The 71359-nt window shown below is 39.5% G+C and overlaps 6 protein-coding genes across 15 annotated transcripts; 3 read left to right on the top strand and 3 right to left on the bottom strand.

Moving 5' to 3' along the window:
* Positions 1-11746: 11746 nt before the first annotated feature.
* On the bottom strand, positions 11747-12960 carry LOC133829878 (proline-rich protein 4-like). The gene is made up of 2 exons (XM_062259707.1): positions 12785-12960; positions 11747-12530 (listed from the first exon to the last, which is right to left on the bottom strand). The coding sequence occupies exons 1-2, from the start codon at positions 12867-12869 to the stop codon at positions 12043-12045; spliced, it is 573 nt and encodes a 190-aa protein (XP_062115691.1). The 5' UTR covers positions 12870-12960; the 3' UTR covers positions 11747-12042.
* Positions 12961-28490: 15530 nt separating this feature from the next.
* LOC133829877 (uncharacterized) lies at positions 28491-29916 on the bottom strand. Its single transcript, XM_062259706.1, has 2 exons — positions 29738-29916; positions 28491-29494 (listed from the first exon to the last, which is right to left on the bottom strand). Exons 1-2 carry the CDS (start codon positions 29820-29822, stop codon positions 28824-28826), a joined length of 756 nt encoding a protein of 251 aa, XP_062115690.1. The 5' UTR covers positions 29823-29916; the 3' UTR covers positions 28491-28823.
* Positions 29917-31357: 1441 nt separating this feature from the next.
* LOC133828811 (CSC1-like protein At3g54510) lies at positions 31358-35118 on the bottom strand. Of its 2 annotated transcripts, none has more exons than XM_062258906.1 (10): positions 34670-35118; positions 34413-34565; positions 34163-34232; positions 33850-34062; positions 33519-33713; positions 33122-33420; positions 32516-32795; positions 32150-32428; positions 31826-32059; positions 31358-31621 (listed from the first exon to the last, which is right to left on the bottom strand). In XM_062258906.1, the coding sequence occupies exons 1-10, from the start codon at positions 34963-34965 to the stop codon at positions 31451-31453; spliced, it is 2190 nt and encodes a 729-aa protein (XP_062114890.1). In that variant the 5' UTR covers positions 34966-35118; the 3' UTR covers positions 31358-31450. The 2 variants fall into 2 exon arrangements, with proteins under 2 accessions (XP_062114890.1, XP_062114891.1); XM_062258907.1 differs by having other exon boundaries at positions 34163-34226; positions 34425-34565.
* A 6501-nt stretch (positions 35119-41619) lies between these two features.
* On the top strand, positions 41620-42804 carry LOC133831864 (uncharacterized). The gene has a single exon (XM_062262272.1). It carries the CDS (start codon positions 41620-41622, stop codon positions 42802-42804), a length of 1185 nt encoding a protein of 394 aa, XP_062118256.1.
* A 1095-nt stretch (positions 42805-43899) lies between these two features.
* On the top strand, positions 43900-46434 carry LOC133831863 (uncharacterized). The gene has a single exon (XM_062262271.1). The coding sequence runs from the start codon at positions 43900-43902 to the stop codon at positions 46432-46434; it is 2535 nt and encodes an 844-aa protein (XP_062118255.1).
* Positions 46435-54695: 8261 nt separating this feature from the next.
* LOC133829875 (flavin-containing monooxygenase FMO GS-OX5-like) lies at positions 54696-70844 on the top strand. Of its 9 annotated transcripts, none has more exons than XR_009891894.1 (9): positions 54696-55375; positions 55474-55544; positions 55774-55923; positions 68659-68741; positions 68911-69046; positions 69410-69467; positions 69863-70018; positions 70268-70382; positions 70505-70844. XR_009891894.1 is itself a non-coding variant. In XM_062259705.1 (8 exons), exons 1-7 carry the CDS (start codon positions 54850-54852, stop codon positions 69991-69993), a joined length of 1155 nt encoding a protein of 384 aa, XP_062115689.1. In that variant the 5' UTR covers positions 54696-54849; the 3' UTR covers positions 69994-70018; positions 70268-70844. The 9 variants fall into 9 exon arrangements, 5 of the variants coding, with proteins under 5 accessions (XP_062115689.1, XP_062115687.1, XP_062115685.1 ...); XR_009891893.1 differs by having other exon boundaries at positions 54697-55375; positions 70257-70382; XR_009891892.1 differs by having other exon boundaries at positions 54702-55375; positions 69294-69467; positions 70505-70822.
* The last annotated feature ends 515 nt before the right edge of the window (positions 70845-71359 follow it).

Raw genomic sequence — 71359 nt, 5'->3', positions numbered from 1 at the left:
TTTTATCAACTTCCAAGTTTTTGTTCCCTTCTCAGGTTATATGCCCCCTAAGTAATCAGAAAGAGAACTTTCTAGGTTACTTTGGACCAATGCTATCATCCGAACTAACACGCAGACGAAACCACATGAAGATATAAGAAATATAAAACTCCTCATTTCTTATAATTAAAGGGTGGCTTTTATACTTAAGCCTTACAAAGGTATGATTATTGATAATATTTCTTTAGGTGTATAGCGTTCCTTATCCGTGGGACTGTTTCTCCATTAAGCCGAGCTAATTTAAAGGTCCATTCCTTCAAAACTTCTACTATTTGATAGGGTCCTTTCCAGCTTGGTCCCAAAGCTCCGTCTTTGGGGTCCTTACTGGCTAAAAGGACTCTTCGCAGCACCAGGTCGCCTAAATTAAAGATGCCCTCTTGACCCTTAAATTAAAATAATGAGTGATTTTTTGTTGATAATGTGCGAGCTGTAGCTGTGAAGCTTCTCGTTTTTCGTCGAGGGACGCACTGAGCAATTTATCATTCTGCTCCTGGCTGAAGGTCTGGATCCTGTGCGTAGCTATCTTTGTTTCGACAGGAAGGACCAACCTCACTTCCGAAAGTCAGGGAGAAAGGGGTGTGCCCGGTTGAAGTTCAGTGTGAGGTCTGGTATGGCCATAGTACCTGGGGGAGCTGCTCGGGCCAAACTCCCTTGGCCTCCCCCAGCCTCTTCTTAAGGCTTGCCTTGAGCGTTTTGTTCACAGCCTCGACCTACCCATTAGCCTGTGGGTAGGCCACTAAGGAGAAACTCTTAATTATGCCATGTTTTCACAAAATTTGGTGAAGATATCGCTATCGAACTGGGTTCTGTTGTCTGATACGATCTTCCTTGGCAGTCCGAACTGGAAAACAATATTCTTGACTACCAAATCGAGGACTCTCTTTGACAATATTGTTGCCAGGGGCTTTGCTTCCGCCCACTTCGTGAAATAATCAATGGCCACTATTGCATAGCAAACTCCTCCTTTTCCCGTGGGCAGGGCTCCAATTAAATCAATTCCCCAGACCGCAAATGGCCATGGGGACGAGATCATCTTCAGCTTAACTAGCGGAGCTCGGGCAATCGTGGCAAACCGTTGGCACTTGTCACACTTTTGAACGTAGGAACTTGAATCCTTTGACAAAGTGGGCCAATAATATCCTTGCCTTAATATTTTTAAGGCCAGGTTTTGCCCCCTAGCGTGATCCCCACAGAAGCCTTCATGCACCTCCTAAAAAATAGTTTTAGCTTCCTCTGGAAGAACACATCGCAGAAAAGGCAAAGAAAGGCCACACTGGTACAATGTTCCGTCCATGATTGTATACCTCAGAGCTTGATATAGTATCTTCCTCGCGTTGTTTCGCTCGTCGTGTAACTTCCCTGTTGTAAGGTACTCGACTATAGGAGCCATCCAGGTCAGCCTGGTGTCGATCATCTCGACCTCCCTTGTATTCTCCGCCACGCTTGGTTTTTCCAAGAATTCCACCGGTATCAGGCTTAAGGTTTCAGCCTCCTTAGAGGTAGAGAGTCTTGCCAGAGCATCAACATTGGCGTTCTGCTCACGAGGGATCTGCTCGACTAGAACATATACAAATTTGGATAGCTCCTTCTTCACCTTGGCCAGGTCAGCCGCCATCTTGGTCCCACGCACTTGGTATTCCCCTAATACTTGGTTTACCATGAGTTGGGAATCATTGTAGCATTGAACGGCCCTGGCCTTCAACTTCTTTGCCACTCTAAGCCCATCCAATAGAGCTTCGTATTCGGCCTCGTTGTTGGGCGCCTCGAATCTGAACCGTAGCACGGAGTGGAAACGATGCCCCTCTGGGGATATAAAAATGATTCCAGCCCCAGACCCGTTCTCGTTAGATGAACCATCCAAAAAGACTCTCCACAAGGCCTGCACTGGTTCTCCCAAAGGTTCCTCTTTGAATCTAGTGCATTCAGCCATGAAATCAGTAAGAGCTTGGCTTTTGATTGTAGTCCGTGGTACGTACAATATTTTGAATTGGCTGAGCTCGATAGCCCATTTCAATAGACGCCCCGATGCCTCAGGTTTCTGCAGTACCTGCCTTTAAGGTTGATCGGTCATGACGTGGATTGAATGGGATTGAAAGTACGGCCTAAGCTTTCTGGAGGCTGTATTAAGGCAGAATGCCATCTTTTCCATTAAAGGATACCATGATTTGGCTCCGAAAAGTCTTTTGCTTATGTAATAGACCGAATTTTGAACTCGATCCTTTTCCCGGACCAGCACGACACAGGCCGCATTTTTCGTAATAGCTAAATAAAGAAGAAGGGGCTCTCCTGCCGTTGGTTTAGACAACACTGACGGCTCGATCAAATGTGTTTTTAGATCGAGGAGGGCCCGCTCGCATTCCTCGGTCCATCCAAACTTTTTGTTCCCCCGGAGCAGGTTATAGAATGGCAAACACTTGTCAGTAGACTTAGAAATAAACCGATTAAGGGCTGCCACTCTTCCTGTCAGACTCTGGACGTCTTTTCGTGACCTGGGCGGGACATTTTGAGTAGCGATCTGATCTTGTCAGGGTTCGCCTCTATCCCTCTAGTGTTGACTATGAACCCCAGAAATTTCCCTGATGCCACCCCGAAGGAACACTTTTGGGGATTCAACCTCATACTATACTTCCTTAGGATCTCAAAACACTCCGTCAGATCGGGAACATGGTTACCGGCAGTTTTTTACTTGACCAACATGTCGTCAACATACACTTCCATGTTTTTCCCGATCTGAGTAGCGAACATTCTGTTGACCAATCTTTGGTATGTAGCTCCTGCATTCTTCAACCCGAAGGGCATGACTTTATAACAATAAACGTTGGTTGGAGTCATAAAGCTAGTATCCTCCTGGTCCACGGGATTCATAGTGATCTGGTTATAACCAGAGTACGCAACCATGAAGGACATGAGCTCGTGCCCTGCGGTGGCATCCACCAATTGGTCAATTCTTGGCAAGGGGAATCAATCCTTGGGACATGCTTTATTCAGATCAAAGAAATCGATGCAGGTCCACCATTTTCTGTTGGATTTTGGGACCAAGACAGGATTGGCGACCCAGGTCGGTTATTTTTCCTCGCGAATAAAGCCGAATTTTAAAAGTCGAGCTACTTCCTCTTCTAGGGCCGCAGCTCGGGTCGTACCCAGACGCCTCTGTTTCTGGGACTTCGCAGGTATACTTTTGTCCAAATTAAGGGTATGCATGATGACGCTTGGGCTGATCCCAACCATGTCTTCATGAGACTAGGCGAAAATATCTAGATTTTCTCGTAGAAATTTCAGCAGCTCTGCCTTTCTCTCAACGCCAAGATTTTTCCCGAGCCTAACCACATTCGAAGCATCCTTAGGATCGATGTTTACCTCTTCGATAGCCTGGAGCTCGGATCTATCTTTGCCTATTCTTGGGTCGACATCATTACTCAGGGTAGTACCTATGCCACTGGCTTGCTGAGGTTTTTCCATCCCAGGATAAGTTCTCACTTCCTGGGATTCCTTGCCCCCGCCTTGAATGGCCATCATCTGCTGCATGGGTTGTGATTTTCCCTTCATGGAAATGCTATAACATTCCCTGGCAGCGAGTTGATTGCCTCGGACCGTACATATTCCCGCAGAGGAGGGGAATTTAACTACGAGGTGGTGGACAGAAGTTATGGCTTCGAATGCCATCAACGTAGGTCGACCCAAAATTGCATTGTACGCTGTGGGACAATCGATGACCACAAACTCGAGAAGCTTGGAAACAGTTCGTGGTCCCTCACCCAAGGTTATTACTAATTCGATCGTTCTTATCGCTGCCGACCCTTCGCCAGAAAACCCATACAACATCATGGAGGTGGCCTTCAGCTCGGTCACAGACAATTCCATTTTTTCTAGTGTGGACCGAAACAACAGGTTCACCGAACTCCCATTATCAACTAGTATCCTCCTAACTCTCTGATTGGCGAGCTGGGTGGTTATGACTAGAGGATCGTTATGCGGGAACTGGACATGACTAGCGTCTTCTTCAGTAAAACTGATTGGTTACTTCTCCAATCCCTGTTGTTTAGATAGACGCTGCTCTGGGATAAACTCAACTCCGTTGTGAGACCTCAGTTCATTGATGTATCTCTTCTGGGCACCTCTGCTCGTGCCTGCCAGATGAGGGCCTCCGGAGATGGTGCTTATCTCTCCCCCTATTATTGGAGGAGGGGTATCCTGATTCACCCGAGCTCCGGTCGGGTTTACGGGAGCCTCCGGAGCTTGTTGAATGTTTTGCCCAGCGAGCTGACTGGGAGGGATTCGATTCCGCGCATATTGAGCCAAAGGTCCGGCCCTGATGATTGTCTCGATCTCATCCTTCAAATGCCTACAATCATCGGTGTGATGACCAATTTCGTTGTGGAATCGACAAAATTTGGAAGGGTCTCTCTTTTCCCTTTGATTTTTTAAGGGCTCCGGCTTTTTCCATGGAAGGTGGGCAGAATTTTCCAGAAATATGCCTCTCTAGTATCCGTGAGGTCGGCATAAGTCGTGTAGACCGTTTGAACTTCTCCATGGGCTTGTTTTTCTTTGGACCATTCTGGCCGCCCTCACCATTTCCATTTCTCTTGCTCCCTCCCCCTTGGTTATTTTGGGCAACGGTTTGAGTCATGGTTACAACGTCCGTTTTCGCTCCAGTGGGCTGGTCAGGGACTTGGCCAGTTCCTGCGACCGATGCTCGCGCTTCTTCTAAATTGATTCACCTCTGGGCCTTGTTTAGGAACTCATCCACGGTGTTGACACCCTTCCTTTGGATTTCCTTCCATAGGTCTCCCTCAATAAGGATTCCAGTTCTCATAGCCATGAGTCTAGAACTTTCGTCCGCGTCTCTAGCTCGGGCCACAACGTTAGCGAACCTACTCAGATAAGCTTTTAGGGGATCTCCAGGCTGCTGCTTTATGTTAGCGAGGGAGTCCGCCTTGATGCGAGCCTCCTGAGAAGCCCAAAATGCCTTCTTGAAATCGGCAGAGAAACTCTTCCACGAGCTGATAGAATGCTTCTTATATTGCTTGAACCATTGCCTAGCTGGCCCGATCAGAGTCGAAGGAAATATCAAGCATCTCAGCTCGGGTTCGATATTATGGGCCATCATCAAAGTGTTATACATCCCCAAGTGATCTGACGAGTCTCCATCCCCATCGAATTTGGATAGATGGGGCATCCTGAAACCCGGTGGGTATGCCGTTGCTGCGATGTTGGGGGCAAAGAGCTTGTAATGCCCCGAATTCTCCGATGAGTTTAACGGCATGAATAGTAGGCCAGGAGGGCCATACTTGCTTAATTATGTTATTAATTGATTAAATGCATGTATATGTTGATTATATTATGATATGATGTGAAATGCATGCATATGAAACCATATTTACAATTACAGGGGTGTGATGATAATTTGGCCCGTTGAGGGTAATTTGTGTATTTGGGTGCATGATATGATTTGTGAATGAGATTCTATTATTATGGAGATATATTCGAGCTAAGCAACATGAGACGGTTATTTTTAGTGGATTAGCGGTTTTACCATAACGGGGTCAATTTTGGGGTAATAGAAATGTTCATTTGATGATAGATTGGGAATATTTGAGACCAGGATGAAATTCTGGAGGTTTTGACTATAATGTCCCCGGGGGTGTTTTTGGGACCCTGAGCATTAGGTTTTATTTGAGGTTACTTAAGGTTGAAGTAGCTTATCAGATAGAACATACGATAGAAAACCTCTCGTTTCCCTTCGTTAGTTCATTTTCGCCACCCGGAGCATATTTGATGAAATCTTGAGTTCTAGGAGTTGGAATCGAGTGAGGATCGAGGCATAGCGATCCTAGGGAAGATTAGAAGCTTCTTAACTGAAGGTTTTGACGGAAAACAACCCAGTTGAAGGTAATCGAAGTTTAAGTTTTGATTTTTTCCGAGTTTCTAAGCTTTGAATTGATTTTGTGAATTGTTGAGTTTTCGGTTCGTTCGAGCCTTGGGTTTTGAGGGTTTTGATGCATGGGGAAGCTTGGGAACTTTGTTTTGATGATTGGGGAATGTTTAGGTATGTTTTTGGAGGCTTTGGAGTGTTAGAAACGCGGTTGGGAATGGCCCAGGGTTGGGGGCCGCGGCCCTGTTCTTGTGCGCCGCGACCCTAGTTCGATGAAGCAGGTGTCAGGAATTTGGCCTTGCTGGGTGCCGCGGCCTGGGCCGCGGCCCTAGCCTCAGAGAACACTGGGGGCCGCGGCCCAAGGTGCTAGGGCCGCAGCCCTTGCCCTGCTTTCGCCCTGTTTGCTCGTTTTGACCCCGGGAACCTAGTTTTAGGCCTCAGGAGTGTCCTTACTACTTGGATTAGTTTGGATTGATCTCTTGGAGGCTAGATAATGGTTTGAGACCCTTGATTAACTTAATTATTGATGGTATCCCATATGTGTTGTGATTAGGTAACCGCTAAAGGACTAAAAGCTAAATCGTTCTCAAAGGTTGTTCTTTTGCTCATTCTAGCTCGAAACAAAGGTAAGAAAACTGCACCCAAAGTGTGACATGCATGGATATTTGTGAGGCATGTTGATTGTATAAATATGAACATGGATTGAATACAGAATCGAAAAAAGTGTTAGTATCAGCTGTGAAGCTGTGACTTATTTGTCAGGTTCGGCAGTGATACTGGACACAGGTCAGGTAGCGATGATTTATTTGTCAGAACGGCCTTAGCGTGAATCATGCAAGCCAACAGAGATTAGATCTAATCGAATACTAGCATTGAATGACTCAAGGAGCATTAATGCCTGACCGACCCTGAGGGTCGATGAATAAACAGAGCTTGGAGGCTAGTGGCTTACCTAGCAGCCACTCTCTCGCTAAAAAGAGAGCTTAGAGGCTAGTGGCTTACCTAGCAGCCACTCTCCCGCTAGAAAACAGAGCTTGGAGGCTAGTGGCTTACCTAACAGTCACTTTCCTGCTAAAATCATGTGTTGTTCATTTGCTTGTTTAAAGCTTTATGTTCAGTGTGATTATAATGATAATCACTTGATAACGTTTATGAAAAGTATTATGTTTTCTTGTTGGGCTTTGGCTCATGGGTGCTATGTGGTGCAGGTAAAGGGAAAGAAAAGCTCACCTAGCCTTGAGTGGAGAGCTGATGTGGTGTTGTGTACATATGCGGCCGCTTGACCACCACAGCCAAGGTGTTCTCAGAGGAACTAGGGAGTTTACCCTATTTTTGCCGCTTAGGTCGGCGGGATTGTAACTTTAAAACAGTAGTGACCATTTTGTACTGAGAACCATTTGTAAATGTTTTGTTTAGCTCTGCAGAGCAGTTTGTAATAAAATCTCCATTTCCTTTTTATTGGTTTTATACCTTAACCTTTTAATTACACTTAGAGCACGTTTTTGACCAAAGGACTCAGGTAGTGAGTCAAATTTCCGGTCCACCGTTCACCGTAACTGTTCTGGGGTAGCCAGGGCGTTACAGAGCTCGAGCTCATCCCCCGAGTCATATTCGTCTTTTTCCTTTTCTGATAGGAGTCTCTTCATTAGCTCCTCCATCTGAGTTAACCTTTTGAGGGTTTGGTCTTTGATTCCTTGGTTGTTCTGGGGCTGTTCAACAGCCCCCAACCCATTGTACGTGTTTGGCGGGTTATTGTCTCTCTAAGCTTGAGCTTGGTTTGGTAGGACATTCCCATTGTCATGTACTTCGGAAGGACCATCCTCTCGGCGAGTGTGACTGACTTCATTTTTGGTCGGATCTCCCCTCTGCGAGTTTAGGCAATCCCGAAGGTTGGTCCGTGGGTCGGCTCGAGGACTCTGTGCTGAACTTAGATGATTTCTCAGATCTCCACAAGATCTTCCACTTCGAGGGCTTTCGGTCCAATAACTCCCATTAAAGAAGCTCAGAGCCTGTTGCCGAGGGTGAGGATCTGGGACACTTTTGCACGCTCACGGGGCATGAGTAGGGGCAGCGGGGGGAAGATTCCTTCTTCTGTTTCCGTATGTAGGAATGTCTCGAGCAGGATGAAGAGGGGATGGATATCTTATCGGCGAAGGAGGATGTTTAATCGGTGAGGCAATTCTGGTTCCATCAGGTCAGACCAAACTAGCCCGAAGTCGCTCTGCTCCACGTCTCCAACTCTATGCGTCTGGCGATCTGATCGCGGCGCAGGAGGGCTAATTGGAGTAGGTGGCCTCCGCGTGCTCTCCCCAGACCTCCTCCGTGAATCACCGTGAGCTCTCCTGGGTGCATTCAAAGGTGGAATTGAACTTGGAGTAAAAGTTCTGACTGACCGGCTTACTCATTGATGGTCTCTGGGAAAATCATCCAACAGAGTTTCCTGGTGATGGTGCGACATGGGCGCAGAACTCGGGGTTGAGGTTCTAACTGATCGACTGGGCCTAGGTCGACTATCCCGGCAGGACTTATGAGTCCTGCCTTATCTCTTTCCAACGTTAACGTCGGTTGTGAGAGGAGGTAGCCGAGCCAGGACTTCCTCGATTTACTTATTTGCTTTGGCTAGATGGCTCCTCAACTGCATGTTTTCCATCTCCACCGCCATCAAGTAACCCGGGTTCGGATTCGGCGGCAGGGGCGCTAAGCTTCCGGTGTCATCATGGCCCATCAATTGTTTTCCCGATCGCTGCTGAATCTCTGGGTTCTGTTCGTCGGAAACAGCAGTATGGTGAGTCTCCTGCCCACCATGCTGATTCGTTTCGTTACCATGCCTTGAACGAGTGACCACCATGATGAGCTTTTCGTGATAGCACTACTCTAAACCCTCTCAATGAAAGCACCAAGCTGTTGACGCAGTTTTTCGCCAACCATGAATTATACAAATAACTAAGATGGATTAGTGCTTAAGGATAAACTATATTGTGAAAGTGATGATGCTCAGGAATAGTAGAAACCAAACACAAAGAAAAATACTCGTCCCTTTTTACGTGGTTCGGAGGTTAAAATCCCCCTAGTCCACGAGTCTGTGTTATTACTGTATCTCTCTCTATTGTTTTAATAACTTTGCATTACAGAAAAAAAAAAAAAACCCAACCCCCTACACTACCCAGGGTATTGGTATTTATAAGAGAATGATCCTTGGGTAGGCGTTTGGGTCATCCCGTGATCCCTTGATCCCTCACATTATCTCTGTGACATTAATGATTAATATTTACATTTTATATTGAAGTGTGGTCTAATCATTAGGTAAAATGGATTATGGGTCGCATGGTCTAAATTAGGCGTGTGATGTCTGATCATGCACGTTTATATTGCGTATCCTGGAATTCGGGAGTAAACAGACATGTGATGTCTGTTTACGCACTTTTATATTGCGTAGTCAACTTTATAAAGATCCTGGGGTACGTCAGATCTCTGGCGTACCACGAGCTAGCGTAACGTCAGCTCGTGCCTTTTGATGCTATACTCCACAAGTGGTTCCAGGTAGTATGTTGCTTTGAACTCATCAGCTCGAGCTATTTGTCTAGGGAATCATGCTAAATTTCCCCGGATGAAAGGTGAACACGTGGAACATCGATTATAGCCTTTTGCTAGCTAGCTGTACTCGAGCTGCCTAAAAAGGTACGTGCTGATTTTCAGAGCGTACAATACCATATAAAATTATATTATGTTTTAAATTTATATGCGTGTATATATATGTATATTATTTCAAGGAAGCCTTTTTTTTTTCTTATTTCGTAATTTTTCTAATTTTCATGAAAACCAAGAGAAAGGAAAAAATCCATACATACTAGATAACAACAAATTTTGTATAGAGAACAAGTCACACCAATTCATTCTTCATATCAATAACTTCAATTTTGTATATATATATATATATACACATATACTTGAAGAACAATATAAAAATGAATAAAATATTCTTTTGCTACATGTATAGTTCTCCCTAGATATGGCTAGAGCACTCCCAATGGAGGAGGTAAAATATTTTATTCTTTATAATATAGAGAAAAAATGGTTAAATAGTCTTCCAATGAGTGATGTAAACTTATATTTTTTTAGCTAAATGAATAGTATTTCTCTATATGTAGTGAAACACTATTCATCAAGCTATAAATATTATATTATTTTTTTATAAACTTTTATATATATAAATATGAGTGTGATACTATTATATTTAATTATTTTATTTCTTAAAATGAATATAATATTTTAAAAAAATATAATATTTAATTGATGTAGAGAAAAAATAGAGAAGCCGATGTATGGTATAATGTAAAAATTTGAGATAAATTATATAAAAAGTATGTTTTGGTGATGTATTTTGTAATATAGAAAGCACCCACTGGGAGTGCTCTAACACTGCAAATTTATGCAAAAAAATTGTAAAGTATAGTAGCTATACAACAATCAATTGATGTTGTTTTTAGGATTCTTATCTATATTTTATAAAAAAAAAATATTTTATCTATATTTTATACAGATTAGCTATTTTACCTTTTCCAATGGAAGTGCTTATATACTCATACTTTAGTAAATGACGCTGGCTCCAAGTACATATACTCAATTTTTTTTCTTTTTTTGCTATTTTTCTTTTTCTAATGATATATACTTATAGTTACATAGTGACTTGCTTGTCTTTTTTTTTTTTTTTTTTTAAATCACAGGTATAATTGATATAAATATGTGCATGCACATATGAATGAGATTCAAAAAATTAAATACAAACATAATTATTCATGCATAATTTTTTCATGTTCATACTTCTATAATTTTTTCAATTATAACTAAATCATTTTTTAAAAATATAATTAAGTTATGTAAATTAAGTTAAATAATAATAATTTTTTGGTTGAGTAAAAAATAAAACCACGTGTCAAGTTGTATGTGTTTGTAAAATTGTCTAAGAAGAATTTCTGATAGTAGCACTTCTCAACTTTGTTTGGTAGTGTAGAAAAGGAAAAGAAAATAAAAAATTGGAGAAGGAAAAAAATATTTAATTGGTATGGGAGAAATTAAGATGGTATAATAAGAGATCCTACAATGGTAGAAGAGAAAGTATCAAACTGAGAACATAAAAATGATATAATTAAAAGTAGAGTGTTGCTATTTGGCACCTTAAGGTGTCCAACACTACATAAGGTGACATCCTATGATTGGCTAGTGACACTCATAATACTTATTAAATTCAAATAAAAGGAACTCGATATTTGATTGCACCAATAGCGATATGTCACCTACTTGTGATGTTGGGCACTAATGATGCGCCTTAGCAATTCTCTTAAAAGTATATGTAGAGTTTTTTTTTTGTAAGAGGAAATCGAGTGGAAAAAAAAAGTGAGTCCACTAAATAAACTTTTTTTCAAAGTGTATTTAATTTCTCTTGTAAAAAAACAATGTATTTAATTTCTAATTTTCTTTTACATATAGAATATCAAATAAGGTACAAAAGTGATTCTAGAATAAATTTATTTTTTCTTCTTGTCTTTACAAAACAATTGTAGATGAAACATTTTCTTTTCAACCTTTATATTTTTTAATCCTTTCTTTTTTTGTTTTCCCTTCTTATTTTCATTCTCTATCAAACATGATAGTGTAAGGATTGGACCCAATTTAACTGAATTTAATTTCCTTCCCATATAGTTTATTTTTTCTTTGTTCATTTTTCTTTGGAAATGCTCTTATTTTTTGAGAAGTATAATGGGGTGAAGAAGTGTAAGTATATACATGTGGAAAAAAGAGGCATTAATGCAACCGTACAATATTTTTTTAGAGTAATTCTGAACATAAATAATTCGAAATTCTATTGCAATGATCATAACCGTACATATTGCCATTGATGACAAATGAATCTAAAATAGCAAGTATATATATAGCACCATAAATTTAATTTCACATGCATAACTACTAATCCTTACACACTCTAACAAGTAATGAGTAACAACCACAATCTTGTGCTTTACCCACTCACTTGTCATAACTTCACTTTCAACCATTAAAAGCCTTTATTTCCAACAGTACTACAAGCTAAGAAAAGGAACATTGCGCCATATCATAATCAAGCTAGGGATCAACTAGGGAGCGAGGGGAGGGCCTGGCTTCTTTGGATGATGGAAGATTGGGCCCAATGGATGATGGTACTTCGGCTTCTTAAAGAAGGGATGGGGATGTGGCTTGTAAATTGGAACATATGGTTTGGGTTTCGGTTCAGGCTTTGGCTCAGGCTTTGGTTCGGGTTTTGGCTCTGGTTTTGGTTCAGGCTTTGGCTCTGGCTTAGGTTCTGGCTTTGGTTTTGGTTCGGGCTTTGGCTCAGGTTTTGGTTCAGGCTTGTAAATTGGAATAGGGTGAGGTTTAGGTTTGTAAATAGGAACAGGAACTGGATAAGGTTTAGGCTTGTAAATTGAAATAGGATGGGGTTTAGGGACGTAAACTGGAACTGGGTGAGGTTTTGGAATGTAAACTGGAACGGGGTGAGGTTTTGGCTTGTAAATAGGAACTGGGTGGTGAAAGTAGTCGTGATGTTTCTTGAAAAATGGCTTTTCTTCTGTGAGACCTGTATCCTCTGTTATTACATAACAAAAAAATAATAATTAATAATTGTATTGATATTGCTCAAGTAATTAAATTAAACAATGCATATATAAATATATATATATTTCTATTCTAACATGAACTACTACTACTAAGCTGAAATCAATAAAAACTAAGTCTAAAATACTAGACTATCTAAATGTTGTTTTAACCCTAGCAAAAAAAAACAATATTCAATTCCATTTTTTTTAGCAAAAGAAAATTTTGTTACATAATAAATGTTACCTGAGGACACATGAGTGAAGCTCACAGCTAAGAGGCAGAGCCAGAAGGCCAGAATGGCCCTTTGGAAAAGAGAGAGGATCCCCATTTGGATCCTAATTTTTAGTACAATTAAGCCTTGAAAGCCTATGAGTTTCAATTGAAGCTTTGAGTGTGCTGATTTGATGAGTTCAAGGTTCTTATGTGGTATATATAGGGCTAAATTTGAGCACTAGAAAAGCTGTTTAGGAGGCTAACCGTTGCTTCCACTTAATTTAGGACAGCGAATGAGCTCATGAAAGGGACCCATTAAGCCTTTTTCTCATAGTGCTAATCTCTTCTTCATTTATTGAGTTTTCCCAACTACTTTGTATCTAATATATATCTTTGTTTTAACTTTCTCTTTTTGTCAAATTATACTGCTCATGAGCTGTGAACCTGCTTTCATATTTGTTTCTTGATTTTTCTAGGCAAATTCTCAACTCACAAGTATGTTCAACACTTGTAAGTTTTGTAAATAGAAAAAGGACAAGTGAACAAAAAGGTAATGTTTCTATTTAAACAAAAATAAATAACAAAAGGGGTAATCTCACAATTTTCACTCCTTTAATGTAACAAATTTTAAGATTGGAATTTAGTGGAAGAAATATGCTTTTATTTAGATCTAACCTTTGTTATATTTTGGAGCCTACGTGCCATTAATTATGTAATTGAGTAGACTAGATGATTGTTAGGGTTGGTGCCCTCTTCACAATTATTTGGAAAGGCACAATTTTGTATAAAATAATATTTATACATAATATCTACATATATCCACACTCTATGGAGAAGAGAACTTACTTTTTAAGAAATTATAAAAACCAAATTATTTTGCTATATAATATTAAAAAATATCATTTTTCATGCAAAATATATTATATTTTGTTATAATATAATCCACTTATGTCTAGAGTTGAACTTATCTAGATTTTATTTGATCGCGATGAAACTGATTCTATTCTATTCTATCAATCAATTATTTTTAATGATAAACTATAATTTTCAATAATATTTTAATAAATTGTGACATCAAATACATAAATTCTGATATAAAAAACGATATAATCTTGTTATGAGACAAAATAAAAAAATGATAACGATTATGCATGGCTCACAATCAACCTTATTATAGCATAACTACAAGCTAGTGATGGTAGTGAAAGTGGACCATAATATACTATATAGCTCATGTGAGCAATTAGAGCGAGCGAGACATGTCCCCTAATTTGTTTTTCAACTTAATTTGACAACCGACAACCCTCCAAACGTAGCAAATAACATTTATATCATAAACAAAGCTATATAGGCTTAAAAATTATATATACATGTTATTTAACTTAATTTACCAAAAGTGAAAACTGCTATCTTCAACTATATCACCAAATTTGTTGCTGACAAACACTATATATGCCGTTATATCTATTTTTTCATTCCAATCACAATACAAAGTTACACTAAAAAAATATTTTTTATTATTATATTATTTTTTGAATAATATATATTATGATTATCTTGGCGGTACTGTAAATAATTTTATAAATTATTAAATTATTGTCTTAATTTTTCTCACTTCTTTCAGATTTATATTATAACTTTTGGTTTGATGTTTGGTGCGTTTAATTTTAACTTTTAATGTATGTTTAAGTTTCTAATGTTTTAAGTTTGTAATAATGTTTTATTGTATTTTGTTAGATGTTTCTTCAATTAATTTCAGTATTAATAATTTTCATTTTCTTATAAGTATAAATATTAACTAAAAGGCTTATTAGGGTTTTTCCTCTTGAACTATTACCAATCCAAATCGTGCCTCCCAAATTTTTCAACTCGTTAAAAATTCTCCCTGAATTATTCACGTTACTGAAATGTGGGATTTTCGTCCAATTTCACTAACAGAAGGTGATGTGGCTGTTTGGTGGGTGATATGGTATTGCCACGTCAATGCCTTGTTTATAATATAAATAATAAATATGATTATTGCCCCCCGAACTATTACCAATACCAAATTGTGCCTCTCGAATTTTAAAAATTTAAAATTAAACAACCTTTTGAATATTAAAAAAATGAAAAAAAAAACCATTAAATTTAAAAAAAAAAAAAAGTGATGGTGACAAAAAATTGGCTTGAGTGTTAGGCATGCATCAAAATGAGCTCAAAGTTGGTTGGGTAGTGACATCATCGACAAACTGGGCTTATGTGGGTCCCTAGCGACATTCATCTTTTGTGTCGCCTTAAGTTTATATTTTATATGATTTAATTTAATTTAAATGAATTTTTATTTTAATGCTTTTTAATATTCAAAATATTGTTTAAATTTTAAATTTTAGAATTCGATGGACATAATTTGGTAACGGTAATAGTTTGGGGGTAAAATCCTTTCTATTTTTTAAATTATACACGTGGCAATCCACATCAGCACTCCAATGTCGTCATATCACCATTCTGTTACCAAAATTGGACGAAAGTCCCACACTTCAGTAACATGAATAGTTTAGGGAGAATTTTTAAAGGGAAATTTTACACTATATGTCCTATAACATACTTAATTTTTTTAAAATGTCAACATAATTTACTCTCCCAAACGTATGCCATTTCTAATTTTTTGGACAAAAACACCCCTGACATTAAACACTCTCATCCCAGCTGAACTCTCTCATTTCTCTCTCAGTAGAATTTTCTCTCAACCTCTCAGACCCCTCACATTCTCACTATCTCTCTCAGGCGAAGCTCTCTCTCTCATTACAGCCACCGTCACCATCATCTTCTCCATCGCTGGCAACGGTAAGTTAGTTTTGTGGTTTTTTTTAAAAAAAAAATTGAATCGTAATGTATAAAATCGATGAAATGGGTTTGATTTTTAATCTTTATTTTGCTAAAATGTAGCTTAAATGGGTTTGATTCTATGTGCATCATTTTGGAAGATTATGTTTAAATTTTGCAAAAAATTTGTAGGTCGATATTCATTCGATTCCACATCGATGCCATTTCGATGCTTCATCGATGGTAATTCGATGACATACAGTGCATGTGCAGATTTTTAAATTATTGAAAAGTAGTTCATCGATGCTCATTCGATGCTCATTCGATGCTCCATCGATAGTATTTCGATGTACCAGTAAATGAAGGTGATAGTCCATCGGTGCACAATCGATGGTATATCGATGTCATTTCGATGCTTGCATGGTTTTCATTTTTTTTTGTGTATAAAATTGATGATATGTCGTGGTGACTTCGATGCAATTTCGATTATAGTTTGATGGTAAATCGATGATGAATCGGTGCTTATAGAAATATGTATTGCAGTTTAACATCGATGCCACATCGATGACATTTCGATGCATATCGATGCTCATGGTTGTATGTACACGATTCCATTTCAATGGTATATCGATGTCATATCGATGCTGAACCAAATCAACAAATATGGCATCGATTCAACATTGATATTATATCGAACATAACATCTAAATTATATGTTCGCCCCAACATCGAAATTTCATCCATGTACCATCGATATGGCATCGATATACCATCGAAATGTCATAGATGTATAATCGATGCTGATGGTTGCCATCTGTACGCGATTCCATTTCGATGGTATATCGATGCCATATCGACGCTGAACCAAATCAACATATATGGCATCGATTCAACATCGATATACCATCGATATTATATCAAAAATAACATCTAAATTAGATGTTCGCCCCAACATCGACATTCCATCGATGTACCATCGAAATGAAATCGATGTACCATCGAAATGCCATTGATTTTGGAATGGCACCCACATAAATCCTGATCCAAAGAATAGATCAAAAAATGCAGAAAAAATATCACACTCAACTGCGGAACAGTTTGAATCTAATATCTAACCATGGCATTTCATATTTGTTAGAGAATATATTTTATACTCAATGGAAATATGGAAAAACCAAAAATACAACTCTATGCAAAAAATACAATAGACAAGATAATATTGATTAAAGAAATATTACAAACTTGGTTCATTGATTTGTATCCACCCTCACCGAACTTAGTCATTATTTATTTTATTTATTATTTATTATGATTGCGAAAGAAAATCAAACTCATACATGTTAACAAAATAGCATTGATATTAATTTGGAAAAGAAAGTTTTTCACTATTTACAACCAGAAAAGAAAACAAATAATAAATTAAAACAAATAATGAAACTAATTATTCTAAAAATCGAGATCTTCTATATCCGATCCTTCATCTAGCATATCATCATTTAACTCCTCATAGTCCTCATTATCATGTGCCTCAAAATGCCATCGAGGAAGGTTCATAAAAATTCTATGATTTTGCTCATTTGTAAACTGAAACTCTATTTTTGAAGTGAACCTAATCAAGAGAAAATAATATCTCATTGCAACTGGCAATTCATCTTCATTATCCATTGTTTCCCATATATCCTCTAAGGCTGTTGTTACATTATGATAATCTCTAAATAATCTAATTACTAAAACGACCCAACTTATTCTAGACTTTGGACCATTAATAACTACTATTTGTAGATATGAATCTTAAGAAAACTTACATACAAAATAGTTGTAACTTTATTAAAAATTGTAAAACCAAAGTTAAAATACATAAAATTCAGTTAGGATATGGGATCCCATTTGTTATACCCAAAAATTGGAGATCAATTATGTGGCAATAAAATTAACATGTGGCATGAGTAGTTGGGTGATCTGGCTTAGCAGTAGCCCAATGCATCAGTTGAGAAGTTGGACTGCTTGAGAGATGCATTGTCAAGTCAGATACGCCCAAGGAGACTATTTTGTCTAAGGAGTGCTTGGCTCCGACCCCAATTTGAAGAGCCCAAGTGTTTGTTTCAAACCTAAGTCCAAGGACCTTAGCATGAGGAGCCTCTTGAATATTTGGCTCGAGTGTGTCCGAGGTAAACCTCTCAAGGTTTCCTAAATGTTGGCTCGAACATGTCCAAAGTAAGTAGCTAAGGAAAAGGAGTTCCATGCACCAAGAATTGGGACTTAGGTTTTTTACAAGGATAGCCTGCACCATGTCCGATCGGACATGGTTGAAGAGGCCAAGGGGAGAGATACCTCGGACTTATCCGAGGTGAGAAGCTTCAAGGAGGTTGCCTCGGACCTATCCGAGGTGAGAAGCTTCAAGGAGGTTGCCTCGGACCTATCCGGGGTGAGATGCCAAGGAGGTTGCCTCGGACCTATCCGGGGTGAGATGCCAAGGAGGTTGCCTCGGACCTATCCGAGGTGAGAAGCCAAGGAGATTGGTTCAAGGAGAAACATGGCATGCTAGAGGAGAGTGCCATGTTAGAGGAGAGAAGTGCATGTTCTACCACCATGCACGTTCGACCCACAAAAACATGTCCTACCACCATGCATGTCCTACCACCATGCACGTCCAACCAACACTTTCATAAGTGGTCAGTAGGAGGTGGATCAACTAGCTAGAGGAGACTAAGTCAAGATTCCCAGAAACAACTTCAACAAGATATGCGGGAATCTCTCATTCTTCCCACAAATGGGGGGTTTGTTACATTTTGAATTTTGAATGTTTCTTTGTAATTTAAATGTAATAAATATAATAAAATATCCCGGTTCTAAGGGATACCGTATGTATGACCCTAAGCCTATAAATAGGGGGCTTATGGGATGAAAGAGGGGTTTCTTCTGCTTCTTCTTTCTAGAGAGAGAAAATTGGGTCGGAGTATTCTAGAGAGAGAAAGTGCTGAAATAAGAGAGAATTCTTGTAATTTTGCAATCTGTACTGAAGAAACTCAGTTGGCTCAGTCCATCTGATCTTGAGTACGGATCTATAAATCACAACTCTAAGTGGATTAGGCTATTACCGACAATCGGGGCTGAACCACTATAAAAATCTTGTGTGTTCTTTATTTTCTTTATTATACTGTCTGTGTCGTATAAAATCTCTTGAAGGCTTGTCGTATTTGACGTTCTCACGTCGTTGGCTAAAAACACAGTCAACACCATTGTTTGAAATAAAATAGAACATAACTTAAATAAATTGGTTACAAAATTAATCGTGGAAATACATAGAAATCATAATTTAAAAGACTTAAACAACTTCATCCTCGAATCATTCGCGCAGTCCACCGATTCTATTCTGACTCAATACACATTCCCAAGCTATCAAGAACCTTCCCGCTACCATAACTATTTTCCTGCACATATAAAACATAAATGAATGAGCCTAATGCCCAGCAAGGAAAAATCTACTACAAGCATGAACATAATCATACACATAAACTATGAACATATATCATATACTATAACACATATAATTCTAACCCATGTACATGGTGACTATTGGGGTTTGCTAACTAAGCAACTATAAGCCTCGTACTATGATGAGGTTTGCTAGTTAACATAGCACATATCACATAAGAACTATCCTATTTTCCTTACCAAAATACCGGGATGATGAGAACAAGGTCAGGATTTTGGAACACTCCTAAAAACCATTGATAGAGAGGTGAGTATTCTAACAGAAAAAGATGAAAAGAATGAACTAAACCATCGAGAAAATACTTACCGACGAGAACCTCAAGTTCAAAGAACTTAGATGCCTAACCAGAAATAAAGAATACCGAGTTAGGAACTAAGTAGAGAAAAACTATAAGAACTTAATGAAACAATACAGAAAGGAACTAAGAATAGGAATACCTTTGAAATTGATATACCCAAACTACACCTCGAAACCGAAATACAGTATAAACCTTACTTCCCAAGTGTTTGATAAGCTTAAGATGATAAAGCTTATAACCCCAACCCAAGTGTTTAACATAGAAATCATAATTTAAAAGACTTAAACAACTTCATCCTCGAATCATTCGCGCAGTCCACCGATTCTATTCTGACTCAATACACATTCCCAAGCTATCAAGAACCTTCCCGCTACCATAACTATTTTCCTGCACATATAAAACATAAATGAATGAGCCTAATGCCCAGCAAGGAAAAATCTACTACAAGCATGAACATAATCATACACATAAACTATGAACATATATCATATACTATAACACATATAATTCTAACCCATGTACATGGTGACTATTGGGGTTTGCTAACTAAGCAACTATAAGCCTCGTACTATGATGAGGTTTGCTAGTTAACATAGCACATATCACATAAGAACTATCCTATTTTCCTTACCAAAATACCGGGATGATGAGAACAAGGTCAGGATTTTGGAACACTCCTAAAAACCATTGATAGAGAGGTGAGTATTCTAACAGAAAAAGATGAAAAGAATGAACTAAACCATCGAGAAAATACTTACCGACGAGAACCTCAAGTTCAAAGAACTTAGATGCCTAACCTGAAATAAAGAATACCGAGTTAGGAACTAAGTAGAGAAAAACTATAAGAACTTAATGAAACAATACAGAAAGGAACTAAGAATAGGAATACCTTTGAAATTGATATACCCAAACTACACCTCGAAACCGAAATACAGTATAAACCTTACTTCCCAAGTGTTTGATAAGCTTAAGATGATAAAGCTTATAACCCCAACCCAAGTGTTTAACACTCTAAAGTAATTCTAACAGCTTGTAGGCTCTGAACTCAGCTTGATGAATGAAGAAATGGCTGGGTACTATGTCTTATTTATAGAGTTCAAGAATGAAAAGATCTTCATTTTAGCTTGAATAAAATAATGGCTTTTTAATTGAAAAACATTTAATAATCATTCAGCAGAGGCTGAAGACTTGGTCAAAAATATTATGGACTTATCAAGAGGTTAAGGATTAAAATGAGCTCGGTTTCAAATCATTCAAAATTTATGCCCTAGGGCCAATATATCGCCTACCATAGGCGATATATCGCCTGGGCTCATATGCCCGAGGCTCGTCGAGTTGGTCGTGCAAAGTTACGTGTTTTTCATATCCCCGTGTGGCGATATATCGCCCCTTAGAGTTGCGATATATCGGCATACACTGTAATATTATACACGTAATTACACTTTTTCAGCCTAATTTGAATTGAGTAAACAGCCATGACTAAGTCCTTTAACGATTTGAAAGCTGCTGGCAGACTCTAGGATTTTCAAATATTACTCTTCATAAACTATTCCTAAAAAATACTTAATTTCTCATTAAACATACACATGACAAGTGTTATTATCTTATTGGGTCTATCTAAACCTTATAGTATAATAAATATCATCTTCATAATCAGTCATATTAATCAAACCTTAGGTTATAATTAATATTCTTAAACTATAGGTTAAACTTATAAAATCTACAAGTGTTGCTACGAGTGTCCAATTAAGTCCCGGCTTGAACCAAAATCCACAGTCATAAACATACTACAACTACTACTAGTTATTACTATTTCTACTATCTAACTAGCTAAGTAAAGTTCTTGGACTCTACAAAGTAGTTATCCAACCTTAATTATGTTGAAAAAGTGCAATTACGTGTTTAAAATAATCACATATGCCGATATATCGCTTGACGCTGAATACGGAAAACACGTTGATGTTGCACGATCGTACGAACGGAGGCTCGGGATTAGGGCCCAACCGATATATCACCACATAGGGGCGATATATCGCCACATAGGGGGTGATATATCGCCCTATTTAACTATTTTTTATTTTGTTTTTAATTTTTAAAAACCACCTTTGACTCCTTAGACCCACCTCTGTTACTTTTGACTGAGTCTTCGGCCTCTGATTGACGAAAATTCAATTATCTTCAATTAAATTCATTATTTTTATTCAAATCAAAATGGGGTTAGTTTCACTCCTTACCTCTATAAATAGGACCTAGTACCCAACCCTTTCACTTACTCTTCAGCTATGATCAGACTCCAAGGTGCTAGTGAGACCATAAGAGTGATACACTTTGGTTGGAAAAGAAAAAGTTTTTTCATTCTTAAGCTTTATCAAACACTTGGGAAGTGAGGATTAGAGTATTTCGGTATTGGAGATAGGCCAATCCATAAGGTCAACAAAGGTACCCTTATTCTTAAGATCAATCCTGTTTGATTCCTTAGTTTCTTTAGTTTTATTCAAGTTCTAACTTTTGTTATTGTTTTGTGGTTAGGTTTTTAAGTTCTTTGAACTTAAGGTGTCTTTTCGGTAAGTTTTCTCTGGTGGTTTAGTTATATTTTTTTCATCTCTTTCCTTTAGAAATACTCACTATTCTCTTGGTGGTTTTAGGAGTGTTCCACGTCCCGCATTTGTTCTCATATCCCGGTTTTGGTAAGGAAAATAGGCTAGATCTTGTATGTTTGTATGATATGTTATGCTTTTATGTTATGTTATGTATAATATGTTATGATAAGTTTATGTTTTAATATGTTATGTTATGATTTACCCTACCTCAAATATTAGACAGGGGACCTAGATGGGTTTTCATACACTACATGTGATCTAACCTACCTCAAATATTAGACAGGGGATGTAAATGGTTTATCACATGTCATAATGGCCATTATAAGTATAGTCTTATATGATATACGTTTTTATAGACACATGTTTATAGTATATTTTATGATATGATTATAGTATTTGTATGATATGTTTATAGTATATGTTATGATATAATTTTATGTATATGTTTTATGTTGTTAGTAGTTTTTTTTTGCTGGGCATTAGGCTCACTCCTTTTCTTTTAGTATGATGCAGGAAAATAGATGCAAAGGCAGAAGGATTTTTGGAAGCTTGGTGTGTGTATGGAGGTGAATGGAGTGGATGGGCTGAGTGTCGATTCGAGGACAACGTTTTTTTAGTCTCTTTAAATTACGTTTTTATGTATTTTTCCGCATTTAGCTTTGTAAACAATTTTATTAAAGTTATGTTTTATTTTAAAACAATGAGCTCATTTATATATTACAAATATTATTTTTAAAGTTTTCAATAAAGTTATGAATTTTCTTATGTATGTTTTCTCTAAAGTTGTAGTTAGGTCTAGTAGGTTTAATGACCTAAGTCTCATAGATAGTTGGATCGTTACATTTAATTTCTTATGTTTTAGTTTAAAATTATCTCTTTTTTGAGATTAATTTAAACATATCACCATCTTTAACAAAAATGAATAAAGTTCACTTTAATTTATTCACTATTGGTGTAAACATTGTTTCTCCAATTTTACAATGCCTCCTCATTGATACATTGAATATTTAAGAATTATTGTCACTAAATAATTTTCAAATATGTTTCATTTGACCACACTCTAGACTTCAAGTTTATTGAGTCAATATGTCATCCCACAATTGTTGAATCCACCTTGATCCATTTTTCTTGCAGTAGCAAGACGCAACCATTAAAAGATGTAACCCCCTTAGGTTCATCTTTTCTTATCTCATAAAATGAGATGCTCATCTTTTAAATGAGAAAATTTTAAATTCTCAATTAATTGTTTTATTCACAAATCACATACTAACAACAATATAGGATAAAACCTATTAACATCTCACAAATATTTGCATGATTATATTTCAATATAATTTCACATAATTGTCAACACATATGACTTATATCATACTAACATGGCTCTTTATAAATATATAAACATAAATTACAAATACACACACATATGATTTCATATTTTTATTGATTCACAAAATCAATATATTTATGCATGTCGTATAAAACTCATAAAATTGTCATTCTAAAAATTTATCAACATTACATAATAAGACAATTCCATAACATGATATCATATTACCCAATAATCTTATAGATTATTTACACAATATGTTAATTAATCACATATAGCAACAACTCAAGATGTTGAATTATCTTTTAATCTAGCCACTATATTTGAAAAAACAAAGGAGATTAGAAAACAATGAACCTCATTTATAAAATTTTCTTCTTCTCATTTTTATCACTATATGAAAACCATTAGATCTTCTAAGAAAACTAAAGAAGAACATTACCTTAACTTACCATATTTTCAAAGTTGGATCCTGACAAGATCTCTATGGTTTCTCCTTCCATTGAAAAGGAAAATAAGCTTTTGATTGTTAGACAAGATATTTTATACTCAATAGAAATATGGAAAAACCAAAAATACAACTCTATGCAAAAAATACGATAGACAAGATAATATTGATTACAGAAATATTACAACTCAATTGCTCAAAATACAAGTAAATAGAAAGATGTAGAAGAAGAAGATTAAAAACTCAAAACAATAATAATACAAGTAAATAAGATCAACAAGATCAAAAGAATGAAAATAAAACCAATAAAAAGAATAAACTCTCACACAACCAAAGTGTAGAGTAGTGTGGATCACCAACTTGAACAAGGTTCAAAACCTTTGTCCAAAAGCTTATTTCCCCCTATTCTCTAAGTACTAAGGGATCTCTCTAGGAAATATCTCTCTGGAATTATCAAGTCTCTATGGTGTATTTTCCAACCAAGTGCTTTGTGGATGGAAAATGGTGTATCTTACAAGTGAGCATTAGACTCCTATTTATAGAGTTTTTGAGACACCATTTGAATTTCAAATTCCACCAACCCCCATGGCTGTTACCAATGATTAATTGGATGTTTATGGAATTAAAATAGAGATTTGGGAGTTACTTGGTTGTTGGAAACGTTCAAAATTGGATAAAACTGAAGTTTGGAAAATATTGTCAGCCACTTGGGCCTCGGCCTGAAAAACACTGGTCACGGCCCACAATGTTTTTATGCCTCTTGGGCCGCGGCTTGAAAAACACTTGGCGCGGCCCAAGACGTTTTTTCAGCAACTAATTTTCCAAATTTGCCAAAACGTTCCAAATTCATTCCCACTTGATTTTGTAACTTCCATACACATTATGGGAGTTAAAATCACATCTCTAACAACCATTTCAGATATGGCTTTAAGAAATTCATCTCAATATTGTGTAACAACAAATCTACACAATAATGGGTAATATTTGGAAGTTACAAATTTGTGATTAAATTTGTAACACCAAATATGTTACATATTTTGATATTTCAAATATATCTAAATAATGTAACTCTTAATTATATGTTACAATATGTGACACTCTTTGTCACATTTATTTAATCTAAAACATTATATTATAAAGGGATAATTGTGGCAAAAGTACCCAATGTTTGGGTTTTGTACGCGGCATAGACCCAATGTTTATTTTTAGTGGCAAAAGTATCCAAAATCAGTAAAACTGTAATTCCGTCAGCCTCCTCCGTTAGATTCCGTTTCGTGATGACTGGACCAACACGTGTCACTTCGTGATTGGTCCAACTCAATAATATATTAGGGATATTTGCGACATAAGTACCCAATGTTTGGGTTTTGTACACGGCATAAGTACCCAATGTTTAAAAATAATTATGATTTGGACCAATAAAAATGTGACACGTGTCTGCCTAACGGAGTCTAACGGAGGAGACTGACAGAATTACAGTTTTATTGACTTTGGGTACTTTTGCCACTAAAAATAAACATTGGGTCTATGCCGCGTACAAAACCCAAACATTGGGTACTTTTGCCACAATTATCCCTATTATAAAATAATATAATATTACATTATATTATAAATAATATAATAATATTCACAAGTAGATAGAATGAAATGATACTTACCCATGATTTTTTTCTCTTAAAAAACGCCAAGAATGACAATTTCTTCACTTGAAATGAAACTTCCAGATCCAAGCAATCCAATTTCTTCACCGATTTGGCTGTGAAAATGACTGTAAATGATGGATGAGAGAGAGAAAAATGTGTGAAGTGTTAAATTTTACTGATGAGTGTATTTTTGTTCATAATAGGGGAGGGGGCACATTAGTGGGAGAATTTTTATGATGGCATCTTAAAAAATTTAACTATATTATGATGCATATAGTGTAAAATTTTCCCTTTTAAAAGACCAAAAAATTTAGGGGGCACGATTTGGTAGTGGTAATAGTCGGGAAGGGGGATCCTAATAAGCCTAACTAAAAATAAAAAATTATACATAACTTTAATTATAATTTAATTAAATTGTAATTAAGAAAAAATTAATAACACTTTTATTCACAATTTAACCCACACAAAATAAACCAATTTCTAAACTTTATTAACATAAATAATAATATATATAAAAATATTTAAACATTATAAAATATAATATAATAATAAAAAAAGATGCAGTTGCACTGTAGCTACCACTGAATATATGTCAATCAAATGTTGCTCGGTTGGAGACAAAACAAGTTCTGCATCACCATTTTTGTCGCACGTTGGAGATGGTCCACTCCCAATTAGGGGTGGCAATTCGTGTTATCGTGTCATAATCGTGTCGACACGATTATGACACGACACGATTAGAGTAAACCCGTACACGACACGATTATTAATCGTGTCAGAAATCCAAACCCGTACACGACACGATTATCTTAGCGGGTCACACGTGTCGACACGATAACACGTTTAATAAATTTGTCATTTGACACAAATCTAAAACTGACACGATTAATACACAATTAAACGTGTAATGACACGACACGAAATTGACACGATTAACATAATATAAATAAATTAAAATGTTTATATAATCTTAAACGTGTCTTAAGCGTGTCATTTTCGGGTTAAGCGGGTTGACCCGAAAATGACACGTTTAATAAACGTGTTAAACGTGTCGACACGATTATGACACGAAAATTAAATGTGTCACCCAAACCCATTTATTTCGTGTCGTTTTCGAGTCGTGTCATCGTGTCGTATTGAAAATTGTCAGCCCTACTCCCAATGGATGCTCTACTCTATGTCTTAAAATACCTTACCAAAATATTAATTAATCTATTTCACCTCTAATTTTTACATCATACCGTCCATGAGCTTCTCTATTTCTTTTATCTATATTATATTTTTTAATATTTATAATATCTACCTACATATAATACCATATAAAATTATATTGTGTTTTAAATTTATATGCGTATATATATGTATATTATTTCAAGTAAGCCTTTTTTTTTTCTTATTTTGTAATTTTTTTAATTTTCATGAAAACTAAGAGAAGGAAAAAAAATCCTTACATACTAGATAACAACAATTTTTTTTTTTTTTTTTTGCAGAGAACAAGTCGCACCAATTCATTCTTCGTATCAATAACTACAATTTAGGATATATATATATATATACTCATATACTCGAAGAACAATATAAAAATTAATAAAATATTCTTTTGCTGCATGAATAGTTATCCTTAGATATGACCTAAGAGCACTCTCAATGGAGGAGATAAAATGTCTTACTCTTTATAATATAGAGAAAAAATTGTTAAATAGTTCCAATGGGTGATGTAAACTTTTTTTTTTTTAGCTAAATGAATAGTATTTCTCTATATGTAGTAAAACACTATTCATCAAGCTATGAATATTTTAATTTTTTTTATAAACTTTTATATATATATATATGAGTGTGATACTATTATATTTAATTATTTTATTTTTTAAAATGAATATAATATTTTTTAAAAATATAATATTTAAATGATGTAGAGAAAAATAGAGAATTTGATGTATGGTTTAATGTAAAAATTTAAGATAAATTATAAAAAAAAATATTTTGGTAATGTATTTTGTGATATAGAGTAGAGCACCCATTAGGAGTGCTCTAACACTGCAGATTTATGTATACAGCAACCAATAGATGTTGTTTTTAGGATTCTTATCTATATTTTATACAAATTAGCTATTTTAACTTTTCCAATGAAAGTGCTCATATGCTCATACTTTAGTAAATGACGCTCGCTCCAAGTACATATACTCAGTATTTTTTTTTTCTTTTTTTGCTATTTTTCTTTTTCTAATGATATTTACTTATAGTTACATAGTGACTTGCTTGTCTATTTTTTGTTAGAAAGAAAGACTGCTATAATTGATATAAATATGTGCATGCACATGTGAATGAGATTCAAAAAATTAAATACAAATATAATTATTTATGCATAATTTTTCATGTTCATATTTCTATAATTATTTCAATTATAGCTAAATCTTTTTTTAAATATAATTAAGTTAAATAATAACAATTTTTTGGTTGAGTAAAAAACGAAACCACGTGTCAAGTTGTAAGCATGTGTCTCTGAAAACGTCTGATAGTAGCACTTCTCAACTTTGTTTGGTAGGGTAGAAAAGGAAAAGAAAAAAAAATTGGAAAAGGAAAAAAAGTATTTAATTGGTATGTATAATAAGAGATCCTACAATGAAAGAAGAGAAAGTATCGAACTGAGAACATAAAAATGCTATCATTAAAAGCATATATGTATAGTTTTTTTTTTTTTTTGTAAGAGGAAATAGAGTGGAAAAAAAAGAGTGGGTCCACTAAATAAACTTTTTTCAAAGTGTATTTAATTTCTCTTTGTAAAAAAACAGTGTATTTAATATCTAATTTTCTTTTACATATAGAATTTCAAATAAGGTACAAAAGTGATTCTAGAATAAATTTATTTTTTCTTCTTGTCTTTACAAAACAATTATAGATGAAACATTTATTTTTCTTTAATCCTTTCTTTTTTGTTTTCCCTTCTTATTTTCATTCTCTATCAAACATGATAGTGTAAGGATATGGACCCAATTTAACTGAATTTAATTTCCTTCCCATATAGTTTTTTTTTCTTTGTTCATTTTTCTTAGGAAATGCTCTTATTTTCTGAGAAGTATAATGGGGTGTAGAAGTGTAAATACATGTGGACAAAAGAGGCATTAATGCAACCGTACAATTTTTTTTTTAGAGTCTGAATTCTGAACATAAATAATTCGAAATTCTCTTGCAATGATCATAACCGTACATATTGCCATTGATGACAAATGAATCTAAAATAGCAAGTATATATATAGCACCATAAATTTAATTTCACATGCATAACTACTAATCCTTACACACTCTAACAAGTAATGAGTAACAACCACAATCTTGTGCTTTACCCGCTCACTTGTCATAACTTCACTTTCAACCATTAAAAGCCTTTATTTGCAATAGTACTACAAGCTAAGAAAAGGAACATTGCGCCATATCATAATCAAGCTAGGGGTCAACTAGGGAGCGAGGGGAGGGCCTGGCTTCTTTGGATGATGGAAGATTGGGCCCAATGGATGATGGTACTTCGGCTTCTTAAAGAAGGGATGGGGATGTGGCTTGTAAATTGGAACATATGGTTTGGGTTTCGGTTCAGGCTTTGGCTCAGGCTTTGGTTCGGGTTTTGGCTCTGGTTTTGGTTCAGGCTTTGGCTCTGGCTTTGGTTTTGGTTCGGGCTTTGGCTCAGGCTTAGGTTCTGGCTTTGGTTTTGGTTCGGGCTTTGGCTCAGGCTTTGGTTTTGGTTCGGGCTTTGGCTCAGGCTTAGGTTCTGGCTTTGGTTTTGGTTCGGGCTTTGGCTCAGGCTTTGGTTTTGGTTCGGGCTTTGGCTCAGGCTTTGGTTCAGGCTTGTAAATTGGAATAGGGTGAGGTTTAGGTTTGTAAATAGGAATAGGAACTGGATGAGGTTTAGGCTTGTAAATTGGAATAGGATGGGGTTTAGGGATGTAAACTGGAACGGGGTGAGGTTTTGGAATGTAAACTGGAACGGGGTGAGGTTTTGGAATGTAAACTGGAACGGGGTGAGGTTTTGGCTTGTAAATGGGAACTGGGTGGTGAAAGTAGTCGTGATGTTTCTTGAAAAATGGCTTGTGAGGTGAAAAGAATGGCTTTTCTTCTGTGAGACCTGTATCCTCTGTTATTACATAACAAAAAAATAATAATTAATAATTGTATTGATATTGCTCAAGTAATTAACTTAAACAATGCATATATATTTCTATTCTAACATGAACTACTACTACTAAGCTGAAATCAATAAAAACAAAGTCTAAAATACTAGACTATCTAAATGTTGTTTTAACCCTAGCAAAAAAAAACAATATTCAATTCCATTTTTTTTTAGCAAAAGACAATTTTGTTACATAATAAATGTTACCTGAGGACACATGAGTGAAGCTCACAGCTAAAAGGCAGAGCCAGAAGGCCAGAATGGCCCCTTGGAAAAGAGAGAGGATCCCCATTTGGATCCTAATTTTTAGTACAATTAAGCCTTGAAAGCCTATGAGTTTCAATTGAAGCTTTGAGTGTGTTGATTTGATGAGCTCAATAGGTTCTTATGTGGTATATATAGGGCTAAATTTGAGCACTAGAAAAGCTGTTTAGGAGGCTAACTGTTGCTTCCACTTAATTTAGGACAGCGAATGAGCTCATGAAAGGGACCCAATAAACCTTTTCTCATAGTGCTAATCTCTTCTTCATTTATTGAGTTTTCCCAACTACTTTGTATCTAATATATATCTTTGTTTTAACTCTCTTTTTGTCAAATTATACTGCTCATGAGCTGTGAACCTGATTTCATATTTGCTTCTTGATTTTTCTAGGCAAATTCTCAACTCACAAGTATGTTCAACACTTGTAATTAAAACACACAAATCAATTACTAATGTTTTGTACATAGAAAAAGGACAAGTGAACAAAAAGGTAATGTTTCTATTTAAACAAAAATAGATAACAAAAGGGGTAATGTCACAATTTTCACTCCTTTAATGTAACAAATTTTAAGATTGGAATTTAGTGGAAGAAATATGCTTTTGTTTAGATCTAACCTTTGTCATCTTTTGGAGCCTACGTGCCATTAATTATGTAGTTGAGTAGACTAGATGATTGTTAGAGTTGGTGCCCTCTTCACAATTATTTGGAAAGGCACAATTTTATATAAAATATTATTTATACATAATATCTACATATATCCACACTCTATGGAGAAGAGAACTTACTTTTTAAGAAATTATAAAAACAAAATTATTTTGCTATATAGTATTAAAAAATATCATTTTTCATACAAAATATATTATATTTTGTTCCAACATAATCCACCTATGTCTAGAGTCGAGCCTATTTAGATTTTATGATTTTATTTGATCGTGATGAGACTCGTTCTATTCTATCAATCAATTTTTTTTAATGATAAACTATAATTTTCAATAATATTTTAATAAATTGCGACATCAAATACATAAATTTCGATATAATCTTGTTATGAGACAAAATAAAAAAATGATAACGATTATGCATGGCTCACAATCAAGCTTATTATAGCATAACTACAAGCTAGTGATGGTAGTGAAAGTGGACCATATATACTATATAGCTCATGTGAGCAATTAGAGTGAGCGAGACAAGTCCCCTAATTTGTTTTTCAACTTAATTTGACAACTGACAACCCTCCTAACGTAGCAAATAACATTTATATCATAAACAAAGCTATATAGGCTTAAAAATATACATGTTATTATATATCTATTAGACTAAAAAATAAGTACAAGTAGTATTCATAGTTTGAATTTTATGGTTAGTGCACCGAAATTTTAGTTCATATATACATATATATATATATATCACTATATAGCTTCTTGACATATCCTTTCAAATCACATCAATTATTCCCTTGTACTCAATTCCTCCTAAGTGATCAAGTCCTTAATTATTAGCTGATATTATAGTTTTAAAAAAAATAATATTGCATGCCTTTTTACTTGATGATTATAACTTTTTTCAGACCAACTTCTCATCAAAGAATAAATTTTACAAAAAGAAAATTTTACAATGAGATCTTGAAGAGTAGAAGAAGGGATTTTTGGTACAAATGTCATGATGTTGAAACCAATGGCTGTGCGGAGCTTGAGCTTGAGTTTGAGCCAAGTGATGTCACTGAGTTAAAAGACTGCAAACAAGGTGGGGAATAGGCTTTGCTTGCATTCTTACAGTTTAATTCCAACCTGTTACTCTTTATATCAAGTTCATCATTTTCCATGGCACTCTGAGATTAATTCAAAACACAAAAAACAAAACATCAGAATGGACACTACCAAAGCAAAATCAGTCCCACTTTTCTGCATAAAAACATAACTTGGTATATAGCTGAAATATAGAGATACAAGTATTGCAACATTTCTCATGCAAAAAACATATCAGGGTATATAATTGGCCAATGGGGATTCTTGTTCTATAGAATCTGGTGTACCTGAACCGGAAAATTGTGGAACGAAGGGAGAAAACGCATCTTGCAGTACTCGTTGAACATTAAAGTTAGGATGAGTAATGGAATTGTGGAAATGGAAGCAGCTGGCTTTGACTTCAATCCAAAAAGACCAATCATAGTGATTTGCATGAGAATGATTGATACTAAGATGTAGTGGTGAATATAAGGCCAATAATTTCCACAAGTCTCGTAGATAATGTCATATACATCTTCAATCTGAAAATGAATTTGGCCTCATAAGTCATAACCCTCCTCTCAATTGATCTTGATAAGGTTAAATGGACAAAAAGAGTTGAGAAAATCAACCTGGTTGATGAACACAGCATAGCCTAAACAGAAGTAACCGATGAGGAATGGGAGAAGCAAAGGTGCCACAACTGCATACACCATTCCAATCAGTATTGATAGAGATACTAAAGGAATAACTCTGTAGTAAGGTAGTGAATAGAGGTAAGGATTCTTTTCCTTTCGGCGATGACAGAAGCAAGATCTTATGGCATTCCATAAGAGTAATCCTGGCTGAAGAACCTCAAATGAAAACCCGGATAACCCATCTGTTAAGATATATGTCAAGAAGAAATCTGCCTGTGACATTCAGAGAATAAAAATATCAAGCTAAGATGACCAAGTTCATCACAAGTGTTTGTGCATTAGAGCAAGAAGCTCACTTACTTGAGCAGAGACAGCACTAGCTAGTCGAGTAGGGAAATTTTTCGGATGAGTAAAGGATTCGCCGATTTGATCGAGTAAGGAGCCAGACAACAAACTCAAGAAGAATACATTTCCCACCAAAAAGTAAAAAACCATGTTGCAGGTTTTAATTTCTTCTTTGCTTTTTGAGATAGATCCAGCTAGCTTAGCCATTCCAAGCATAGCAAAGGGAACAATGTATATGAAGCCTTTAAGAACTGCACTCGGCAGATAACCAGTCACAATAGAGCTTAAACCTGGTCTGCAAGGAACATTTTAGAGTCAAAATAGTAACAAAAGACCATACTTTATCTATAATGTAAAACAAAGCATAAAGAAGAAAGAGCTCAAGGAGAACTCTTATCCAAGTTTTCAAATCAAATGTTGTAAACATAGGAGAAAGGTCCATTACAGGTCTACTTTGTAAAATGACTAAACAAAATATTCCCAAAAACAAGAAAGGAAAGACCATAGTATTCACATCTGTAAGAAATAGCTTGAGTGAGACTGAATATGCTGAGTCTGTTTTCAAAAAATGATTGTGAAAGGATTTCAGAACTGAGAAAAACAACAGAAAAGAGTACTCACATAAACTGTATAGCCATAGCAGGAGGGAACCATGTCTTTAGTTTTTCAAATTTGGCTATTCCTTGAACAGCAGTGACTGGAAAAACAAAGAAAATGGTAAGGAGTGAGGCTGCAACAACAGCTCCAAGTTTGCAAAGTGACAATAGTCTACTTGGAATGGTCAAATTTCGCCACGATACATCCCTTGGTTCTGGAGCCATGCTACTAATCCAAATAAGTGGATTTGAGTGCTGCTGAGATTGAGACACTAGCGTAGCACCAACCCGCGACTTGAAAGTAACGAATGCAACAGGAAATTCCTAAGAACATAGAACATATATATCTTAGTTACCCCATAAATAAGACACCTGATCAAGTTACACTTTGCCTAATAATGCAAACCAATAAGTAAATTTACCTTCTGTTTGAGTGCATTTTCACACTGCAATTGGTGAATCTTGAGACGAAGATTCTCAAGCTTTTCCTCTTGTAAAGCTAATTTTTCTTTCTCACGTCTAGATTCTTTCAACAGGAAAACTCCCCTCTTAGTCTGCCTTGCCAAGGATCTCTCTTTCAGTTCATCTATCTTTCTTGCAATCAATTTCGCCTGACTCTACACATAATACTATCTGTAGTAAGAGGCATCAATTCAAAACGAAATAAAACTACAATTATATGTAACTAGAAGTAGAACAACATCAGATGTTTGCATTATAATATTCAGTTTATAGGAGCTACTCAAATCATACCACTAAGTCTTCAACATCTTTTCCATCATATAAAATCTGATAAGAATGGTAATCATGAGGATAATGCTTGGAGAAGAAGTGATCAGCACAACAGGCATGAGCCTTGTGTTCACTACAGAAAGGGATTTCCCTAACTAGAACTGTGAACTGATCAGGGCGATGCCTTATGTGCCGAAGTTGTTGAATTCTTATGACAGAAATCTCATTATACTCCTGAGAAAAAGAAAGAAAGAATGCTGTTAAACAAGCTTATCATAACACCAATTTTCGAGAGTTCAAAGTCCAAAAACAAGGTCTAGGGTGAGACATTCACCTTATGCAATAGGTATAGTCCATAAAGAGATATAAACCACAAGCATACAAAGTGTATCCAAAGCCTGTATGGAATGAAAAGAGAAAATATACATTAACACATAAGCAAACAAAGTCCCTTGTATTGCATAGAGAACAGAGCACCCCTGTTTTTGGGTCTATGAGAATATGATTTTGAAAGATTGATTTAAACCAAGTAGACTCAAGAGTGACCAAAATGTGTCAACTTTGTTATCGTAGTAGAAAGATTTAGACTGAAACACCTGTTAGAACTTCTGGTGATGTTTGATATGGTGAAGGAATCCATTGAGTGGTCAATCCTAGAAGTTTCAGCTTGGCCATTATAATTCACCGGAAGAAGTACTACTATTCCAATGAGAGAGCACACCACAAAGAATTTGATACTGTCCCAATCAAATAATATGAAAATCAAACATCTCTATTAGCATATATATATATATATATATATATCTCATTATATACGTATAGGGTGATAAAAACGACAAACCCGAACTTGAAGAGCCTAATTACGACAAGAGCATCGAGGCCACTGGTGTGGAGGATTTCAGTCTCGGAAACGTGAAAGGCTCGACGAATCCAAGAGACGGAAGGAAGGAAACGACGAAGAGTAGAGAGAGACTGGTCACGGTGGATCAGTTGAAACGACTCGTCGTTGGAGAGACGGCGAGCATAGTATATGGGGGCCTTTGAAGGTTGCTTTTTGAGAATGGAGAAGAGGGAGAGGACCACCATGGCCAAGCCTATGTTAATGGCCGCCGAGGCTATTAGGCTTTGTGCGTCCATCGTAATAAGAAAACTGTTGTGTTAAAACTAATCAAAAAGGGTTAATGTTTTTGAGTGAAATGAGAGAAGAGTTTGGGCGGTTGACACCAGTTTCTTGGCGGTACGTGGCGTGTTTACAGGCGAAAGAGGTATGCGTTGCAAGCGCACACCCCATATCGGACGTAACATCTTTGGCTGCATGCTTCCTAAACTCATTAACTAAACACGGTTTTTTTTTTTTCATTTGGGAAAAAAATAAAATAAAACAAAACAAAATGACATTACAAACTTTTATTTTATTTTAAAAGTAACATGAAATTATACTTTCATTGGAAAAAAATTCATAAGGTGATTGTGAAATGTCAGATTATATTTGCATCCAAAAATTTGATTAAGAATTTTTTTATTAAAAACTAATATATAATATATATTTTTCTTAATTTATGTCACATTTTTCTAATTTTTTATTGTTAAAGTAAGAGTTTTTTTTCTAAAAAATTATATATATATATATTTTTAAATTATAAAAACAAGATAAATTAAAAATATTAAAATTAACAAAAAAAAAAAGAAATTAAAGAATCTCAACAATAAAATATTTAGAAAAAATGTTAAAAATAATTTCTTTTTAATTAAAGGAGTGCCTAGTTATGGTGCAAATATAATGCCCTTGTATAATTTGGAGTTTTTTTAAGGCTTAAGTTGTGTTGTTATTATTTATGCTATAAGTAGGTAATAACTTTTTTTTGTAAGAATATTGATTGTGTAAATATTTAAATTTATATAATTTTAATAATTAAATACTTAACTTTTAATTTTGACACCAAAATTATCCTATTAACTTTTTTTTTGCAACGTAAATATAAGTATTTGTTGTTAGCTTTTGTGATGAGATCTTCTTTTAGCTTGAATAAAAATAATGACTTTTAATTAAAAAATATTTTAATATTCGTTCAGCAGAGGCTCAAGACTCGGTCAAAAGATTCTAAGACTTATCAAGAGGTTATGGAATAAAATGAGCTCGGTTTCAAAATTGTTTGAAAAACTTGCCCTAGAGCCGATATATCGCCCATGGTAGGCGATATATCGCCTGGGCTTATGTTCCCGAGGCTCGTCGAAGTGTTTGTGCGAAGTTACGTGTTTTTTGTATTCCCCGAGTGGCGATATATCGCCCACTAGAGCTGCGATATATCGGCATACGCTGAAATATTATACACATAATTGTACTTTTTCAGCCTAATTTGAATTGAGTAAATAGCTTTGACTGAGTCCTATAACGATTTCAAAACTGCTGGGAGACTCTGGGGTTTTCAAATATTACTTTTAATAAACTATTCCTCAAAAATACTTAATTTCTTAATAAACATGCACACGACAAGTGTCATTATCTTATTGGGTCTATCTAAATATTATAATATAATAAATATCATCTTCATAATCAGCTATATTAATCAAACCTTATGTTATAATTAATATTCTTAAACTATAGGTTAAACTTATAAAATCTATAAGTGTTGCTATGAGTGTTCAACTAAGTCCCGGCTTGAACCAAAATCCACAGTAATAAACATACTACAACTATTACTAGCTATTACTACTACTACTACTACTACTACTACTACTATCTAACTAGCTAAGTAAAGTTCTTGGACTCTACAACTGCATCGAGAGAAACATAGTGCTTCTTGGAAGCCCAGAGGGGCAAGATGCTAGTATGGTGGATCAATTGGATAGCTATGTGGACAGTGCACACATAAGGGAATCTACAGTGGTGCTCCATGAAGTAGTTGTCTCGAGAGTCACATCCTGCAGGATGCACTTCTAGATTTGTTGTGTTCGTGAAGAGTTGAGACGGTCAGACGTTCTTGTGTGTAAGCAAGTTGTTGAGGATGCCAACAGTAGAAGTGGGGGAAAGACCTTCACGGTTCAAACATCCAAATAGCAGACCAATGTTCCATTACAAAGGCATCGAGATGAGTTGTCATGGAGATCGTCAGTTGTTCAGAATGTAAAGTCAAGGAGACTCGGAGACAAAGACAAATCCAGTTACCTAGGGTGAAAGTCATCAGGACTCAGGTACTAAGGTAACATCAGTGCAACGTTTGCCTAAGGTGAAAGTCAGTAGGAATCAGGTACTAAGGCAACGTAGAGATGATGATGGGCGAAGAGTTAGAATGATTGAGGCATTAGTTCAACATCATCTTCAAAAGTGATAAATGGAACTATAGAGGTGATTTCCTACAATTGATTAGATGGGCACCAGTAACCTGTCAAGAACAAAGAGAAGAGAGACGAGAGTTCAATTGGGAGCACTGGTGGGGTGTCAGCCAAAGGGACTCCGACGCTCAAGTCAGTCGGGTTGTAATGAGAGATAATAGAAAGCAATAAAATTACGATATAAATAATCGAAATAATGATGGATGGAAGAGTCGTAAAATGGTCAGAGTGACGGTGGCGATGACGGAGAGGCCGAGCGACTAGGTCAGGTCCAATTAGACTGACTCACTAGTCTTGCTTGACTGGATCGCTCAGAAATAGAGTAGCCTTTTTTCAATTAGAGAGTAAAGAAAATCTAGTGATTATCTGATGCCTTCTCCTCAACCCCTCAGGGTCTTATTTATTATTCTCTTTTTCTACCGTTATTCCTCCGTCTTCCTCATTCGTCTGACTCGCTCCAAGTGGTTTCTTTCCGAAATTCTTGGCAGATGTGGTGCGAGCCTTGACTGTTTCAAGGTCTTTGGCTGACTGAGTGTATCCGGATTCGGGTCTGGGTATGGTTTTGGGTATTTGGACGGTACTTTGTATATGCGAGCCCATTTAAAATGGGCTTGGGCCTTATTGGCTTATTAGGCTAGTTTATTGGGCTGAGTGATTGCTTGTTGGATTCTTTTTTTATCAACCAGACAGATTTTGTCCGCTACAGGAACGATGGATCGCACGAGAGAAAATGGTTAGCTTGCGAGTTATACCTTGAGAGGTACACCTCGAGAAGAAGTTGTTCCCAAGTTGAAGTGGGGGAGCCCACTAATTCTTATGTTCAAAGAGCCCACTAATTATGAATCATTCGGCTTGTGAATCCAGAGGGAAACACAATAACCGACGGGTTGTATAGTACGAAGACATGCATGACTGATGCAAGTGGGTCTGGTGACCAAGTGAAACTGCAGATAGACAGTATACATGGGCGTAGGCTAAGACCAATATTGGGAAGGTTTTGCAGCATGTTATGGGACATGTTTCGTGTTTAATGGAACACAAGCCCAATGATTAAGAGAATTTATGCCGAAGGGAGATAGCGTATTGGGACAACTTCAAACGTCAAGAGTGAGGTAGTGTGCAGTCAAGTTGGTCAAGATGCAACATGTCGTTTGAGTTAGGCAGGATTGATTTGGGCACAGAACTTGAGGCACGATGCTGGGGAGTCAGCATGAACACGAGGCAGAAGGCGATGTAGTGGTTTCGAATGATGTATGTTCATTGGCCACATTGTAGAAGCTCAGATGAGTAGTTATACTTATGGTCAGGAGTGGCCATTTTGCATCAAGCTATGGGTATGCAGTAAAGCTAGAGGGCCAAAAGTATGAGAGACTACTTCACGAAGTGTGTGTGCAATGGTGTACTATACACTGCATAAATGCTACAGTTGGCACGAGTGTCGCGTTGAAGAGAGACATGCCTTCAGCGGAAGGATGTTTCATAGGTGTCGTTGGGAACGGTTGGTTTGTAAACCTCACCCTGAGGGGTGCACCTTAATTTCGTCCTTGTCAATACGAGTATGCATTGGATAGTTGGCGGAAAAGCAACAATCAGATGATGTGTTGGCTTTGGGGTCAGGGTTGCAAGGGCTGCTTGGTTGACTGAAGGGACGTCGTGATGGACTCGGAGGGGTTCATGTGTGCAAGGAGTATTCGAGTGCAGATGCACTACTTCATGGGAGAATATGAATAGAGACAATGGCATAGGGTCTTTGATCGATTCCAAGAGTGGATGTGGGAGATCATCACCATGTGGGTGATTCTACAGTGGTAGAGGGACAAGTCCAGACTTAAGATTCAGAAGAAGCATAGAGTGAACTTAGGAGTCGAGGCAGGAAGATTGGTCAGTGGTCTGTCGATGAGGGCATCGACAATTGCAGTGGGGGAGAGTGTAACATGCTGACCTTGAGGGCATGTTACAAGCTAGGTTGGTGCTCGGTCAGATGCGCACGCGATGGTGCAGGTTGGTGAGTATGTTGATGCCTAGTTTGTACAACAGTGACATTTTTGTAAATATCTTCAATATTGCTCAGAAATGGATGGGACTTGGTAGTTCCCATATTGAAGGGGCAATGAACGCAATGGTGCGATCAGATTTGGGAGAGTTGGAGATTTGGAGAGTTGAGAGCCAAATATGTCTCCAAAGCAAAAATCATATAAGTTCCTAGTAGAAGGCAAAAAGTTCAAAAGACTCTTTGTAGGTGGAGCACCTGGTGTCAGCTCTCCACCACCCCCTGACCCAGGTGTGTCAAGTGAGCTACTACTAGTTAGGAGGGCTAGTAGGGCGGGCATATGAGGACCATGAGGGTACTCATATGTCTCCATGAGTAGGAGTACTCATGGACATTACCGGGCCGCCCTAGTAGTGCATTGAAGTGTGCTGCTAGAGGTTTATGGGTACGGTTTTCTTGGCTTGCCGGTATGCCCCTTGCATGGAACGTGGCCCAAACCTCCGAAAGACGTCGTGGCGCTCCATGGCCACGAGTCTTGGCACAAGATGGCACGAGAAGCAATTCGTTGGACTTGCTAGCATACAAGCATTGAAGGGTGCACAATGCTTGAGAAGGACATAGGTTCAGTGTGTGCTACTAGTCTGTTAATTAGTCTCGAGGGCCTGCCAACATGCGTGAAGGCATGGTGCCTTGAGGATTGGACCATGGACAGATGAGAGTCCTTGGGCCATGATGGGAACTACTCGGATGGTATCGAATGGGGAATGACGAGAGGCATTAGCACGTCAGCTTGGTGTTGGCTCTTGGGCACACATGCTACCTTGGCTTGTGAATGTCTGGGTGAGCATCGATGTTGGGATTTGCCATGTCGTAGTAAGGACCTATGGACAATGTGAGTATCCTGGCTAGAGAGCTTTGATGCACGAATGCACTCATGGAAGCTTGAGAGCGTGACTCGACGTGAGTTGTTCGAGAGACGTAAGTGTGCAGAGGCACACGGTCGCGCGAAAAATATACCCATTGTTATCCGAATAGTTAGAAGGCTGACTTTGGCTTAGAGGAGTCAAGATGCCGCACGGACATTTTCGCTGTCAAAATGTCAGCCCGTGACACCAGGCTCAGTGAAGAGCTACTGGTGGCTTAGGTGAGGGTTTGTAGGAGGTAATTCCTCCACTAAGGAGTTGCAGCACTTTCGGCGCACCAACGTTCTTCGACAGCGATGGATTTTTGTGGATGCTCTCAACTGGTGTGAAATATTTGTATTGAACAGAGCTAGTTTTCGTCAAGGGGAACCTTTGTGTTGAACATTGCTAGTGTGAAATATTTAGGTTTAGTATTTGAGAGTTGTTTCCGGTACATTAGTTTTCATGAGTATCATGTTTAAGTTTTGTTAAAATTCAACAAAAAAGTTGTAAGATTTGTGAACTTTGCTAGTGTTGGGCCCAAAATGTTTGGCCCGAAAACACTTACCTCATTTATCAAATATTCAAAACGGAGCGTTTTGAAAAAGAGAGGATCCGAAGGCAAAAGCTGTGGGTCAGAGGCAATCCGCGCCTCTGACCTCTGAGCGAAACATTTTAAAAGTCGGTATTCTTGGAGGGGAATTCAGTTATTCTCTTTCCCCTTTTTTAGGGTTCACTTGAACCAACTAACTGCTTTGTATATTTCATCCTATAAATATGAGATTTTGAGAAGAGAAAGGGATTGGATTTTGAACTGACTTAAGCATTGGAGTGTCTTTCTTGCAGGTGATCCCGATGTGTCAAAGACAGATTTCATCACCGGAGTAGAAGGAAGTCATTATTCATCGTTGGGTTTTCCTTCTAGATACAGAAAGACAAATTGTTGCACCAACAATTGGCGCCGTTTGTGGGAACGACAAACATATCGGCCTTAGCCACGTCATCGAACCAAGAAATCAAAATCCACCACGGACCCAGAAATCATGCCACCTAAGGGCAATGGAATTTCGGCCCCAGTCGCACAGAGCGTCCCTCCGACGGACATGAGCGACCAGATCGAAAGGATGTGTCGTCTACTGGAGGCGAGCCAACAGCGGTCCGACGAAGCAATCAAGACATTGATCGAAGCCCAAGCTAGGCTCGAAGCCGAGATTGCTGAGCTGCGCAGGTTCGCTGACACGACTCGCAACACCCAAGCCCACGAGAATCTTGATTCTAGCAGATCTGACGTTCTAGTCGACCATGTTAATTCCCCACATCAAAACATGAACACAGGTAACGGGATCCCAAGGCATCCCGCCATCCTCCGGGGCCGAAGAGCGACAAGCCCCAACCTCTGACACGCATGGGCGGGCAGAAGCAGAACCCACAGGTCCCGCTCAGCCAGCAGCCAAAGTCCGGCCTCAACGCACCACACTTCAAATCGCGCACGATTCTCCCTCTGAAGGACATGTTCCCTCGATCTGTTTCTTAGACAGCTGGAAAGAAGACATGATGAGGGAAACGATGCAGAAATTCTCAGATGGGCGATCTGCCTACGCCACCGAACATTTGGATCTAGTGTCAAGAACCACTGAGAAATCGCCTTTCTCGGAATGGATTCAGAATGAGCCAAAGCCTCGAGACTTCGTCATCCCTTCACTGCATGCGTTCAATGGAAAGGGAGACCCACTAAACCACCTATTTCAATTTCAACAGAAGATGGCATTAGAAGCTAATAACGAAGCCATACAATGTAAAGTCTTTTCAACGACTTTCTCCGGGCCAGCTCTGTTATGGTTCCGACAATTAAATCCTGGGTCACTCAACAGTTTTAGTGATCTCCGACGGACCTTCTTACAGCAGTACAGTGCGAACCGAGAGGCACCCAGAACAATGGCCGATCTCTATCGAATTGAACAGGGGGAGAATGAACATCCGAAAGCGTACTTACAGCGTTTCATTGACCTTGTGCATCAGATCCACGACGTTGACCCACTCACCGCAGCAAATCTCTTCGTCAAAAGCCTGCAGGTGGGATCACTCTTACATGAGAATCTCACCACGACACCACCATACGATATGGCAGACGTGCAGACCCGAGCCGAGGGCGTCTTCAGGGTATTAGAATTCCGAGAGCGCGCACAGAAGAAGACTGCACTCATCTCTGCTCCACCAACAAATAATCCTCCACCACCTGCCAGGGATGACAAGAGAAAACGGAACCAAACAGATCATACGAAGGAAGGAAAAAGGCCAAGACAGGATCGACAGCCATCACGATACCCATCCTTCGAATACACCGTCCCGCAAGAAGTCATTTATGAAGAAAATAAAGACAGACCTATCTGGCGAGAGCCCTACAAAATTACCACTCTATCTGACAGAAGGGATAAAAGCAGATACTGTCTCTTCCACAAAGATCACGGTCATATGATCGCTGAATGCCACAATTTGAACAATCAAATCCAAGCCCTCATGAGGAGCGGGAGGCTTACCCAATACATCAAGGAGACAGGCAGACCAGGCGCCTTGCGGCAGAACCCAGTTTCTGCCCCCGCTCCGCAGGCGTCAGACCCCGTGCACACAGCCTCTGACAGCACCCTGGAGCCTCTTAAGCAAGTCCCCATGATCCATGGGATCGTAGAACCCACTGATAATCAAGAGCATACGACTAAAATCCATAAAAGGATGGAAGAACGAGTGAAGTGATACAAATCATTAGGCCACGTGGTCAATCTCGTCACTTCAGAAGACAGAAGCTACCCAGCCTCTGCAATCACCTTCACCGAAGATGACCTCAAGGGCGTCCACCTACCCCATGATGATCCACTCGTCATTTCCCTGCAAGTTGACCATTGCCAACTGGGCAGAGTTCTGATCGACGGGGGCAGTAGGGTCGACATCCTCTTCTGGGAAGCCTTCCAGAAGATGGGGTTATAGGAGAATCAGATCTGGCCCTCCACCATGCCCATTTTGGGATTCAATAGCCAAAGGGTCTACCCAAAGGGCGTCGTTCGATTAACCGTGGTAGCTGCAGAATGCGCCTTGCCAGTAGATTTTCTCATTATAGACTCCACCACAAGCTACAACGCCATCATGGGGAGAAGTTGGATCCACCGAATGCAGGGGGTAGTCTCAACTCTACACCAGGTGATGCGGTGCCAATCACTCAATGGGCGATACACCGTCGACATCAAAGGCTGCCAGAAGCAGGCCAAAAAGTGCTTCCTTACCTTAAAAGAAATAAATCGCTCTGGCTCTGCTTCCCATGACAACTCCCCTAACAAATAGCAATTACAGCAGGACTTACCAGCGTGCCTAAAAGGAATCAATCTAGAAGAAGATCAAGAAAAACTCCAAGTTACACTAGATACCTTAGAACAAGTGGGTCTAGACGACGCTGACCCCTCTAAAACGGTCCTGATAAGTACTAAGCTCTCTGGAGATGAGAGGCAGACCCTCATACGATTTCTCAAGACCAGAATGAGCACTTTTTCTTGGACTCCACATGACATGCCCGGAATAGACCCTTCTGTCATGAGTCACAGCCTGAATATCTCCAACAACTTCCCACCCGTCAAGCAGAAGCAGAGGAGATTCGCTCCAGAGGTGAATTAAGTCATACAAGAGGAGGTCCAACGACTCCTGAGCACAGGGGCAATCGAAGAGTGCTTATACCCCAGTTGGCTTGCCAACCCCGTCGTGGTACCAAAGAAGAATGGGAAAAAGAGAGTATGTATAGACTACACAAATTTAAACAAAGCGTGTCCAAAGGATAGCTACCCCCTACCAAAGATCGATCAGATGATAGACGCCACGGCAGGATATGAAAGGATGAGCTTCCTTGACGCTTACTCTGGATACAATCAGATCCCCATGAAATCAGAGGATCGTATTCATACGGCTTTCATAACAGAGGGAGGATTGTATTGCTACAAAGTTATGCCCTTCGGTCTAAAGAATGCAGGCGCAACATACCAGAGGTTGATGCATAAGCTGTTTTCCTCATTACTCGGGAGAAATATAGAGGTTTATATTGACGATATGGTCATCAAATCCAAACAAAGCTCTTCACATATAGACGACTTGACTGAGTGTTTCGACATCCTTGATGCTTATAAAATGAAATTAAACCCATCGAAGTGTGTCTTTGGGGTGTCCTCTGGAAAGTTCTTGGGATACGTCGTCAGTCAGAGGGGCATCGAGGCGAATCCAACACAAATTGCATCCCTCTCAGAAGTCAAAGAGCCCCGAACCGTCCGAGACATACAGGCTCTGACGGGCAAAGTCGTAGCATTAAGTCGATTCATATCACGAATGTCTGACCGTTGCCAACCCTTCTTGCAATGCATAAAAAAATCTACCAACGCCACCTGGGGACCAGAGCAGACAAAAGCATTGGAAGAATTGAAAACTTATTTGAGCTCTCCCCCTATATTGAGCTCCCCCATTGCTAATGAAGATTTATTCTTATATTTGTCTGTCTCACAATTCGCTGTAAGCTCTGTCCTCTTCCGAGAAGAAGCCAATCGTCAGAGGCCAGTGTTCTACTGCAGCAAAATGCTTTTGGACGCTGAAACACGATACAGTATGATGGAAAAATTGGCACTCGCACTCCTTACGGCAAAGAAGAAGTTACGACAGTATTTTGAAAGCCACACCATCGTTGTGTATACGGACTATCCATTGAAGCAGGTATTGAGTAAGCCCGACCTCTCTGGAAGGCTATCTAAATGGGCCATTGAGCTAGGAACATACGATATTCAGTATTCGCCACGAAAAGCTAAAAAAGGACAGGTACTCGCCGACTTCCTGGTTGAAATTCAGTCGTTCGCCCCTGACGCTCTGCCAGAATTGTTAGAATCAGAAGATCAATGGGTGTGGACGGTGTACACTGACGGAGCATCCAATTCCCAGGGGGCTGGTATTGGCGTCGTATTAGAAGCTCCCTCGGGCCTCAAAATCAAAGAAGCCATTCGTTTAGAGCAATCCACGACAAACAATGAAGCAGAATATGAGGCGCTCATTTATGGTTTGGAACTCGCACGAGAAATGGGAATCCAACGTCTGAATGTCAGAGGCGACTCACAGCTTATGATCGAGCAAGTGGCTGGAAATTTCGATATCAAAGCACCCCATCTGGCTAGCCTTCTGCAGAAGGTAACTGACTTACGATCGCATTTTTGCCAGTTCGAAATCATACAAGTACTTAGGGAACAAAATCAGAAGGCCGATGCCCTTGCCAAATTAGCTTCTGCAGGAGGCTGCACACGCCAGTCCTCCATATCTATAAGCCGATCAAGCAAAGACATGGAAGTCTATTCAACTTCTTCAGAACCTGAATGCTGGATAGATCCGATCATAAAATACTTAACCACCTCTGAGCTCCCGCCTAATCCGACAGATGCAAAGCTTCTGCGCCTTCGGGCACAACGCTATTCCATGATCCATGGGACGTTGTACCGAAAATCCTTCAACGGCCCATACCTACGGTGTTTGCGCCCAACAGAAGCTAAAAAATTGTTAGAAGAAATACATGAGGGGACATGTGGAAATCACACAGGGGGACGGAGTTTGGCACACAAGGCACTTATAGCAGGGTATTACTGGCCATACATGATGACAGAAGCGCGGGACTATGCCAAAAAATGCGACAAATGCCAACGATTTGCACCCACCATCCATCAACCTGCTCAAACCTTACACTCCATCGTCGCACCTTGGCCTTTTGCAAAATGGGGTATGGATGTAGTAGGTGAACTACCTAAGGCTGCTGGTGGAAGACGGTATGCTCTTGTAGCCACTGACTACTTCACAAAATGGGTTGTGGCAGAGGCATACGTCACGGTCAGCAAAACAGACATTATGTCCTTCATCTGGAAGCATATTATATGTCAATTTGGAATACCCTGGGAGATAGTCGTGGACAATGGAACTCCGTTCCAAAATGTGAAGGTACAAGAGCTATGCGACACGTACAAGATCAAGCTAAGCTTCGCCTCTGTCACTTACCCACAAGGCAATGGTCAAGCAGAGGCTTCCAACAAAGTCATCTTTGCCAACATTAAGAAGAATTTGGAAGACAAAAAAGGAGCGTGGGTAGAAGAATTACCGAAAGTATTATGGGCTTATAGGACAACAAAAAGATCCTCCACGGGGGAATCTCCCTACGCCATGGTATATGGAACAGAGGCCGTCATCCCAACAGAGGTCGGTCTACCTACACTTCGGACAGAGATCGCATCTGACCCAACGACAAACAACATTCAATTGCTGCACAACCTGGACCTTCTGGAAGAAGCACGTACAATGGCTCAATTACGACTAGAGAATTACTAAAAGGTCGCAGAACGCTACTACAACAAAAGGGTCCACTCACGCACATTTCGAGAAGGTGATTGGGTTCTGTGTAAGGTTACAGGCAACAAGAAGAAGCTAGAGCCTAATTGGGAAGGGCCTTTCCAAATCATTAAAGTACTAGGCAGAGGGTCTTACACTCTAAAAAATGTACGTAGTGGGAAAATCGTACCCCGTACCTGGAATTCAATGTCTTTGAAGCAATATTATTGCTAATAGTTGTACTGTGCAATTCAAAAGTAATACAACAACTTTCCCTTTTTTCACGATCTTTTAAATTTCTTTGTGTATACAATTCCTTAACATTATTGTCCACCATATTTTACCAAGTCAGACACGTGACAATTAACTTTTTACTCAAAAGGGTTTCTCAATTATACCCTCACCTAACTTTGTAACATTATTCACGTGTACTCAAAAACCACCTACCACAATGGCTATAAATAAACAATTATCTAATGCTTGAAGTTGCCAACATCCCTTAGCAATACACCATATGTCTTTAATCTCAATACATACACCTACACTTCAATAAACAAAGAGCAATAATAATGCACAGCAAGGATCACACCCCTCACGTCGGCACCAGGCTGAATCTCAACAGTTCGTGGCAACAAGGCCACTACACACAATCTGCGTACACGATCCTACCACCTCTGCGTACACGTTACACTGGATTTTGTACCGCATTCTAATCTGACTTGACTAAGCTCACAAGGAGCTACGACCAGCCATTTTGCAGTCTAATCTGCCCTGACTACACTGATCTGGCCGTCCAACGGAGGTGCACTACAAACCCTACCCTCTTACCCGCATAAGAGGAGCACCTCCTGCTGTCTAATCTGCCCTGACTATCACAGCCGAACCATCTGCTGTCATGCTTCTGATTCCTCTCCAATATACACTAGCTGGTTTGGCAATCCAAGGCTGGGAGGAACTTTTCCCGCAGTCGCACCCATATCCTGCACAATGGGTGCCTCTAACAGGATACGCGGCAGCCCAAACGACCCCTCACCACACTACACGGTATGGGTGCATTGGAAAGATACCTGCCTCGTAATTTTCACCTCTTTGCATCTGTCTCGACGTTCGGACTGAATCACATTAACCCCTCTGATCCCATGGGAAAGTTTCCGTCTCCAAAGGCCGAGCCCGTTCCGATCAAGACCACTACAACTACTCACTACGAGTAAGAAGGTCTGCCACCCCACAATAATGGCAACATCGCAGGAATGAAACACACTTATCACTATAGCCTACATTGGCAGATGTTAAATATGGGCACACATATTTGCTCAACTCCTTTCTCAATATAAATAAAAACAGATATTTGTACAGTAACTTAAATTGGCAGATGCTAAGCATGAAATCAGAAGGCGATGTATACTAAAAAATAGCAATAAATCAAAAGTTGTTATTCATAAGTTATATTACATTAACGACAACATTAACTCCTGATTTCATAATTGATCAATTTTTCATGAACAACTATTTTCTGGCCCATACTTAATCCCACTCAATACGACGCATGTACTCTGCCATCGCACTCTCTAGCTTCAGATGGCCTAACCCATAGCGTTCACACGATATGTAGTACGGGATGCCACTTCTGATAAGCTCTTCCATAGCCTAAGTTGAGTAAAGCCACTGTGGGTTGTCAAAGATTCTCCTCAGAAAGGGAACCTTCGTCCATTCACGGTGCTCACCTGCAACAACAATGCTGTCAGCACCAACCCTTCATCAAAACACCGGGACGGATCACTCACACAAACACTTAATTGGGCATCCTCTTCCACCATCTGTATAACCTTTCGCTGTATTTCGCACGCAATGGCCAAAAGGGTCTATGAAGCTTCTGATCCGCATAAACCGTACGAATCGCACCTGTCATCACGCTGTCGATTAAGTCCTAAACAGCACCACACACAAACAGTACACACACCAAGACAACCAACAGGAAACAAAGTTCTACTTGTATTGATAATTTGCTCTATTACATTCAACTACATATTGGCGGCCTAAAGAGCCCAAAGAATGTATATACAGAAGTTAATTCAAAAACAAAACATGATAGAATTGAACAAAACAATAATGTCTCGCTCATTCTACGACACCTCTTTCACCATCAGGCTTGCCCTCTGCAACAGGCACGGATCCTGATGCCTTCTAATCCGAAGCCACATTGGCAACAATATCTTCAACAGCTTCCCCGTTGGCATTATACATCGATCCCAGTGCATCACCCCTCAGCTTCAACTTCTCCAGATGACACGGCGGATAAGAAATCTGCAAATCCCCAAGCTCATTCAAATACTTGTCGACGTCATACTTGTTGGGGTTTTATGCCCTAATTAAAACCCAAATTCTTTGTAATCGCATTTTATTATCAATAAAAGAATAGAAATTATTTTTTGACTTGGTCAATCACTTTGCTCACATGTTTTATTTTCATGATTATTTGTTTAATATAAACTTCTATTAAATCCCGAGCATATAGCTAATCTTATTTATAGTGACGTAATCACAGTGGAATATAAATATGATTATATGTTCAAAATAAGTTAGTCCTAAGATTAGTCAGTGCACCGGATTTACACTGACTTGCCAATCTACGATATGATCTACTTACACATTACAGTGTTATGTTCTTTCCAGAACATTAGTGAAGTAGATAAGATCGGATGTATTTGTTACATCGGACAGGACCGATATTGACAGTTGATAAGATAAGTAAACATACCGTTATTATCTATTCTAGTCATATCATATAGTTGACCATAGGTCAATTCAATCTCAATTCTGAGTGGTTAGTATTCTAACTGATTGTATTATTTGAGTTCTTTGACTTATTCGTTACCAGCTTACCCTACGGACTAGCCCATACTTTCATCTTGGGAACTCGGTAGTATAATTGAGTGGGAGTGTTAATCATAGATATGAACATCTATAGCTTCTGATGAAGAAGTGAAACGATGGTTTCCTTTTAGTTTGGTTCAAGGTGTTAAATGATAGAGATCTCATTTCAGTAATTAAATTAGTTTACTGAAATATCATTTACACGGAACTAAGTGTTTCAAGGATAAAATACAATGAGGGGTAAAACGGTATTTTAGTCCTATCTCATTGTAGACCGTCTATAGAGGATTGAGTGACAATTATGGTTGTAACAATGGATAATTAATAGCGTATCTATATTTGTTATAGAGCGTTCTATGAATTCAAGAGTGCAATTCCAAGTCTATAGTGGAGTCACGAGGAATTAATAAGTTAGTAAATTTATTTGTTAGATTTATGATAACTTATTGGAGCTTGATTTCATAGGCCCATGGTCCCCATTGTACCTTGGATAAAATCATCTAGATAGTCTCAATTAATTGATTTAATCATCAATTAGAATTATCAAAGTTGACCAGGTCAATTTTGGATAGTTTCACATAGTTGTGTAATTTTGAGAAGAAAAGAGAAATTATGGCAGATTTATTAATTAAGATAAATTGCTATCTAAATTAATAAATAAATTTAAATCAAGGTTCAAATTATAAATAATTAATTTGATAAAGGATTTAAATAATTATTTAATTAATTAAATCAATAGAAAATAATACAGGTCTTGATTTTAAGTCCAACGGGCTTATAATCAAATGGGAAATTTCACGGGCCTATTGCCCATGATAATTTCGACCTAGGGCTTCAAAATGGCTATTATTTTATTGATTTTTTAATTAAATTAAATGGTCTAATTGAGTCTATAAAAGGAGTGCTTAGAGAGAAGTCAAAAAAATAAGTTTTGAGAAGTCACAAGTCAGATTTTCTGATAGTTTTATATTCTCTCTAACCACAAGTCCTTTTCTAAGCCACTTTGTTATTTTCTCTTCTTCTCTCTATATCTATCTCATGTGTTGAGAATTGCCCACACTAGTCTAGGTGGTTCTAAGGATACATTGGAAGATTGTGAAGAAAATAGAAGATCGGTTCAGTTTCTTGATAATACTCTGCGATAGAAAGGATACAAGAGTTAGAGAAACTGAAGGAAGGACTCTTGATTCCGCTGCGTATACTGTAAGTATTATATTATTTGTTTCTCTTGAATTCAATTTTAGAAACATGTTTGAGGCTATCTCGTATTAATTTGTTTAATATTAGATATACATGAAAATAAATAAAGATCATGTATAAGCTTTTTCCAACAATACTCTCCTATCTTTACATCAATGTTGTTACAATACATCTCCAGTTTTGCCCATTTCTCCTCTGGGGTCTGCTTCTTATTACGCAATGCCAGATCCAGGTACTTCGCAGTATCTACTTCAGCCACCCTCGCAAGCTTACGTTCGGTGATCTCCCGATCTCGAATACGCTGCCTAGTGGTTTCAATCGCTGCCTCTGCTGCCCTCTGCAAAAGCAAAAACATTACGGAATCAACACACGTGTTTTATGGGCCAATTAATTTTCTAATGCATCGGTAACAACAGAAGAGTCGCATACCTCTGCCATCTCCTCCAACTGCTTCTTGGCTTCGGTTACCGCCTCTTCTGCTTGCTTCAACTTCTTCCCTAAAAGAAGTTCAGCTTCCAGCTTCTGCTTCTTCGCCTCCGCTGCGCTGGCCTCAAGACTGTTCGCCCTTTGCTCCATCTCTTTTTTCTCTTTCTCTAAGGTCTCCTTATCAGTCTGCAACAACACAACATCTTCTTCAAGGTCGTTCATCATACTGCTAAGCTTCTCCATGCGGGCTTCATGCTAAATGCAGAATTGACTTTTCTCCATCCACTTATTGGTCATATCCACCAAATCGGCTTTCAGTTTATCTCGCTCTACTTCGAGCCCGACAGTGTTTATCAGCTTCTCCTCTGTGGCAGTCACCCTCTTTTTTGCCTCTGTCAGCTCCGTTTCTAACCTCTTGATGGCCTCCACAAGCACGTTCCGATTCGCCTCGGCCATCTTTCTCCCTAACTGCTCCTCTTCTAATTTCGCCATCTGCTCTGCCAGTTTGGCACCATTCTGCATAGCTACCGCATATTCCCGCCTCGCAGCAGATGCGCATACATAGCTCTGTGAAAAATAACTTACACCCATTAAAGATAACACCTTATACATATCAAGAGAAATAAACAAGCCCAAATTTTTTAATCAACTTACCATCCAGATGTGATCTGATACTTGTTGTAGCAAATCACCCTGCCCACTCAAGGATCCAATCGCTTCTGCCGGCAGATGGGGCCTACTTATACGTAGCATTTCATCCATAACTTCAGCAGACGCAGAAGGCCCATATTCTGACACAGCTCCGGCTCTGTCACTTGCTTCTCCACCTGCAAGCGCAGCTGCAGAAGCAACGGGGGCAACTGGCTTCCAACCTTCTGCTAATGTCGACACCATAATGCTATAAGACGCCAACGCAACCGTCCCCGCGCTAAAAGAATACATCTTCAAAGGCCGTATAAATGTGCTATCATCTTCACCCAAATCACTGGGGAGGTACACCGGCGTATGCACGGCAGAAGACGTTAGCTGCTCCAAGAAAGCGCTAGGAGATTCAAAAGTGTTAGTATCCTTTGGGGACGCAGCAATAACATCTCCTGGATAAGACTCAGAAGCGGTAGGCAGTAATAAGGAAACGTTAGCACTGAGAATGTCAACACCTGTCGCTTCGACAGCCCCTGATTCCTGACACCCAGAGATGGTTTCGGGCACAACGGCTTCACTTGCCTCAACTAGCAGAGGAGTGGTATCCGCAGCCTCAAAACCATCTCCAAAGGCATCCTCTAGAAGCTTGTTTTTACGAGAGGCAGAGGAAGGGCGTCTCCCCTCTGAGCCACGTTTATGGCCAATGGCAGACCCCTCAGCCAAATCAGAAGCAGAGGGCAGCGCCTCTGACGGCTTCGCACAGACAGCAGGCGACTTCACCTCCAACGGTAAGCCACCCTGTACCTCATCTTCAGTCGCCACTCCTGATAATTTGGACGGAGAAGAGGAAACGCCCTCTACATGAGCCACCCCTTCTGAACCTGCTGCCAAGGAAGACCCAATTGCAGGTGAAGTAGAAGACGCCCCAGGTAAATGCCCAACGGGGGCAGATTCCCGCAATCTCTTGCACAACGAGAGGGCCTGACCCGTTGGTAATTTACCTGGGGTAAGTCTGGGGATTGCATAGGCAGATCCTTGAGTGATGGGGACAGAACCTTTTGGGATCCGAAGCTTGGACGAAATGCACTTCCCGTCATCCGAATCTTCGCCAGAGGACTCCTTGCGCTCCTTCCTTTTTCCTAAAGCTTCTGTAGGTAAAGGCACTTGTTGAAGAGGCTGAATTGGCAGAACATCAGAAGGCGTGGACGATCGCCCTTGGATGCGAGAAGACCTGTGAGATAGGCCGGACTTGTCAGGGGAAGACTCTGCAGCCAGGCCAGAACCCTCCTTCTTTTTACCCTCTGGGACCCCTTGACGCTTAGCACATGCATCGTAGGTTTCAGAACACGCCCTTTCGAACTCAGCCTTCGTCAGCGACAGAGTTGAAGGAGTAGGAGGGGATTTCTTCAGGAAAGCTCCCAGCTGCTTCGCGCATGCTGCGGTAATCTTGCTTAGGGTCATGTCACCCTTATGCGATCTAACTCGCACAGCTCCAGGGTCGACTCGATCCACGAAACAAAGCCGAGTCATAATCTGCATACAGTAGGAGTTCAATACACCCCTGATACTAATGGCATTCTCCTTAGATTCATGAAGAAGCCCCTTCTCTGTCAGTTTGCTCTGTCGCTCAGAACTCATGCTGACCTGAGGCCAAGAAAAATCTAAAACGAAGAACCAAAACAGTGGTACATGAAGTTAAAACTAATGGACAATCATCCAGATATGATTAATTCACATTAAAATTAATAAGAAACAGAACGAAAAACCTGACTCACCTTTTATAAATACCCTGGCCAGAGGGAAAATTTCCCGAGGCAGGAACTCAGGATACCACGCTCCTCCAACAGCGAAGAAGTATTTATCCCAATTTCGATGGGAGCTATCGAAATCGGTGAAGATTGTTCGATCCTTTTTGGGAGAGAGGTAGAAAGTTTTCCAAGGCTTTCCCTCTATCACCTTGTTCGTAGACTTGGTGAAGCACGCGTAAATGTCGTCCGATTGAATATTGACATTCCTGAGGCTCCCTATCATCTGAGCCCCGACTATAGACTGAATAGCATTTGGGAGAAATTGCGAAATGTGAGCCCCGGAGTTTGAAATTATCTGAACAAGCAGAGCCGGGAGAGGGAAGCGGAGCCATTCGATGTGTCTCAGACTCATGACTATTTCAGTAGGCTTCACTACGTCCTTAAATCGCCATTCTCGAAGCTCAGCCTCCGAGAGCATCCTCACCGTGACATTGTCAGGAATGTCGAACGATTTACGCATGCGTTCGAACGCGTTTTTGTATCCGTCACGATCCATAGGGTCGGGAGATGAACGAGAAGACATTATCACATCGAATGAGATGATTGTCGAAGGTTTGAACTGAAGGAAATCTCTAGGGTTTCTTCGAAGCTTCTCTCTGGAAGTTGGAACAAAGTGTGGGAATTTGAATGAAAATTATTTTGAAATGAAAACTACTTAAATGAAAGGTAAAATTTTGAGCCAAACGTTTTACTCGATAACCGTGTTCGCATTAAGTGTAATTTGTCAGGTAATCAAATAATCATGTACCTACGGATTGCCTCGGTTTACGGAGAATGACGGCTTTAGGCGAACTTTTTGGTGTTGAAGAGTCGGCCCAAGATTCTAACAGATTAACACACCACGCCTGTCCGAAGCTTGGGCCAGGGGGCATCTGTTGGGCCCAAAATGTTCGGCCCAAAAACACTTACCTCATTTATCAAATATTCAAAACGGAGCGTTTTGACAAAGAGAGGATTCGAAGGCAGAAGCTGTGGGTCAGAGGCAATCCGCGCCTCTGACCTCTGAGCGAAACATTTTAAAAGTCGTATTCTTGGAGGGGAATTCAGTTATTCTCTTTCCCCTTTTTTAGGGTTCACTTGAACCAACTAACTGCTTTGTATATTTCATCCTATAAATATGAGATTTTGAGAAGAGAAAGGGATCGGATTTTGAACTGACTTAAGCATCGGAGTGTCTTTCTTGTAGGTGATCCCGACAAGTCAAAGACAGATTTCATCACCGGAGTAGAAGGAAGTCATTATTCATCGTTGGGTTTTCTTTCCAGATACAGAAAGACAAATTGTTGCACCAACAACTAGTTTAGCTCCTCCGTGTTATATTTTATTGGTATAAGCTAGTAATATTGCCACTCCTTTTGTTATATACTCTCAAATTTTGTTTAGATGTTCTAATATTTGTTAGCTTAAAATTATTAACTAAGAGATCTCATTGGGATAAGATAAACCAATTAGGCTGCGAGGGTCAATGGGTAGATCGGTAAGCGTGGGTGTGATTGGAGCAGGAGTAGCTGGGCTCTGCGCAGCCCGCGAGCTAAAGAGTGAGGGCCACCGAGTCGTTGTCTTCGAAAAAGGCGACCGAATAGGCGGCACGTGGGTTTACGACCCACGTGTGGAATCCGACCCGCTCAGTCTCGACTCCGCACGAGACATCGTCCATGGCAGCCTCTACCGAGCTCTACGCACCAACCTTCCCAGACAGCTCATGGGATTCCTCGACTACCCTTTTTCAAAGCGACAAAATGGGGACTCCAGAACCTTCCCGGGTCACGAAGAAGTACTCTGGTTCCTCACCAAGTTCGCCCATGACTTTGGACTCGTTGGGTTGGTTCGGTTCAACACGGAGATCGTTCGGGTCGGGCGAGTTGGCGAGAGGAATGGCGAGTGGCTTGTTGAGTCGATGACTCGGGGGAGTGACTCGGTGAGTGAAGTGTTCGAAGCTGTGGTTGTATGTACTGGGAACTTCGTCGAGCCGCATATCCCTGCTCTAGTGGGTGAGTGAGTTGACTTCTTTTTGAAACTCTGGTACACATGCAGCTGTCATTACACTGAAAAACATATATATACAATTTTTATATGTATTTTGACTCAGGCATAGAGAAGTGGCCAAGATATCAAATTCATAGTCACAATTACCGTGTTCCTGAACAATTTCGAGGACAGGTATGATTTAGTGATTTTTCTTTGTTCTGATTTTGTTCTTTTCACTTGTAGAGCTTTTACTAGATCAAGTCATACAATGTAGAGAAGAGAACTAGTTTGATTTGATTTCAAGTTTAATGGGTTCGATTTAATCTTCCCAACCTTATAATCAAACATGCTGTTGTGGATTTCACCTTTTTCAAGGCACTGCTGTTTTTGGGTACTAAACAAGTCACCACTTAATTAATAGATTGTGGTTTTGATTGGATTTGGAGCTAGTGCTTTTGACATCTCTAGAGATATAGCTACTGAAGCCATCGAAGTTCATATTACCGCAAGGAGTCTTGATGTGAAAGTGGGAAAGTTGGAAAACTACAACAATATATGGCAGCATATGATGGTATGTTAGTGTCTTTGAACCTGAGCATATCTACCTTAACATATCATAAATTTCTATGTTTTTTACAATATATGGAAATATCATTTTTCATTATCAAGGAATAATATAATTGAACTCGTCAACTAAGTTAAATCAAGAACTTTGAAAAGAAGTGAATTTAAAACGGCTGAACTTCAAGTAAACTTTCTGATGGTTTCAAGAACACAAAACGTAAATGCTAAAATTTTAGTATGGAAAATAGAGAGAACATAGAATGTGTGTTTTCATTAGTAATGGCTGCTTACAAAACTCTCCAAAATTCGACCACCTTCTCAGGTGAAGGGAGGTCATATTTATAGTAGAGCACTATTGGCTCACTGTACATGGTGGTCCCTAGAGAACATGACCCCACATATGCAGTCTACGGATGGTAGTGGTGCTAGGAGCGTGATGGTCGCTCCAGTACACACCAAGGGTCCACGGGAGCATCTCAATTTTAGTACTTGGTTGTGTTAGGATTAGTTAGAATTCTGTTTAGAGTTAGTTATTTGTTCTAACTTCTCTAACTGTTTGCACAGCTCATTTCTAACTACTCTTGTATATTTATACTTTGTATTCTATCTTTTGAGTAATGAGAATCAGTTCATTCATTTCATGTTCAATATTCTTTACATGGTTTCAGAGCCTCTCTGATTCTCTATCGATCCATCTCGTTCTTCATTTTCGTTTTCCTGTCAAAATCATTGCCGCTTTCTCTGTGTTTCTTTGTGTTCATCTATGGCGAATCCTACTGGTTCTTCAGCTCCGTCGTTCTCTCCGGTGGTCTTCTCCCACAATCTCTCTGTCAAACTTGATCTCCACAACTTCCTTCTATGGCGTTCACAGGTCTATGCGGCTATTCAAGGTCACCAACTCCAGGACTACATTGATCCAGACTACAATGTCCCTGAGAAATTTCTCTTCGATGCTGATCGTACTGCGAAGAGAGTAAATCTTGAATTCAGCAAATGGGAGCAACAGGATCACTGTTATATTCCTGGTTGCTTTCCTCTATGTCCGAAGGCATCCTTACTCGTGTTGTCGGTGGCAAGACTTCAGCTCAAGTATGGACCATTCTTGATGCTTACTACACTTCTCAGACCACGGCCAAGGTAGATCAGTATCAAACTCAACTAAAAAATATCAAGAAAGGATCTCTTGCTTTAAATGATTATCTTCTTCGTGTTAAAACTCTTGTTGATAGGCTTGAATCTGTTGGTCACACCATTTCTTCTAAGGAACACATTAATGCCATTTTTAATGGTCTGCCTTCCGATTATGATGTTTTCATCATTTCAATTAACTCTCGAAATCAACCGTACACTGTTGTTGAGATAGAATCTCTCCTCTTGGCTCAAGAAAATCGATTGGAGAAGCATAGTCAAGAATTGGATTCTTCACCAGCCATGGCTAATCTCTCTCAATCTCAGTTTTTCAAGAAACGCAATGCTTATCCTCATCAATCTTCCCTCAATCAATTTGCTAATTCTGTCAGAGGAAATACCAATAATAATTCAGGTCGTGGTCATTGGAATCCTTATGCCACAGGAGGTAGGGGTCAATTCCACAACAACTACTCTAATATGTCTGCTCAATCTGCTGGGTCCAATCGTGGGGTTTTCAACAACCAAGCAGCTCCTCGCCCTATCTGTCAGTTGTGCTCCAAACAGGGTCACTTTGCCTCTAAATGCTACGTGCGGTTCAATCCTGATTTCCCTGGATATGGAGCTCTCTCAGTTGATAAACAACAATCTAATATGTCTGCTCTAATCGCTTCTGCTGATACGCTAAATGACCCCTCCTGGTACCCAGATTCTGGTGCTACTAACCATTGTACTAATGATGAATCTAATCTACTGCAGAAGCAAGATTACACTGGTTCAGACAAGCTCCATGTGGGTGATGGTACTAGTTTAATGGTATCTAATGTTGGTAAGACAATTTTTCAATCCCATTTATCTCCTCAATTCTTTGTTCTCAATAATGTTCTTCATGTTCCTCACATAACCAAAAATTTGATTTCGGTCTCTCAATTTGCAAGAGATAATAATGCTTTCTTTGAATTTTACCCTGATTATTGTCTTGTCAAGGATCAGGTTTCCAAGGTGGTGTTGATGCAAGGTCATTTTAGTAATGGCCTTTATGCCTTCCCTCCTTCCACCATGCGATTCACTCGACCAGTTCACTCCCCTGCTGCAACCTTCATGCTCTTCTTCACCTCATTCACTTGTTACATCTAAACAATCTCTAGTTTCTTCTTGTAATTCTGATTTTGTTGTACCTCATTCTGAATTTCATTTGTGGCACAGCAGGCTTGGGCATCCAGCTGCTAAAACTGGTAAGAATGTACTATCCTTGTGTAATATCTCAATTCCTAATAAATCTCATTCTGACTTTTGTAATGCTTGCTGTCAAGGCAAAATTCATAAATTTCCATTTCCAAATTCTGAAACTACATACTCTTCTCCTCTTCAATTGATCTATTCAGATCTTTGGGGTCAAGCTCCAGTTTTATCATCTAGTGGCTACAAATACTATATTCATTTCATTGATGCATATTCTCGGTTTACATGGGTCTATTTGTTGAAAGCAAAATCTGATGCATTCCAAACTTTCCTTAACTTCAAAACTCAAGTGGAAAATGAATTTAATTGCAAAATCAAATCTTTTCATTCTGATTGGGGGGTGAGTTTCAAGCATTTTCCTCTTATCTTGTTGATAATGGTATTACTCATAGACTCTCTTGCCCAACTACTCATGAGCAAAATGGTGTAGCTGAGAGGAAACATCGCCACTTAGTAGAATCATCTCTCACTCTTCTTGCAAATGCATTAATGCCACTCAAATACTGGGATGAGGCAGTTCGAACTTCTGCCTTCATTATCAATCGTTTACCCACCACTGTTCTTAATGGTTTATCCCCGTTTCAGGTATTGTACAATAAACTCCCTGACTATAATCAACTAAAAATTTTTGGCTGCTCCTGTTTTCCAAATACCAAGCCTAACAACACTCACAAACTCGAGTATAGGTCGTCTGAATGTACTTTCCTCGGCTACAGTTTGAAGCACAAGGGATACAAATGCCTTGCCTCCAATGGTCGAATCTACATATCACTTGATGTCATCTTCAATGAACATCTCTTCCCATTTGCTAAGGTAAGTACATCAGATTCCTCTTCCAACTCTTCTATTCCAGTTAAACTTTCTTCAGGTTCTATACCTACTGTTAAACATTTTCCTCTTCCTGATGCCATCCCACTCCCTTCATCTACATCAGAGACTATGTCTCACTCTCTTCCCATCCATTCTTCTACTCCCTCACCATCTCCATTTCCCTCCTCTCCTTCTTCCTCTTCTCCTCATATAAATGCTCCTCTTCAGATTCCCTCCTCTTCTCCTCCTCCCATTATTGATAATCACAATGAGGTTGTATCAACTGCCTTACCAACATCATCTACCGTTACTGATACCAACACTCACACAATGGTCACACGTTCAAAGGCTGGTGTTTACAAACCCAAAGTTTATATTCTATCTAAAGAACCTCTAACTGTTAATGAAGCTTTGCAGGATCCTTTATGGAGGGCTGCTATGGATGAGGAGTTCTCTGCTCTTGTAAACAATGGTACTTGGACATTGGTTGATCTGCCTCCTGATCGAAAACCAGTTGGGTGTCGATGGCTTTTCAAGATAAAGGAGAAACCAGATGGTTCAGTATTGAGGCACAAGGCCAGGCTTGTTGCCAAGGGGTTTAGTCAACAGTTTGGTTTTGACTTTACTGACACATTCAGTCCTGTGGTCAAGCCGACCACAATACGTGTTCTTCTCACTCTTGCTCTGTCCAAAGGCTGGGTTATTCGGCAGTTAGATGTTAACAATGCGTTCCTAAATGGTGTGTTAAATGAAGAGGTCTATATGACCCAACCTCAAGGTTATATTGCTCAAGGAACTGCCTCTAAAGTTTGCAAGTTAAACAAGGCTATATATGGATTAAAACAAGCTTCGAGGGCCTGGTTTGAGTGTGTCAAACAAGCCTTGAACAGTTTTGGTTTCCATGGGGCTAAGTCAGATCAATCACTTTTTATTAGAATAACTCCCTTTCATACTACATTTATTTTGGTATATGTAGATGATATTCTAATCCTTGGCAGTTCTTACATAGTGATTGATGAGATTGTTGCAGCTCTTCATGCTACATTCTCTCTTAAAGATCTTGGAGAAGCCCACTACGTCCTTGGTATTGAACTCATAAAAACAGCTACAGGCCTTCATCTATCCCAGCGGAAGTATCTCATTGATATCCTTGGTCGAGCCAAAATGCAGCATGCTAATGGGCTTCCAACTCCCATGTGTTGTGGTGATAAACTTTCTGCTCAAGGCAGTGAATCCATTGAAGATCCCTCCACTTATCGAAGTCTTGTTGGAGCCTTACAATACGCTACTATCACTAGACCAGAGTTGTCTTTTGCTGTCAACAAGGTGTCTCAATTCATGTAGACTCCTTTGCTGTCTCATTGGAAAGCTCTTCGGAAAATACTCAGATACATCAAAGCTACTCTTGACTATGGTCTCTCTTTTCATCCGAGTTCTTCCCTTGATTTGGTTGGATTTTGTGACGCAGATTGGGCTTCCGACCCGGATGATAGGAGATCTACATCAAGTTTCTGTGTATTCTTTGGCCAAAATCTTGTGTCTTGGTCCTCCAAGAAACAGCACACTGTGTCTCGGTCAAGTACTGAAGCTGAATACCGTAGCCTAGCTCATTTGACTGCTGAGATTACTTGGCTCCAATCTTTGTTGTCTGAGCTTCAACTTGATTTGCCCTCTGCTCCTCTTGTTTGGTGTGATAACCAAAGCACAGTTTTGATGGCAGCCCACCCAGTTCTTCATGCAAGAACTAAGCATATTGAGATAGATATGTACTTTGTGCGTGAGAAAGTCTACAACAAGCATTAGTAGTAGTTTTTAGAGAGAGAGTGTAGTGAGAGAGAGAGTGTATGTCCAGGTCTAAAGCGCACCATAACCCCACTAGTTATGGGAAGAAATATGTCCATTTTCCCACTGGATTTGGACAAAATTCTGGTTTCGGGGGTCCCTTCGTGTCTTATGGTCAGAGGTATTGGAGCTTTCGTACAGCCTTCAAGGTGTTCATGCTGACCCTTTCTAAGGATGGCGGCTCCGTAAGGATCTATGAGAGGACAAGACTATCAGGTTATGAGATTTCATTATCTTTAGACGCTTCTAGATGGCTGTTAGAAGAAGTAATGTGGTTGATCGAGGCTAGAGATGACCTTAGGGTGCATCGGAGGAGAACTTTCAGGGATTTTTCCATGAGGGTGTGGCTGGAATGTTATCAAAACGTTAGAGGAATTTTTTTGAAGATTTCCGTACTAAAAAACAGTGCATTCAATTCGATCATCATTCCGGAGGAGAATTTTGCTCAGGGATGGAAAAGACTAGAGGATTGCCTGAGACACTTGGTTAAGAAGAAGGGCTTTGATTCACAAGGAGATCTTGGAAGGAAGGTCGATGGAAAAGTCTCTTGGGCTTCTATAGTTAAAGGAAACCCCAAGGAGGTGATCATGGATGAAAAGGAAGGGGCAGTCAAGTTATCTAAGGATTGCCACACTCTGTTAACAGGGGATGAGGACTGTTTCGATTGGAGTTTGGCTGTTTTCATGTTCAGAAAGGAAAGCCGGTGCCCTTGGTCGGCTGTTCATGAGGGAGTCCAAAGATGGTGGGGGAAAAAGTTATGTGTTTCGCATTTCTCAGACGACAGGGCTCTAATATGGTGTGCAAACGAGGGAGAGAAGGAAAGGCTGATCTCTAATGGCTCGGTTACTATTCCTGGATTGACTGCAGTTTCCTTTGCTGTATGGAGTTGGAGGAATCAAATGGAGAACAGGAAAATTTCTTGTACACATGAATGGATTGGTATTGAAGGTATTCCTTTGAATATATGGAACCACCATGTTTTCAAGGTGATCGGCTCACTCTGTGGAGGGCTATTAGCTATAGACAAGCACACTTTGGAAAGGAAGAATCTTTTTTGTGCCTATATTAAAGTGAAGGGGGATGCTTCGGGTTTTATTCCAAGCTTCATCTCTTTGCCATATGATGGCAATCAGCTGTCCTTGCGTCTGGTTAAAGCTAGAGGGAAGAAGCTTTTTCCGGTCCGCAAATTCTGGGTGAGGAATTCGACCAGGAAGTCTGGGTGTGGCTTGGGTCCCGATGAAGGAGGTTGTTCGGAGAAGCAGCAGGGGACCAACGCTGAGAACGAAGAGACGCGTGGCGTAGTGGAGGAGAGGGAAGGCGGCGCCACGGTGGCCATGATTGATCGGAAGTTGCAGGTAGCAACGAGTGGGTCGGCGCCGAACACGATTTCCATTGATGAGCTTTTACCGTTGCTTCACGTAACTCATGCCTGCCATTAAGGAGAATATTTAATAGAATAAAGTCAGATTTATCTATTAATTGTAGAGGGATGGCAAGCACGTGCATCTATTTCAAAAAGGTGATTAAAAATGACTCTCCCACGTGGCACCTTAAGGATAAAGGCTGGGTTGTTTCAGCACTCTCTTTGGGCCGTTTTCATATTAATTTGGTAAATGGGCCTTGTTTATTTAATTTGATTATCATGCCATGGGCTCTCTTCAATCCAATAAATCTTTTAAATATTTTGGGCCACGGTTTGGGTTATACAGAATCAATAAATAAGCTGGCCAATTCAAAAAGGATTTCTCCTAAGGAGCGTGGCAGTTTTTCACAAGGGATTATCTTTTTTTGGGATGATTCGGTGCGAAGGAAACCCAATACAAAGAAAAGTGTATTGCTGGAGAAGTTTGAGGAGGAGTCAGAGTTTAAAGATAACAAGGGTGGTTTGAAAGTGTATTCTCGCTGGCAAAATTACGGTGGCGTAGACAGTAAGTATTTTATGGAAGATCTTGATAGGGGGGAGCCTTCTTTTGAAACTGTAGGAGAAGAGAAGGATCTTGTTTTCCCAATCGATGAGGAGCTTGATTCAGGCAGCTCAGAAGATGAATATGTGGATGAGATTGGAGACGGCGAAATAAATGACAAAGAGGACTGTGTTGAGCAGGTGAGATACCTGTGGGATGGAGGAAGGAATGAAGAATGCACTCAGGTTGAGGAAGATCAGGGGACTGCGTGCGTAGAAGGGTCGTCAGAGGGAGGTGTTTTGCAGGGAAGGCCTGCCTCTCTCGACAATATTAGGAGCAAGGAAGAGGAGAAATTGAGTGAGTCCGCTAGACTTCTTAAGTCTGGATTCTCTGGGTATATCGGTGATCCGTTCTGCTTTGGGAGGGGAAAGTTTAGGAGACTCTGTCAGCCTATCTGAGAAAAGTTACCGGGAATTATGCAGGCTGAGCTTTGATGTTAACTATGGAAACAGGAAAAAGAGGGGCTTGGGGCACAGTTACAATTTATGAGGATGCTTACTTGGAATGTAAGAGGTTGTGCCAACAAGAGCAAACGGAAAGCAATTAAGGAATTGATCTGTAAAGTAAACCCAGACATTATTGTTCTTCAAGAGGTAAAAAAGAGTTCCGTTGACAGGAGTTTTATTGGAAGCATTTGGAGATCTAGGTTTAAAGCTTGGATTTATCAGCATCCATTAGGCCGATCGGGAGGCACATTGGTAGTTTGGGATACGAGGTGTGTTTCTGTACTTGATTCTTTAGTTGGGGATTTCTCAGTCTCAATTTGCTTGGAGGCTGAGGGGACGGGTCCCTGGTGGTTCTCAGGTGTTTACGGTCCTGTAGTCTATGATAGGAGAGACAGTTTTTGGGATGAATTGGCTGGGTTGAGTGCTATTTGTGGAGATTACTGGTGTGTTGGGGGAGATTTCAATGTGGTTAGAAGAATTGAGGAGAAGTTGAATAGCAGTTCTAACACTAGGAGCATGAAGATGTTCGACGCTTTGATTAGAGAATTAAAATTGGTGGATCCAAAGCTTCAAAATGGTCGTTATACATGGTCAAATTTCAGACACAAGCCAATTTGTTGTAGGCTGGACAGGTTTTTTCACTCTCCTTCGTGGTCGGAATATTATCCCTTCATTCGGCAGGAGGTTTTGGTTCGGGTAGTTTCTGATCATAGTCCGGTAGTGTTGGACTCTAGTCCTCCGTCTTGGGGCCCTTCTCCTTTCAGATTTGATAATGCTTGGTTGGAGCACAAGGATTTCTCTCATCTTTTCCAGAAGTGGTGGGGCCCAGCCAAGGGGCAAAGGGAATCGGGCATGATATTTATGTCAAAACTAGACTCTATTCGTGGTCATATTAGGAAGTGGAGTCGTCATGTCTTTGGGGAGAGGAAAATGCGGAAACATTTATTGGAAAGGAGACTGTTTGAGTTGGATAGATTGGAGGAAGGGGGATCTTGGAATGAGAATCTTCTTTTGGAACGATCAAAGGTGAAGGAGGATTGGCAGCAAATTGTTTTTGAAGAAGAAAGAAGTGTGTGGTTTAAGGTTAAGTGTCGATGGGCAAAGGAAGGGGATGCTAACTCCAAACTTTTCCATAGCATTCTTAGTGCTCGGAGAGCAAGGAATTTCATTTCTAGGATTGAGGAAGATGATGGTACTATTTGGGATAAAGACCCCGATATTGAAAGGGCTATTGTGGGCTTTTATTCAACTTTGTATTCGGCGATGCCGAGAGATTGGGTGGGTGTGGACGGGATTTCTTGGTCTCCAATTTCGTCGGTTATGGCTTCTTTCCTTGAGCGTCCTTTTGCTGAAGACGAGATCAGACAAGCGGTTTTTTCGTGTGATGGCACTAAAGCCCCGGGGCCAGATGGGTTTTCCATTGCTGTTTATCAGAACAATTGGGAGGTAATGAAAAAGGATTTGATGGATGTATTTCATGATTTTTTCAAGGACGATGTTATCCACGAAAGGATCAATGAAACTTTCATTTGCCTGATTCCGAAGAAATTGAACAGCTGTCGGGTAAGGGACTACAGGCCTATCAGTCTAGTCACTAGTCTGTACAAAATTATTTCAAAGGTGTTGGCTTATAGGCTTCGAGGAGTTCTCTCAGACACAATTGCGGAAAATCAAGGTGCTTTTGTCGAGGGGAGGCAGATCTTGGACACAGTTCTGATTGCAAATGAGGCAGTGGAGGAATATAGAAGCAAAGGAAAAAGAGGTTGGGTGTTCAAAATAGACTTCACCAAAGCTTATGATTGTGTGGACTGGGATTTCTTGGAGTTAGTTTTGGAAAGGAAGGGCTTTGGTGAAGTTTGGAGGACGTGGATGCGTGGGTGTTTATCCTCCACTTCTTACTCCGTCTTTGTGAATGGGCGGTCGAGAGGAAAGTTTAAAGGTTACAGGGGTATTCGCCAGGGGGACTCTTTGTCTCCATTCTTGTTCACTTTGATAGCGGATGTTTTAGGTAGAATGGTAGATAAAGCTAAAAGTGCCTCGGCTCTAAGAGGTTTCCCAGTGGGCAAGGATAAAGTGGATGTGAGCCACCTTCAGTTTGCAGACGACATGATTTTCTTCGCAAATGATGAGGAGTCGCTGGTAGTTCTTTTGGACATTCTAAAGGTCTTCGATGGAGTTTCGGGGTTATCTATCAATTTGCAGAAATGTCAGCTGCTGGGGATTAATTTGTAGAAAGAGATGGTGGATCAGAAAGCTAGTGAGATTGGGTGTGAAGTGGGTGATTGGCCTATTCAGTATTTGGGGCTTCCTTTGGGGGCTTCTCCACGCTCCAAAGGGTTTTGGGACCCGGTGTTATCTAAATGTGCTACTCGTTTGGATTCCTGGAAGAGTGCGTTTCTGTCTAGAGGAGGGAGGCTGACTCTTATTCAATCTGTTCTGTCTTCCATTCCCGTGTACTACCTGTCGCTTTTTTGTATCCCTAAGAATGTGGCGATGACAATTGAGAAACTGATGCGCGACTTTTTTTGGGAAGGTGCGGACAATTCAGGTGCCGATCATTTGGTTTCCTGGGTCAATGTTTGCAATTCTCGTAGTCACGGAGGCTTGGGGGTTGGGAATTTGGTTTTGAGGAATAAGGCTTTTCTGATGAAGTGGTTGTGGCGGTTTCCATTGGAAAAGAATTCTTTATGGCATAGGGTGATCAGTAGTAGGTATGGTGAAGATGCTGGCTTCTGGGATACAAACGTGGGGAGTAGATTTTCAGTTCGTGGTCTGTGGAGAGATATTTCTATGTTGTACGAGGAGTTCAAGCGTAGGGTCTTTTTCAAGGTGGGGAGGGGTGACAGGATTCGCTTCTGGGAGGATAAGTGGATTGGTGATTGTTCCCTGAGCTCACGGTTCATTGATCTAGTCAGGGTGTCCGAGGCAGTGAATGTTTCGATCAGAGACTTGGTGGTGGCTGATGGTGGTATTAGCTCGGAAGGTCTCGGCTGGGATTTCCGTTTTAGAAGGAATTTATTCAACAGGGAGATTCCTAGCTTGATTGAGATGTTAGATTTGATTAAGGATGTGCATCTGTCGGAAATTTTAGAAGACAAAAGGATCTGGAAACCAGACAGTAGCGGGGTTTTCAGTTGCCATTCGGCCTTTCGCAGCTTAGCCTATGATCATTTAGGGCCAGAGTGGCCGTGGGCAAGGAGGTTATGGAAAAGTGGTGTCCCATACAAAATTAAAGTGTTTGGATGGTTATTATTCCTTGACAAATTGAGTGTCCATGAGAATTTGCAGAGGAGGAGACCTTTCCATTCCTTGTCGCCCAATCGGTGTGCTAACTGTAATAACAACAGCGAGTCAGTGGGACATTTGTTTCTTCGGTGCTCTTTCGCCAGCATCGTTTGGAATAAAGTATTACAAGAATTCGGGGTCGGTTGGTGTATGCCTTCCTCCTGTGCGCAATTGTTTCTCTCTCATTTGGAGGGAGGAAAGAGGGTGACGCGTTTATGGCAGTGTACAGTCCTCGCTACATTTTGGGCTATTTGGTTGGAGAGAAATTCGGGGACTTTTGACGATTCATCTTCTTCTGTGGACAACCTTTGGGATAGAATCAGGTTCTGGGTTGCCACCTGGGTGTATAGAACGAAAGAGTTTGAGGGTGTGTTCTTTCTGGATCTTCGTAGGGAGTGGGTGCATTTGTGGTCTTAACTTTTGTTTATTTATTTTTCACTATGTTACTACGGTATTCCTCCGCCATAAGTGAGGGTTTTCAATATTTTTGAGAGGAGGTCATTTCGACCTCTTACTCTTTTTTAAAAAAACAATGAAAGTCTACAACAAGCAGCTTATTGTCAAGCATGTTCCCTTCGGCTGATCAAATAGCAAACATCCTAACGAAGCCATTGACTGTTGCTAGATTTTCTTTACTTAGGCACAAACTTAGAGTTTCTTTTCTTTCCCCTCTAAGTTTGAGGGGGATGTTAGGATTAGTTAGAATTCTGTTTAGAGTTAGTTATTTGTTCTAACTTCTCTAACAGTTTGTACAACCCATTTCTAACTACTCTTGTATATTTATACTCTGTATTCTATCTTTTGAGTAATGAGAATCAGTTCATTCATTTCATGTTCAATATTCTTTACAGGTTGTACCTCCACTATCTATTTAGTACGAATGTCAGAGGCTGGCTAGGAAGGACCACATTAGGTACCTTGCTTGTACGACCACTACTTGTCTGGCGTGGAGATTAGGATTAGACATCTGGGGTTGGGGTTTTCAAGGTCGTACCCCCGTACATACTTCGTACTTGCACGATATCTTTGGGTCATGCATGGGTTCTTACCCTCACAAGACGTCCTATTCTTTTAACCTTTGAATGTTGAAGTCCTTATGGGTTCTCGTGGATGACCCGCCCCCAAGAGGTATGGGAGGCAAGAGCCTCATGTGATGCCCAAAGGGGGAAGGGGAGGATGACCATGTGCAAAGCTATACCTCGCGAGATGCCGGTGCTAGGCGGAGGTTCGTGGGTGAGGGCATGCTTAGCGAGGCGCCGTCGCGAGATGGGGACCTTGTGGCGCGAGACAGTGCTTCGCGGGAGTGAGGCTTCGTGGTGCGAGGCTGTGCCTCGCGAGATGGGAACCTTGTGGTGCGAGACGATGCTTCGCGAGAGTGGAACCTCGTGGCGCGAGACCGTGCCTGGCGAGATGGGGACCTTGTGGCGCTAGACAGTGCTTCGCGGGAGTGAGGCCTCGTGGCGCGAGATGGGGACCTTGTGGCACGAGATGGTGCTTCGCGGGAGTGAGGCCTCGTGGTACGAGCTCGTGTTTCGCGAGATGGTGGCCTTGTGGCGCAAGACTGTGCTTCACGAGAGTGAAGCCTCGTGGCGCGAGACCGTGCCTCGCGAGATGGAGACCTTGTGGCGCGAGACGATGCTTCGCGGGAGTGAGGCCTCGTGGCGCGAGACCGTACCTTGCGAGATGGTGGCCTTGTGGCGCGAGACGGTGCTTCGGGCTTGGCTATTTCCATCCTGAGCTTATGTTTTGAGGGTCACAAGGCGGGGACCTTGTGCAACTGAAATTTTGGCATCCACAATAATTACATTCAGGGTATATTTGGATTGAAACTATTCCTTAAATAATTTTGGGATTAGTGTTTCCTCTATTCTTGTATGAATCTTGAATGCCATGTTTAGCAGTTCCTTATCTTGATATATGTTTTTGTGTTTGTATCTCTGTTTATAAGGCTCTATGGACGGACTTTCGTTATTATGCTAAGTAGGCTTTGGAAGTCATACTAATTTAAACATTGCAATTGAACAGATAGATCATGTTTGTGAAGATGGTAGAGTTGCTTTTCAAGATGGATCCTCAGTTTGTGCTGATACCATTTTCTATTGTACTGGGTGAACTTCAAATAACTTATTTTTATTATTAATTTTTAATTATCTTTAAAACATTCTTATGTAGTTTCTTCATGTTTGATAGCAATTATAGACAAAACCAAGTAGGATTAATTACCAACTCAAAACAAATTTTGACTCACTTGTTTGTGCTACATGTTTACAATTGCAGGTTCAAATATCATTATCCATTTCTTGAAACAAATGGAATTGTAACGGTTGACGAAAACCGTGTTGGACCCTTATATAGTCATGTCTTTCCTCCAAGCTTGGCTCCAGGACTCTCCTTTATTGGTATACCTGTAAAGGTTGGTTATAATGCCACTCTTAGATTTTCTCAGCTACAGATTCAATGGTCTTTTCAATGAATTTTATAGTTGATATTTAGGATCGAATATTAAATTCATCTAGTGGCCCTAGCTAATACACTTTGTCCTTCAGACTAGGAGCTGAATCTGAAATGAAAGAGTGAATCTCTACCGTACATACTGTTTTATTATTAGGGATGGTTTTAAACCGCCAGGAAAATTGACGAGTGTTCAACTTATGATTCAGGGTCTACCCTTCAACACAATAGAGTTACAATCCAAGTGGATAGCACATGTTTTATCTGGTAAAGTGTTTCTGCCAAAAGAAGAGGAAATGATGGCTTCTACTAATGACTTCTACAGGCATATGCAGGACCTTGGGTTGCCAAAACGCTCAACTCATTTCCTTACACCATATCAGGTATTGAGTTGACACATTACTTTTGCAATGTTGTTTACTACAATTATTGGTGTGGGGCTTTGTCGTAAATCATCCTCTAACTACCTTGGGTTGTGTTCAGCATGCTGTAAATTGAGATCTGTCAATACTACCTGATCGGTTGTGATTATAGCATGTTTACATAGTTTGGTGATTCTTAAGTTATAGTAGTAGTCTACATTTACCTCCATACTAAAGGCCTTCTGAAGTGAGTTGAAATAGTTGACTCTATATTAACCAGCCACAAATTTTAATTTTGGGGAAATTCTTGTACAAACTGAATTCTTTTAAACAAAATCCTATTATTTCGGCTAAAACACTAGTGCTTAGTGTTACTTTTTCATCTGAACAATGACTCTTGGAGGTTACTGTGGCAGACTGGATACCAAAACTGGCTATGTGCTCAGATTGGATTGCCTCCACTGGAGAACTGGAGATACAGGATGTACGAAGAGAGCATCAAGAATATAAAAGAAATCCGAGATGGATACAAGGACCAGTGGGATGACACTTACTGGCAGGGAATCATCAAGGTTTGCTATTCTTCTGCATTGAGATGTTTTGGTTAATAGATTGACACCCATCTAGAACTCATAAATTAAAGTAAATCTCTTTCTGTTTAACGCGAGAAGTTTTTTTTTTTTTTTTTCACAATCTGAAGTTTTGTTTTTATATGGGTAATGGCAGTTGCAAAAGATTTCATTCCTTTTCCTCATATTTATCTTGCTAAACTAATGAACCTGTCTTGTTGATGGCATCCCTAATTCACAGACAGGAAGCAGAAGCGCCTCTGAATGAACATGCCTTAAATTCTGAAGTTAAATCTGAGCTACTATCTACTTCCTTCGTCCAGCTTTGGATTATTTCATCTTGTATTGTGGAGCTTACTCATTTGAGGTTGTTATATTTTGTCACTTTCCTGCATTGTTGATTTGAGCTGGTTTAAGGACCAACACCATGAATAATCCATTTAGTCACCAGTAATTGAACATGACAAAGAATTCCCTGTAAATGAACAGGACTACGTCAACACCGAGCCATGAATTATCAAAGAGACATTGGATTGAACCATAAACTGCCTATACTGAACCATGAAGTGCCCATATAATTAGTGTTTCAGGAGATCAGAGTTTCCAGGATCAACATTGTGTATGTATGTTAATATATGTGTAAATTTGATGCTTGGTTTGAGGGGTCAGGCTACTTGATTCAAGTCACTTGATAATTTATACTCTTGCAGCAGAGTGATTCTTGATGCCTCTTTTGTGTGCATTAAAGCTCTCTCATGTTCTCACTTTGAGAGTCATCTTACTTTATATTGTCTTGATTTCAAAGTACGAATACCGTATCTGTTCTAATTAACATTAACATAACAGATAAGAATTCTCACACTTCATAGTTAATAGTCCTTCAAATCTGAATTTTTAGTGTCACATACCAGGACGGTTAAGTTCTTGAGACTTGATTAGATCACTCTTTGAGTCAATCTGTATATAAATAAATTCCTCTGATCATCCATAATCTACGTTTAGAATGTGTCCTCCTCTACCAACAAGCTCATGTACTTGGATTCTGGCTCCATTAAATCAGTGCAAGCTCATGTCAAAAATTGAAGTTGTGGTTTAATCTGTAGCAACGACAAGCTTCTGGAATTGGCAAGAAGCAACAAAATTTTTTGATGGTCTGTAACAACTTTAGCGAGAAGCAACAATTGGAAGGTTGTTAATGAGTGTGGGAGCCATAAGTCTTATGTTCGGGCTCTGTCCTTGGTGAAGTCATAACAGCTTCTTTTGCTATTGATAATGCCATAGTGTCTGCTATTTCTTTTTTGAAAGTGACTCTAGACAGGTCAAATTAAATCTGATCTACTATCT

The sequence above is a fragment of the Humulus lupulus genome, chromosome 4 (assembly GCF_963169125.1).
Source record: "Humulus lupulus chromosome 4, drHumLupu1.1, whole genome shotgun sequence".
Lineage (NCBI taxonomy): Eukaryota > Viridiplantae > Streptophyta > Magnoliopsida > Rosales > Cannabaceae > Humulus > Humulus lupulus.
The sequence above is the reverse complement of the archived record's forward strand: the minus strand, read 5'-3'. Positions and strand labels throughout refer to the sequence as shown.

Coding starts and splice junctions, on each gene's coding strand:
- LOC133829878 (XM_062259707.1), bottom strand. CDS start 12,869: ATGGGGATCCTCTCTCTTTTCCAAAGGGCCATTCTGGCCTTCTGGCTC. Junction 12,531..12,784: donor CTTCACTCATGTGTCCTCAG/GTAACATTTATT, acceptor ATGTAATAACAG/AGGATACAGGTCTCACAGAA.
- LOC133829875 (XM_062259700.1), top strand. CDS start 54,850: ATGGGTAGATCGGTAAGCGTGGGTGTGATTGGAGCAGGAGTAGCTGGG. Junction 55,545..55,773: donor CTGAACAATTTCGAGGACAG/GTATGATTTAGT, acceptor CTTAATTAATAG/ATTGTGGTTTTGATTGGATT. Junction 69,468..69,862: donor ATTTCCTTACACCATATCAG/GTATTGAGTTGA, acceptor TTACTGTGGCAG/ACTGGATACCAAAACTGGCT.
- LOC133831863 (XM_062262271.1), top strand. CDS start 43,900: ATGATAGACGCCACGGCAGGATATGAAAGGATGAGCTTCCTTGACGCT.
- LOC133828811 (XM_062258906.1), bottom strand. CDS start 34,965: ATGGACGCACAAAGCCTAATAGCCTCGGCGGCCATTAACATAGGCTTG. Junction 32,060..32,149: donor ATGCTGTGTTCATCAACCAG/GTTGATTTTCTC, acceptor ATTCATTTTCAG/ATTGAAGATGTATATGACAT. Junction 31,622..31,825: donor TCCACAATTTTCCGGTTCAG/GTACACCAGATT, acceptor AATTAATCTCAG/AGTGCCATGGAAAATGATGA.
- LOC133831864 (XM_062262272.1), top strand. CDS start 41,620: ATGCAGAAATTCTCAGATGGGCGATCTGCCTACGCCACCGAACATTTG.
- LOC133829877 (XM_062259706.1), bottom strand. CDS start 29,822: ATGGGGATCCTCTCTCTTTTCCAAGGGGCCATTCTGGCCTTCTGGCTC. Junction 29,495..29,737: donor CTTCACTCATGTGTCCTCAG/GTAACATTTATT, acceptor ATGTAATAACAG/AGGATACAGGTCTCACAGAA.